Consider the following 72,089-nt stretch of genomic DNA (forward strand, 5'->3'; position numbering starts at 1 on the left):
CCATATACTCTAGAAGTGGAATGCGAACCACGAATGGACCCCAAACCTATGTGACCTTGTAGAGGGTCGCTGGGACTGTAAGAAAACAGTGAGGGTTAGAAAAATAGCCCACCCCAAGACCCTGAAAAGTGGGTGCAAAGTGCACCTAAGTTCCCCAAAGAGCACAGAAGTCTTGATAGGGGAATTCTGCAGGAAAGACCAACACCAGCAATGCAACAACAATGGATTTCCAGACGAGAGTACCTGTGGAACAAGGGGACCAAGTCCAAAAGTCACGATCAAGTCGGGAGTAGGCAGATGCCCAGGAAATGCCAGCTGTGGGTGCAAAGAAGCTGCCACTGGATGGTAGAAGCTGAGGATTCTGCAAGAACGACAAGGGCTAGAAACTTCCCCTTTGGAGGATGGATGTCCCACATCGTGAAGAGTCGTGCAGAAGTATTTTCCCACAGAAATACCACAAACAAGCCTTGCTAGCTGCAAAGCTTGCGGTTAGGGTTTTTGGATGCTGCTGTGGCCCAGGAGGGACCAGGATGTCGCCAATTGCGTGAGGAGACAGAGGGGGCGTCCAGCAAGACAAAGAGCCCACTCAGAAGCAAGCAGCACCCGCAGAAGTGCCGGAACAGGCACTACAAAGTGGAGTGAATCGGTGCTCACCTGAAGTTGCACAAGAGAGTCCCACGACGCCGGAGGACAACTCAGGAGGTTGTGCAATGCAGGTTAGAGTTCCGGGGACCCAGGCTTGGCTGTGCACAAAGGAAATCCTTGGAGAGTGCACAAGAGCCGGAGTAGCTGCAAAACACGCGGTTCCCAGCAATGCAGTCTAGCATGGGGAGGCAAGGACTTACCTCCACCAAACTTGGACTGAAGAGTCACTGGACTGTGGGAGTCACTTGGACAGAGTTGCTGAGTTCAAGGACCTCGCTCGTTGTGCTGAGAGGAGACCCAGAGGACCGGTGATGCAGTTCTTTGGTGCCTGCGGTTGCAGGGGGAAGATTCCGACGACCCACGGGAGATTTCTTCGGAGCTTCTAGTGCAGAGAGGAGGCAGACTACCCCCACAGCATGCACCACCAGGAAAACAGTCGAGAAGGCGGCAGGATCAGTGTTACAAGGTCGCAGTAGTCGTCTTTGCTTCTTTGTTGCAGTTTTGCAGGCTTCCAGCGTGGTCAGCAGTCGATTCCTTGGCATAAGGTGAAGAGAGAGATGCAGAGGAACTCTGATGAGCTCTTGCATTCGTTATCTAAGGAATTCCCCAAAGCAGAGACCCTAAATAGCCAGAAAAGGAGGTTTGGCTACTTAGGAGAGAGGATAGGCTAGCAACACCTGAAGGAGCCTATCAGAAGGAGTCTCTGACGTCACCTGCTGGCACTGGCCACTCAGAGCAGTCCAGTGTGCCAGCAGCACCTCTGTTTCCAAGATGGCAGAGGTCTGGAGCACACTGGAGGAGCTCTGGGCACCTCCCAGGGGAGGTGCAGGTCAGGGGAGTGGTCACTCCCATTTCCTTTGTCCAGTTTCGCGCCAGAGCAGGGCTGAGGGATCCCTGAAGTGGTGCAGACTGGCTTATGCAGAGATGGGCACCATCTGTGCCCATCAAAGCATTTCCAGAGGCTGGGGGAGGCTACTCCTCCCCAGTCCTGACACCTTTTTCCAAAGGGAGAGGGTGTAACACCCTCTCTCTGAGGAAGTCCTTTGTTCTGCCTTCCTGGGCCATGCCTGGCTGGACCCCAGGAGGGCAGAAACCTGTCTGAGGGGTTGGCAGCAGCAGCAGCTGCAGTGAAACCCCGGGAAAGGTAGTTTGGGAGTACCCGGGTCTGAGCTAGAGACTCGGGGGATCATGGAATTGGCATTGGGAGACAATTCCATGATCCTAGACATGTTACATGGCCATGTTCGGAGTTACCATTGTGACGCTATACATATGTTGTGACATATGTATAGTGCACGCGTGTAATGGTGTCCCCGCACTCACAAAGTCCGGGGAATTTGCCCTGAACAATGTGGGAGCACCTTGGCTAGTGCCAGGGTGCCCACACACTAAGTAACTTAGCACCCAACCTTTACCAGGTAAAGGTTAGACATATAGGTGACTTATAAGTTACTTAAGTGCAGTGGTAAATGGCTGTGAAATAATGTGGACGTTATTTCACTCAGGCTGCACTGGCAGGCCTGTGTAAGAATTGTCAGATCTCCCTATGGGTGGCACAAGAAATGCTGCAGCCCATAGGGATCTCCTGGAACCCCAATACCCTGGGTACCTCAGTACCATATACTAGGGAATTATAAGGGTGTTCCAGTATGCCAATGTAAATTGGTGAAATTGGTCACTAGCCTGTTAGTGACAATTTGGAAAGAAATGAGAGAGCATAACCACTGAGGTTCTGGATAGCAGAGCCTCAGTGAGACAGTTAGTCATAACACAGGTAACACATACAGGGCACACTTATGAGCACTGTGGCCCTGGCTGGCAGGGTCCCAGTGACACATACAACTAAAACAACATATATACAGTGAAATATGGGGGTAACATGCCAGGCAAGATGGTACTTTCCTACACAACCCCCCCCCCCCAAACGAAGGACAATAAGACTAGCCATGATCTGATGAGTCTTCATTGTCTAAGTGGAAATATCTGGAGAGTCCATCTGCATTGGAATGGGTACTCCCAGGTCTATGTTCCACTGTATAGTCCATTCCCTGTAGGGATATGGACCACCTTAACAATTTAGGGTTTTCACCTTTCATTTGTTTTAGCCAAAGTAGAGGTTTGTGGTCTGTCTGAACAATGAAGTGAGTGCCAAACAGGTATGGCCTCAACTTCTTCAGTGCCCAGACCACAGCAAAGGCCTCCCTCTCTATGGCAGACCAACGCTTTTCTCTAGGGGTCAACCTCCTGCTGATAAAAGCAACAGGTTGATCCTGGCCCTCCGAATTAAGTTGTGATAAGACTGCCCCTACCCCTAATTCAGATGCATCAGTTTGGACAATTATTTTTTTGGAGTAACAGGGGCTTTTCAGGACAGGTGCAGAGCACATGGCCTGCTTCAGCTCCTCAAAAGCTTTCTGGCAGTTTGCTGTCCATAATACCTTCTTAGGCATTTTTTTAGATGTGAGGTCATTAAGAGGGGCTGCAATGGAGCCATAGTTCTTTATGAACCTCCTGTAGTACCCAGTGAGGCCTAAAAAGGCTCTCACATGAGTCTGAGTTGTAGGGGGAACCCAATCTATAATAGTTTGGATTTTCCCCTGAAGTGGTGCAATTTGTTCTCCACCTACCAGGTGTCCCAGATAAACCACCTTCCCCTGCCCTATCTGGCACTTTGAAGCCTTGATAGTGAGGCCTAACTTTTGCAGGGCCTCCAAAACCTTCCATAGGTGGACCAGGTGATCATCCCAGCTGGAGCTAAAGACAGCTTTATCATCTAGATATGCTGCACTAAAAGCTTCCAGCCCTTGCAGGACTGTGTTCACCAACCTTTGAAAAGTGGCAGGTGCATTTTTCAATCCAAAAGGCATTACTGTGAATTGGTATGGCCTCCAATGGTTGAAAATGCAGTTTTTGCTTTTGCATCTTCCGATAACTTGATCTGCCAATACCCTGCAGTCAAATCAAAAGTGCTTAGATACTTGGCAGATGCCAGAGTATCTATGAGCTCATCTGCCCTGGGTATAGGGTGAGCATCAGTTTTGGTTACCTGGTTGAGACCTCTGTAATCCACACAAAATCTCATTTCCCTTTTACCATCTTTGGAATGAGGTTTTGGTACAAGTACCACAGGAGAGGCCCATGGACTTTCAGAGTGCTCAACCACTCCCAGTTCAAGCATTTTCTGCTTGCTGCCTTAGACCCTCTAGTGTGGGACAGGTATGCTGTGCCACACTCAGCTCCTCCCTGGCAGGCCCCCCTTCACCCAAAAGCTCAGCAGTGTCTGCTTCCAGCTCCTCTGGTGTAGGTTCTGCACAGGGTGGAAATTCTTCTTCCTCAGAAGTTGAATCCACTGTAGAGGGAGGGATAGTAGGTAGTGTTTTACCTTTACTAACCCTAGCTTTAGGGAGCACTTGGTCCATTCTTCCAGTCCAAGTCACCCTGTCCTTTTTTATTTTTGGCCTGAGCCCTGGTCAAAGCAAAAATATGCCCTGGAATGCCCAGCATTGCTGCATGAGCCTCCAACTCCACTTCTGCCCAAGCTGATGTCTCTAAATCATTCCCTAATAGACAGTCTACAGGTAAATCTGAGGCAACCACAAATTTCTTTGGACCAGTAACCCCCCCCACCAGTTGAGATTCACAACAGCAATGGGGTGGCTAAGAGTGTTGTTATGAGCATTGGTTACTTGGTACTGGTGACCAAGTAGGTGTTGTTCAGGGTGGACCAGTTTCTCTATTACCATTGTAACACTGGCACCTGTGTCCCTGTAGGCCTGAACCTCAACACCATTTATTAGGGGTAGTTGCTTGTACTTATCCATGTTAAGGGGACAAGCAACGAAGGTGGCTAAATCAATAGCCCCCTCAGAGACTAAAACAGCCTCTGTGGTCTCCCTAATCAGACCAACCCCAACTAAGTTACCAAAAGTGAGCCTAGCTACTCCCTTGGATTGGCTATTAGTAGGTTTGCTCCCACCACCACTGCTATTACTAGGGGCACTAGGTGTAGCAGCAGGGGTTGGAGTGGTAGGAGGCTTGGTGCTTTTCTTTGGACAACTGGGATCTGTTGTCCAATGGCCTTTTATTTTACATAAATAGCACCATGGTTTCTTTTCTTTGTTTTGATTTGAAGAGGATTTGGGGCCACCACCCCCACCAGAGTGTTTTTGTGGGCCTGATGAAGACTCATGTTTAGATTTGTCCCCACCCTTGTCAGAAGACTTACCATCCTTCTTCTTGCCATCCTTGTCACCCCCTGTATGAACTTTTCTGTTCACCCTTGTTCTGACCCATTTGTCTGCCTTCTTTCCCAATTCTTGGGGAGAGGTCAGATCAGAGTCTACCAGGTACTGGTGTAACAAATCAGACAAACAATTATTAAGAATATGCTCTCTCAGGTTTAAGTTATACAGGCTTTCATAGTCAGAAACTTTACTGCCATGTAACCACCCCTCCAAGGCCTTCACTGAATGGTCAACAAAGTCTACCCAGTCTTGTGAAGACTCCTTTTTGGTTTCTCTGAACTTCATCCTGTACTGTTCAGTGGTTAAGCCATAACCGTCTAGGAGTGCATTCTTAAGAACTGTAAAATTATTGGCATCACTTTCCTTTACAGTAAGGAGCCTATCCCTACCCTTTCCACTGAAAGATAGCCATATGATAGCAGCCCACTGCCTTTGAGGGACCTCCTGTACAACACAGGCCCTCTCAGGTGCAGCAAACTATTTGTTAATGTCATCCCCCTCCTTGTAAGGGGGAACTATCTTGTGCAGATTCCTAGAATCATGCTCTCTAGCAGGATGACTATTGGGAATACTGCTGCTGCCACCATGGGGTTCACACTCCAATTTCTGTCTTTCTCTTTCTATCTCCAAGGACTGCCTATCTAAATCCAGCTGTTGCTTCTTGAGCTTCAGCCTGGATTGTTCCACTCTCAATCTATTGAGCTCCCTTTCTAACACTCTGTCATCAGGGTGGGAGAGTGAGGCATGTCTGGAAACAGAAGTATGGTGAGAATGAACAGAAGGAGACCTGGCCCTAACAGATGGCACTCTAACAACCTGACTAACAGAAGTAACACTCCTACTATGATGAGAAGGAACACTCTTACTGTGATGTGAGATAACACTATTACTGTGATGTGAAATCACATCAGTAATATGCTAGGTGGTCTGCTAATGGGCAGGTTGAGGAGAGTCCCTCCCAAATCTTTTGCTAGGGGTGCCCCAGGATCAGATTGGGAACCATCAGCTAATTTCTCACCAGAAGTGCCACCTACAGTCTTATCTTGTTCAATGAGCATATTAACTAACAGTTGTCTTGAGGAATTCCTCCCTACCCCTAAACCTCTATCTATGCAGAGACTCCTTGCTTCCTTCCAGCTAAGGTTGTCATAAGCTATGTTGGACAGATCAAGAGTTTGGCCTGTACCAGACATTTTAGACAGTGTTTAAGGGATAGAAAAAGTAAGAAAAAAGTTTTTCAGAACTTTTTGAAAGACAGAAAAAAAACTTTTAAAACTTTTTAAGAACTTTTTAGAAAGTTTAGAGGTACTTTTCAGCACTTAGTAAAGAAGTGAGAGAAGAAAAGCAAAACTTTTTGGTTAGGTGTACATACACTGAACTTGTTTTGTATATTTTTCTCTTATGAAAAGTACAATGACAAAAGTGGTAAGTAGTTGCAAAGTACTTATCCCACCGCTGCACAACCAATGTAGGAGGCTGGACTGGCTTGTCGTGAGTACCAAGGTGTAAGTACCCCTTGGTACTCGCTACAAGCCAGTCCAGCCTCCTACACATCCCATCCTGGTTCAGTCCCCCCAAGAATATTGGAGACCAACACATTTTTTTAGCAACTCAAGCACTGCCGAGATGTAATAGATACAAACATAGACATAGATCACAAAACATTCACTGATTATGGTTGTATGACAAAATACTGTGACCAACAATATCATGACACAAGAATATTGTGTCAGAAATATAGTCTACAAAATATGACGTCAGCGTACTTTGGGCTGATTATGACTTTGGCTGATGGGATATTCCATCACAAACGTGATGGATATCCCGTCCGCTGTATTACAAGTTCCATTATATCCTATGAAACTTGTAAAACAGCGGGTCGGATACCTGTAATGTTTGTGACTGAGTATCCCAAACGCCAAGGTCGTAATGAGGCCTTTTGTATGTAAACTACCAAATAGTGTGTCAAAAATATCATGGGACAGAATATTGCAAAAAATGGAAGAATATTCAAATACCAATATGTATGGGATTCTAAGTAATTTATTTAAAATATTAAACTAGAAAATAATAATATGATTACAATTGAATAATGTTAATTACTACTGTGTACTAAATATGTGTGTGTTAGTCTATATATATATATATATATATATATATATCATAATAAAAGAAATAAAGTTAATATTTAAAAAAGTTAAATAAAACGTTACATACTTTAAACAAAATATAAGCATTAACAATACACTTTATTAAAGAAAATTATGATCACAAATAAACAGCACTTGCAAAAGTGTTAGACTTTAAAGGAGTCAGAATATGTAATATAGCTCCAATTTAAGCAAATGTAGGAAAACTGTTGGTAGTTTGGAGGGGTTACATTTACTATTACCACTCTAACGTAAGCAACATTAGGGAATGTGTTGGGCTTTGAAGTGGTCGAGTGCACTATTTCACAAATTATAAAGCTAAAACTAAGAATAAATATAAACTAAAATTCACAAACTATATTTTAAAATACAGTAAATAATCAACTAAAAGGTAATTTAAAAAAACAAAAAATTGCATAACAGATAACCAATCAGCAATCAAACATAATTATTATTTACCTATGCAATTAAAATTAAACATCAGTTGGAAAATGTAATTAAAATACATTTACACCTCATTTTCCTAGAATCCCAACAAACCGAAATGAAAATATGCATTCATAATTTAGGTTTACAAAAATAAAATATACATCGAAAATCACAAAAATAATTTTAAATAATTTAAATAATTTATCAAAATATATAATTAGGAACCATTAAATATTTAATTAACATTAAACAAATAATGAAAAAAAAATAAGTTTTCATTCAAATAACTTTCCACCATTTTCCCTTGCAATGCCAACAACCCAATACTAAATTAAAAAATACTAAATTAATGTAGAAAAATAATTATGCATTAAAACTACAAACTATACCTACAATATTCTTACCAATTACATAAATAATGTTAACACCTAAAAGTAACATAATGACTATTGTATACCACATTAATTTTAAAAACTATATTTATTACAACTTTTTTAAATCAAACAATGTAATATGCAAGATTTTAAAAAACGATACTATATACATAAAAAACGATATTCTTACCTTCTATATTTTGACACAATATTTTTGCAATGACGATATTGTTGACACAATATCCTTTTCACACAATATTTTTGAATCAATAATGTTGTCATTCACTCTGATTACATTACTAAAATTCCCTATAAACCAGCTCTAGCTCTCAAGCCAACCATCAGTTATTTCTGAAGCAACTGAAAAAATCCATATTTAAACAGTTAATTTTACATATATCCAGTCATCAATAGAAGAAATACACAAAAAACAAACATCTCAATAGTTAAACAAATGTTCTAGAAGAACACTTGCCAAAATTCACCATAGTTTTTGCTTTGGTTGCATTTTGATATTTCAGAAGAAGATGTAAGGAATTAAGCTATAACTCTAAATGAACAAGGGATGTCGATGTTGAAGCATATTCAAAGGATGTGACCTCATCTGCATAGTCTCACACCCCATGCAAACCCCTTTGATATGGTGCATGTTCCTATCACAGTATTGACCCCAGAGCTACTGAACACTGAGAAGGATGTAGAATCCAGGCCCACTTAGAAAGATCATATAATACGTTCTCTTCCACTAGGCCACGCATTCCCCTGCTTAGGTGATGTGTATTTCATGGCCCTTATCATCTTCCAGATCAGAGCCCAGTGTCCTCTAGGAGACCCTGGCACTCCACAACAGAAGCCCTGTTCCCATCCTTTAGAATGCTTGCCTGAAGGGGCCAGTGTGACTAGATGCGTCTCTCACTGCATTTGTCCTCGCAGATACCCATTAAGCCTCTTCCAGTGGTTGAGGAGCCACTACTCACCATCAATGCGCTGTCAGTGAAACCTCCACTTTGTGAGGCTATGCTGCATGCGTATGCATTTACACATTGTTCCCCATAGCACTCCTCTTCTCACCCCAACTCCTTAGCTTCAAATAGGAGGCTGCTGAAGGGTTAAAGTCTGAACATGGGGTCAAACTAGTCACTTCTTCTGTGGGCCAAAGGGTGCATGATGTCACTTCCGCTATGCCTGGTCTTTGGTGAATAAATTAATAGAAGCAGGGTACGAGCTTCTCAATTGCAGCTAGAAGAGTTTCCATGAATGGCTACCAAATCTTAGCCGTTTTCATTCTGGGGGTGATGGGTAATAGAGGCACACACTTAACTGTTTTTAATATCTTGTAATGCTATTGAACGAGCTATGTGCCTTAGCACACTGAAACGTACGTAAGGTATTACTGTATAATAGAAAACCATGCATTCATGATTAAACCTGTATGTTATGTAAATCTTAGTGATGTAGCTGTTCTCTCTTTCGCACATTCAGTGATGTGGTCAGGCTCTCTGCGGTGAGGACCCAGGAACAGGGGCGTAGCTACCAATGGTGCAGCAAGTGAAGTGGCACCGCAGTCCAAAGGCCTGGGGGACCCATTAACCCCTGACCCGTGTCTTATTGTACTACCTAACCAACAGTTAGAGGGCTATTGCCTTGGTTTGCTCTGGCACCCTGGCTACACCACTGCCTGGGAAAGGCAGCGTTTGCAGTCGGTGCGGTGCTTGTTAAGCACTTCCAGTACCCTAGTTCTGACTGGAAGAAAGAACTTTAGGTAGATGTCGTCCAGAACCTTAGAGGATGAGAGCAATGGGTGCGTGCGAGTGTGTGGGTTCTTCCCTCGTGGCCTATTCATTGTAGATGTGAATGAAGGCATGACTCCGACAATGCCGAGCTGTTAGAAGTGTGCGTCCGGCTTTGGAGGTAACTTTCCCCACCATTCACTGGGATAGGAAGGAAGCGGGCACAATCGATAGCAGTTAAAATGTAAATGACCGCCCTAGCTGAAAAGCTCCCTGTCCAAAGTCCGGGCTGTTTTTATCAAAGCCTTAATGGGACACAGTCAGCGAGGCCAGCCAGGGTGCCATGGCAACAGGAAGCCCTGGCCTGTCCTACTCCTAACACATGACTACTGTACCTACATTTATTCACAGGCTCTTCGTGTACACATCTTCACAAACGAACGGCCAGGTTCTAAGTCTGTGCGTGCAGTTAACGTAACTCACAAGTTATATTATTAACAGTTGAAATCGTTACTAAGAAAGGTCGCCCCCCGCCCAATTTATAGGACAAGAAAACCGTACTTGTTATTTCTTTACAGCATGAGACAAATATATCAGATAAATGACGGGTTACTCTTCGGAGGCGTTCACAGATAGAAACAGACCCAAACATCCGAAATAAATGACATAGCTTTGGGACATTTTGGTATGAAAAGGTGAACGTGACAGTGCCTCCTCTGTCATTTCCTTGAGCCAAACTCCCCTCGCGCTCGTTCCTTCTTTACAGTGCATAGGGATGTAAGGTCAACATTCCCAAACATGCTGTTTAGCTTTACGATCCTTTCTTTTTCATTTTTTTTAAATAATTCCTCATCCTAAAGTATGCCTCAAACTACAAATCAGTGTTCCTCAACGACAGCACTTATTAGTACATAAAGAAACTCCTAGCACTCTAAGTAGTCAAAAGAAATAGGTCACCACAATCTACTGCCCTCACCTTCAGTCACCCTACTTAGAATGCAGATCTTTCAAGATTCCAGAAACTCAAACACTCCTGCAGAGCTCATCAAGTACCCATCTTCCTTCATCATCTTCAGACTGCGGGTGGAACCCCTTTTTCCATTTTCAGTGACAACAATATCAAAATCCTCAATATGATGATACTACACGACTCAGTTTAAAAAAATTAACTGCTGACAATATGCATGGTCTAATAATTTCCAATGAGCTAACCCACAACTGGACATTGAGCGCATACCGAAGAATGTATGTCGAAACAACGCATGCTGGAACAACACATGCCTGAACAACGAGGTCGGAACAACGACTGCGTTGTTACCACTAATGCCTTTACCACGAATTCCTTAACAACGATTTTTCGTTTTAAAGGCATTCCAGGTAAAGGCATGAGTGATAGGCATGCATGGTTCCAGCATGCGTCACCACGGCCCCCCACCCCACCCCAAAAAATTACCGGGACCCCCCAACCCCCTCCCCTAAAACCACACCAACCCCCCACCCTTGACCCTAAAACTACCCCAACCCGACACCTCGTCCCTAAATTTACCGCAATCCCCACCCTGCCCCTAAAACCTAAAACCACAACCCCTAAAACAACCCCAACCCCAACCCCCACCCCATCCCTAAAACCTAAACTACCCCAATCCTCAACCCTAAAACCTAAAACCACCCCAGCCCCTAAAATTACCTGACCCCCAACTCACCCCTAAAACCTAAACCCACCCCTAAAACAACCCCAACCCCCACCCTATCCCTAAAACCTAAACTACCCCAACCTCCACCCCTAAAACCTAAAACCACCCCAGCCCCTAAAACTACCTCGAGCCCCCCACCCCGCCCCCAAAACCTAAAACCTAAACCCCCCACCCTGCCCCTAAAGTTACCCGACCCCCCAACCCACCCCAAAACCTAAAACCATCCCAAACCCCACCCCTAAAATTACCGCAACCGTTCACCCTGCCCCTAAAACCTAAAACCACCCCAACTCCCACCCCTAAAACCTAAACCACCTCAATCCCCCACCCCACCCCTAAAAACCTAAACCACCCGACCCCCAAATACTAAAAATAACCGACCCCCCACCCGTCCCTAAAACAAAAAATACCCGACCCCCCACCCTTGCCCCTAAAAATAAAAATACCCCTCCCCCAAACCTAAACCACCCAACCCCCACCCCTAAAACCCAAAATACCCCGACCCCCCACCCTCGCCCCTAAAACTAAAAATAGCCCTCCCCAAACCTAAACCGCCTGACCCCCCACCCCTAAAACTAAAAATACCTTGACCCCCCACCCTCCCCCTAAAACTAAAAATAGCCCTCCCCAAACCTAAACTGCATGACCCCCCACCCCTAAAACTAAAAATATCTCGACCCCCACCCGCCCCTAAAACTAAAAATACCCCTCCCTCCTCGCCCCTAAACCTAAACCGCCCCGACACACCCTCCCCTAAAACTAAAAATACCTCGACCCGCCCCTAAAACTAAAAATACCCCGACCCCCCTTCCCCTGCCCCTAAACTGCCCTTAAAACAAAAAATAACCCGACCCCCTCCCCTAAACCACCCTCACCCCCCAAAACTAAAAATACCCCGACCCCCCAGCCCCTAAAACAGCCCCACTTACCTGACTGATCGCGTCGTGCTATTCAGCCGACTCCCTTCTTCTGTGCCTTAACCACGCATGTGCGTGGTTCAGCACATGCATGGTTAAGGCACAAAGCAACGAAGTCGAGGTTAACGAAAGCGTTGTTCCGCTTTCGTTGTCCACGACTTCGTTGTTACGGAGTCGTGGTGAAGGCCGTTTCCCCATACCGAAAGATCAGCCTATCTAACACAGAATTGTCTGATTCGTTTACTGGCACAAAAGAAACAAAGACTCAAGCTTGGGTATCTGACAGGAACCTAGATAACATTCCTATCTGCACTCCTCATGACTGCCAATGTGAAATCAGTCAGATTCACCCCAACACAGACCTCTCCATCAAAGAACTTACTGTCCACTGGAGGAAATGTTATGCTCAACGGGCTTCGATAACCACTCTTTTGCAACCCAGAAATACATCCTATATGTAGCAGCCTGGATTTATCAAACATATGGACTCCTCCATTATGGCTGCATCATCTTCAGTCCTGCTGCATTACCTTCAAGCACATCTATATATCTCGCTCAAAAACAAACTACTTCTAGAAGACAACACCACAACAAGCATCAGTTCATCTCCGGGTGGAAAATGAAAAAATGGCATAAATAAAAGACCAGAAGTTAGGGATTCTTCTGCCATGAAGGCCAACAATTCTAAGTTAGGAGGTAGATTCCCAATTTTTAGCTAAAATGATGTTGCTTTATTTGTCTCATATTTAAAATTAGATCTATTGCTCGACCTTATATAGAGCATTGCGTGAACCTTCAGAAGACTACTCCTAAGCATTCCTAGCAGACCTCTTGTTGCTGCGTATCCCCACCACCATGCAACAAGCCCATGACCCTAAAATAACCCCGAAGATGTAGCACAGGCGATTAAAGACCTGGCCTGTCACAAGACAGCAGGCCTTGATGGCCTGCCACTGAATTTCACAGCACCTTCCTCATTACACTTGCTTCCAAGCTGTGCACCATGTATGAAGAAGCACTAGATATAGGTGAATCACCTCCATCCCTTTGGGAAATGCTCTTGGTATCAATTCTAAAACCGGGCAGAAACCTGACACAACCGTCATCCTACCGGCATCCTGAGAACAGGCTTCCAAATCCTGGGCAAGATCCTTGCAGATCGCTACGCGAGAATACACCCAGAACACATCCATATTGATCAAACGGCTTTGTACCCGGCTGCAGTACATCCCAAAATATTCAACGGTTATTTCACATCAAACACTGTGTCAAAAAGCACTTTCCACGCACAGCCTGTCTGATTTTAGACCTGAGAAGGTATTTGATTTCTTTTCATGGCATTACCTTTTCCAAGTCCTCTCTCAGTTCGGAATAGGGCAACGTTTACTCACATACATGTGACTGCTTTACACCAACCCCAGCTCCTGAGTTCGCTTGGGGCATTACATCGCAGCCTTGTTCCTGGTGAGTAGGGGGACCTGATAGGCCTGCCCCCTCTCCCCGCTACTCTTTATGCTCACAACTGAACCCCTTGCAATATGCCTCCGGCATGAGGGCAGGGACTAGGTGATACATCTAGAGGATAGGACCCACACAGTGTCATTATATGCCAATGACCTCCGCAACTACATACGAGACGTAAGCCTAGACCTCACTCCGATCCGAAATACCTTAGATGAGTTTGCTAAAGCCACTGGACTCCAGGTGAACTCAGATAAATCCACAGTCTATTCACTCCACCCCGATCAGTCACCCACTCAATATACCTAGGCACAACTCCCCTCAGGTGGCAAGGGCCGATATCCCATTATTTGGGTATTCGATTGTATTATACTCAGTTAGACCTGTTTGGAGGCAATCTGCGGGTAGCCTTAGCGGGCATTAAAGCACCAATACACTTCTGGTGCTCATTACCTCTGGCCCCATTGGGCAAGAGAGCGCTTGCAAAAATGATCATACTACCCTGTCTACTCTATTTATTCACTTACGTCCCCATATGCCTTCCCCATTACATCTTCCAAGAACTTGACTCATTGCTTGGCGACTTAATCTGGGGCAACAGGAGATGCCGTGTGGCTCTTTTTTGACTTCGACTTCCGATGGATCAAGGCGCCTGGGCGCCCGATCCTTCAAAATTTACTGTTTAGGGGCAAAGCTGCAATGGCTATCTCGATGGACAGATGGCAGGCATATAGGGGAGACTTGCAATACAGGTGGCATAATGTCTTCCCCAGTGATTCACCGCCTGCTTCTCCTGGAGTCCCCAGCCCTCCCTCACCTCCCATACAGGTGGCCGTAGCAAGCACATACATATCTAGAATACACCACATAGGCCCAGTCACACATTTGTATGCACCTGCGATGCCATTTGTAGGCCTCGCTAGATTTTCTGGCTACTATACTCATTGTGAGCTAGCCCCCTGCGTGGACCACTTGATCATCACAGCCAGTGGCCTTTTCTAAAACAGCCAGCTCCTCTCCTCTGTCCAACTGACATCAGAATATGGCATCCCTCCCAGACAATTCCTTACCCACCAACAGCTCGTTCACACATTCCATACTCTGGAATGTGGCAACAATGGAACCCACGCCTCACTGCATACTGTGGGCAATCCTAACAATGGGTCCTGGTCGCCATCTTATCACTTGGCTTTATAAAGCCATCCGCACACTAGCAATACCATCCTTGTATCAACTCCATCATACATGGGAGGAGGAATTTGGGTGTCCATGGCACGATAATGAATGGGCCACTGCCATAGAATTTCCACAACAGGTGTCAGGCAACTCCTGCTTCGAAAACCACTGAGCATACCTCACCCCAGCCCGGATCAATCGCATTTTCCCTCTCACAGAGGTGCAATGCCCAAGCTGCAAATCCCCAGACTTGGATTTGCAACACATGATCTGGTCCTGTTTGGCTCTCCACCTTTATTGGCAGAGAGTATACAAAACTCTGCAACACATCACATAACTCACTGACATATATACAAAGGAGGTGGATTCACTTGGCATCTTCAAATGTCGCCAACAGCACAAGACACACACCTGATTCACCTCACTTGTGCTTCGCCTTGCTAAACGCACACTTACCATGCATTGGCACTCTCTGACGCCTCCCTCTCTGACTGCCTGGTATGGAGCGGTCCAAAAATGGGGAGCAGCAGAGTAAGACACCCTCTGCTACGATGAAACAAGGGGCCTCCGTAAGAGGCCAGTCTCTCCACATTCGGCCACACTTCTGTCACAGTTTCTACAATACACCGCCAGCGAACCTTCTCCATCGCAGTGCACACCTGAACCCTGAAGGTCATGAACAGCCCTTCCATCTCTCCCCCCTTTTTTTTCTCGGCTGTAGCATATTCCACCTACCCACACAACTATTGTGTACCCAACCTAATGCACTGGGCATGTCATACCTAACTGCACCCCCACTCCCAAGTTCTAACACTATTTACTCCCATGCTTCCCACCCCAGTTCATTGGCAAACACATGACAGCCTATCTAAACTACCCCTGTTTCACTTTGCATAGACAGGAAGTACATGCTATTACACCTAGTGACTTATAAACCATTGACCTACATATGATCAACTGTTTGCTGTACCATGTACTAACTCTGCATTGATAGCTGTGAGTGTATTAATTGTCCAAACTCATTGTAACTAATCTAACCTTGCTATGAAAACCTGATAAAAAAGATTTAAAAAAAATGAAGATAAGTGTTGCTAATTTCTTCATGTCTAGGAACAAAGCACAATGCCCATGTTAATTGCCTGTTGACCCACCCTTGTCCTGTGGCCAACTGTTAGAAATTGGGTTTCTAGTTGGCCGAAGTATGCACCCTGTACAAGTAGGGACTACAATCCTAATCAGGGCAAGTCAGATACACAACCTAAATTAACCTGTGCTCAACCTCTGGTAGCTTGGCACAAATCAGTCAGCCTTAACGTAAGAGGCAATGTTTAAAGTATTTGTGCAACACTTACATTACATTAACACAGTGAAAACACCACACAATGACTCCTGATCAGGTTAGAAAACTAAAATAAATTATGATTTTATAAATAAAACAAGACCAAAATGACAAAAATCCAGTAAATAGATCCTGAGGTATGCAGTTTGAAAGATTTAGGTGAAAATAGCACGTAGAAGCACAAAATGTCAACAGTGGTTATCTGGTTGCGCTGGACTGGGACAAAGAGACAAGTTCTGGCTGGCCGTGATGGAGCACAGGCCTGCTTCAGGGACCCACTTAGGCCTGCTGAACAAAGTAACTTAAATCCTGATGCACGGACTGGGTGGTGTTGCTTTGCCAGGCGTCGCATTCGCTGGTGTGGGTTTAGAGAAGGTGTGTGGGAGGCTTTGTGGTGCTTGACATCGATGCAAGGCTTCGTGTTAAAGGGTTCAGGACAGTGGTGGCATCACTTAGCAGGGTAGACTTAGAGATGGCAGAGTCTAAGTTCTGTAGGAGGTTAGTTGCTGTCAGTCTTTGATGTCCCTGAGACTGCAGGAGAACAGGGGACAAGCCAACAAGCCCTTGAAGAATCCTGGGTTAAGGGATGTAGAGAACAGGTCCAGTCCTTCTCATTCCAGACAAGATGTAACAGGCAGCAGGCCAACACAGGAGAGCAAGTAGCAAAGTGACAGTCCCCACTACAGCACAGCACACAGAAAGGAGTAGGCCAACATAGCATTGAAGTTGCAGAGTGGCAGTCCCACCTGGCAGCACAGCAGTCCTTCTTCCTGGCAGAATGTCCTTGGCTCCAGTAGAGTTTTGATTTGGGGTGGTCAGGGATGGGGTCCAGTACTCATACCCAGCTGAGCCTTTGAAGTGAGAGAGACTTCAAAGAGAGGCAATTGAAGTGCACAAGGTCCCTATCCTTCCTTCCCTGGCTCCAGACACTCTACAGGGGGTAAACAGCCCTTTATGTGAGGAGAGGCCCAGCCCCATTCAGGTGTTAGTGTCACTCCCCCCTCCCATCTAGCCCAGGAAGACCCATCAGCCTGGTGATGACTGTCAGGATGCAAATGTTACATCCCAGCTCCTTTTGTGTGTGACTGTTTAGAGGGAATGCACAAAGCCCAGCTATCATCCACCCGCAGATGTGTATTCAGAGACAGGCAGAGGAACAGAATGGTTGAAGTAAGAAAATGGCAACTTTCTAAAAGTGGCATTTTCAGACTTACAATATTAAAATCCAACTTCACCATAAATTGTGATTTTATATTGTGAGTCCATGGACACCAAACTCAACATTTCTATCTTGTCCCAGTTGCAAATTATACTTAAAAGATGGGAGATATCGGCCTTACAGTAGTGAAAAACAAATTTGATAGCTTTTCGCTGCCTGCTATGTTAAACCAGGCAGCGAAAAGCTGAGTTGAGTACATGCTCAACTTTTCAAATACACTGCACCCTCCCCTTGAGGCTAACAAGTGACTACCTTAGAGGTGACGTATGGTTTAAGTCTGGCAAGTGGGTATACTTGCCAGGTCTAAATGATAGTGAAAACTGCACACACAGACTCTGCAGTGGCAGGCCTGAGATATGTCTACAGGGCTACTGAAGTGGGTGGCACAAATCGATGCTGCAGGCCCACTAGTAGCATTTAATTTACAGGCCCTGATCACATATAGTGGACTTTACTAGGGACTTGCAAGTAAATTAAATATGCCAAATGTGTATAGGCCACTGCTATCATATTTTATTTTAAGAAGAAAGTGCAAGCAGTGGTAAAGTTCACAGAGTCATAAAGCCAAAACAACAAGATCAGAAAACGAGGAAGAGAAAGGCAAAAAGTCTGGGGATGATCCTGCAGAAAGGGCCATTGCCAACACTGACCCTGCCAGTGAAGACTATCCCAGCCAGACTAAGGAATTCAGAGAGCAAGACACAGCACTTTGAAGCCCTCGCTAGCACTCACCCATGGCCACAAATAGGCTGACCAATAAAAAAGGCATCTGGTAGTGCAGGTGAGCTGAGCTGTTACTCTGCCTGGTGAGCATATTTTACCACATTTTTACATTTTGTTCTGTTTAACCTGATTAATTTGTGGTGTTGACTTACGAGCCATCTCGATTTAAAGAAATCTGCATGGTTTAGTTCAAGTCCTATGAGACTGTGGACTTGATTTCTTGCTGTGGATCATACTGCAGCCTGCTGCTTTGTTTGGTTCCCCATATTGAGAAGGTGCATACTCAGCACCACAAGGACTTGAGGTAGTAAAATAGCCCTTAGACTTACACTCTTATAATGCATCAAGACAGTTAGCTTACCTTTGTGGATGTGATGTCACACTTTTCAAAGCTCTAAAATATAATCCCTTTACCATGCAGGTTGCCAGAGTACTGTATTGTTGAACACCAGTATTTTTGCTTTGTTGTCTTTTTGTTTTTGTTGTTTACAAACCCTAGGGTCACGTAAAATATAAGTTAACAACTATTTTACAAAGTACCTAGTTTAAGGCTGCAGGATTGTGATTCTCATTTTTATGGTATTGTCATCACAATCAGCATATTTTGTGAACCATGTGGAATCAAACTAGCATATTTAAGTGCATTGCCATTGAGTTATGTTTTCACAAGATTGTGATGTTGATAACAATCATTTTGTGACTTCTAACAATAAATAGTGAGCACAGCCTTGGCCCTGGTTGTACCACAATATTATGCTACTTTACGTTCTTTTGCATTTTGTGTACTTACTACTGTTTACATTTCCATGTATTGTGTAAATATATTAAACTATTTTAAGATATAATATTGTTTTGCACTCGCAATCTTAACTAGCAATTCCCATCTTTGCTGTGGTAATTGTACTGTACTTTACCTCAACTTGTCCTACACCATTTCCCTTGAGGAAGGGCTTGAATGCTCAACCATTTCAATCCAGTGATTAAAAACTTAGGATCCCAACTTTCCACTGTAGACCAAGTGTCTACTTCCTAGGTAGCAGGATACACCCACACACTCACATTTGCCAGTGCTTGGTTGATTCTGTGACTGTAGGGGCCATGGAAGAAGCCTGCAAGAGATTCCACTCTCTCTGATCCAAGTGAAAACCACAACATCCGGTGAGGCCACACCCTATGCCTTCATGCCTTGTTATATAGTGCTACGGCGCATGGACAACATGTCAGACGTGTAACGTTGCCGCTCTGCTCTGGCCTACTCAATTACCCTGAGAACTCATAATGCCGGGGGCCCATCTGACCTAGTAAAAAGTGTGCAGATGGTGGAGAAGGACTAGGCTCCCCGGAGGAGCACTTCTGAGACGGGCATTTGGTGCAGAGATAAGTGTGGAGGTGGTGGTGTTTTCTGGCCTGCCATGTGGCCGCCATTGAATCTGCTCTGTAAGAGAGTGGAGACTCCCGGAAGGCTGGCGGCCGGTGACTAATCTGGAATGACTGCCCTTCATTCCCTGCAGAGGGCTGGATTGAGCCCAGGTTTTCCCCCATGAGCCAAACCTGTGGTGAGTGGCGTAGAGACACCCAAAAGTGATTGTTGGCTAGGGCATGGGCAGGCTGCCCCACAGAAGGAAACTGTATCCTAGATAGACCTGCCAGGAAAGGAGAGCAGGCGGGGGGAAGATCTCCAGCCCTCTTGCTGCTGTAGGGGCAGCGGCACTGGGAGGAGCAGCCTGGTGGGCCTGAAGAGTGCAGTGCTTCAGTCTGCATGGTAGCCACTGCTAAACACACCTGAGGAAAGAGAAGTGCAGTACACCAGCGACAGACCTGCCCCGAACTGGAATTGTACGGAGAGGGGAGCAGGTCGGTGGTGGCCCTCAGAAGGGGTCTTGAGTTACTGGTGTGCTTGTTGCCAGTACACCCTGGGGACATTGGTGAATTAACTTGCTGGCAGGTGTATCTGGGTGCTGCAGTGCCCCGGGGAAATAAGGGAGAGTGGGGCTGCCTCCCTGGACCCTGTTTCTGCTGGGGGCTGCCTGCCGGCTTCTGCGCTACCTTGGACTCCACAAGGGAGGTGGGACCAGCATACCCAGGCAGAGCTGCACGAGCCCTGTACTCATTGGCTTGGGCTGCTGCTTTGATGAACCTGGGCCCTATGGATAGTTCACAAGTGTTAGAAATTGGGTTTTTGGTTGGCAGTCAGGTTACCCTCTGTCCAAGTAAGAACCCTCACTCTAGGCATGGTAAGTCACACACAATCCAAATTATCCTGTGCCCACCCTCTGGTAGCTTGGCACGAGCAGTCAGGCTTAACTTAGAAGGCAATGTGTAAAGTATTTGTGCAATAAATCATACAATAACACAATATAGCACCACAAAAATACACCACACAGTGTTTAGAAAAATATATAATATTTATATGGATAATTGCAGGTCAAAATGAATAAAGATGCAATGTGAAATAGTAGAGATATCACTGAAAAGTGATCTAAAGTGTCTTAAGTCTTTAAAAAGCAAACAAAGTCTCCTTCAAGCACAAAGTACTTGGTTTAAAGTGGAAAATCTCTGCCAAGGGCCGCAGAAGAAGAGATACGTGGAAAAATGGTGTGTGCGTCGATTTCTCACCTGCACACACGGACTTGCGTTGTTATTTTTCACGCGGGGAAGTCGTGCGTCGTTTTCCGGCACGCGGACAGTCTCTTTCTGTGGTTCACGGGATTACCAGAAGTCCCGGGGTCTGTGCGTGTATTCTTTGGCTTGTTTTCCAGCTGCGCATCATTCTGGGAGGCTGTGTGTGGAATTCTCGCTCTCACGGCAGGCGTCGTGTCGATTTGCCCTCTGGAAGTCGGGTGGCGTTGTCCTTGCGAGGCCGTGCGTCGAAGTTCTGGTCGCTCCGAAGGTGTCACATCGATCAGCGTCGGTGTGCTGCGATTTTCTCGCCGCGGAGCAAGCTGTGCGTCAAAATGTTCGGCGCACGAAGAGTCCAAATGAAAAAGAGAAGTCTTTTTGGTCCTGAGACTTCAGGGAACAGGAGGCAAGCTCTATCCAAGCCCTTGGAGAGCACTTTTACAGCCAGACCAGAGTTCAGCAAGGCAGCAGGCCAACAGCAAGGCAGCAGTCCTTTGTAGAAAGCAGACAGGTGAGTCCTTTGAGCAGCCAGGCAGTTCTTCTTGGCAGGATGTAGGTTCTGGTTCAGGTTTCTTCTCCAGCAAGTGTCTGATGAGGTAGGGCAGAGGACCTGTTTTATACCCAAATGTGCTTTTGAAGTGGGGGAGACTTCAAAGAGTGGCTAAGAAGTGCACCAGGTCCCCTTTCAGTTCAATCCTGTCTGCCAGCGTCCCAGTAGGGGGTGTGGCAGTCCTTTGTGTGAGAGCAGGCCTTCCACCCTCCCAGCCCAGGAAGACCCATTCAAAATGCAGATGTATGCAAGTGAGGCTGAGTACCCTGTGCTTGGGGTGTGTCTGAGTGAATGCACAAGGAGCTGTCAACTAAGCCCAGCCAGATGTGGATTGTAAGGCACAGAAAGATTTAAGTGCAAAGAAATGCTCACTTTCTAAAAGCATTTCTAAAACAGTAATATTAAATCCAACTTCACCAGTCAGCAGGATTTGGTATTACCATTCTGGCCATACTAAACATGACCTTCCTACTCCTTTCAGATCAGTAGCTACCACTTCAATACTGTATGAGGGTAGCCCCAATGTTAGCCTATGAAGGGAACAGGCCTCACAGTAGTGCAAAAACGAATTTAGGAGTTTTACACTACCAGGACATGTAAACTACACAGGTACATGTCCTGCCTTTCACCCACACAGCACCCTGCTCTAGGGGTTACCTAGGGCACACATTAGAGGTGACATATGTGGAGAAAGGGGAGGCTTAGGCTTGGCAAGTACTTTTAAATGCCATGTCGAGGTGACAGTGAAACTGCACACACAGGCCTTGCAATGGCAGGCCTGAGACAATGAAAGGGGCTACTTAAGTGAGTGGCACAACCAGTGCTGCAGGCCCACTAGTAGCATTTAATCTACAGGCCCTAGGCACATATAGTGCACATTACTAGGGACTTATAAGTAAATTAAATAGTCCAATCAGGTATGATCCAAGGTTACCATGTTTAAAGGGAGAGAGCATATGCACTTTAGCACTGGTTAGCAGTGATAAAGTGCACAGAGTCTAAAAGCCAGCTAAAACAGTGTCCAAAAAGTGGAGGGAGGCAGGCAAAAAGTTAGGGGTGACCACCCTAAGGCTGTCAGGTCTAACAACAAGGAGTTGATCAAACCCCACCACTACAGATCACTGGTGCTGCGGTTACAACGCCTTAGTGAGGAGCACAGCAGCAAGATTGCCTTGAAAAATACAGGTGGCGCTCCTGTGTTGACTGCCCCCCGAGCGGGAATACACCCTCATTGGGGCCTAGGGTGAAAGGCTGTGAAACTGCTTTCGCTTATGAGAGTTGGGCAATCGCCGGGAGCAGTGCCCTGACAACACCTATTGAACGTTTGGGAGGTGCGGTGGGAGCTATATGACTTAGAAGTGCTCTGCTTTAGATGAGTAGTGCACATTTACTTTAAGCAGCGGATAGCACCAAGATCAGCACATCTGTCCGCGCGGTCAGAACCTAGTTGGAGGCCAGCTAGAACACTATGGGGAAAACTAAGGCTCCATAGGCCAGCCAGTCCACATGGGGAGACAATGGGGACCATGAGAGTGCAACCCCTTCTCTGCAGCAGCAATTCAACAGGATTTTGGCCGGAATTGCTGACAAAAGGCAACACAACAGAGGATATTGGAACTGTTTTGGTGGGGCTAGGCATCCTGAGAGCAGAAAGTCATAAGCTTGCTTATAAAGTGAAAGAGGTGGAGGTGGAGCCCCAGGAGGTGCACCCAGCCCGACAGCTGCCGGCACTGACAGACAGAGTATGCACATTAGAATATAGGGCTTAAGATGTAGAGGAAGGCAATCGGCAGAACAATGTCCGCATAGTAGGCTTACCTTACCGGAGGGCACTGAAGGCAGCAACAAGGTGGACTACCATGAGCACTGGCTGCAGAAAGACGTGGCCCCGAATCACCTGACACAATTCTTCACCCTTGAATGGGTGCACAGAGTGCCCCCACGGTCACCGACCCTTGGCTGTCCAGCCCGCCTAATAGTAATGAAACTCCCTCATTTCATTGAAGCCCTTCTAAAAAGGGCACTAGAAAATGGCCCTTATACACTAGGGAGCAGTAAAGTATTATTCCCAGACTACATGGCAGCTGTTCAAATTAAAAGGGCCTCCTATATGGAAGTGAAAAGGGCACTCATTGAGGAAGGGATCCAGTACTCACTGATGTTCCCGGTGAAATTGAAGATCGTCATCGACGGTAGTGACCACTTCTGTAAAGACCCTAAAGCAGTATGGGACTGGATAGATACTTATAAAACAGGGTTGCCTCCAGCAGACTCCCAAAATGAATCTAGGGAGAACACGCGTACGGCTGACGTGCAGGCTGTGGCGGAGATTATGGCATGAACCGGGTCGGAGTCAGATCTGGACTCCCAGTCCGACAAACGGTCAGTAGATTCTGAATCAGAGGGATTGATCCTAATAAACCTAAATTTTCCAGTGGTGACTCCACAATTAGTGTAGGATTTAATTTGACATCAGAGACAGATGACACAAGGATCGTGTTGCTGGACATGACTGACTACTGGCTGCTTTCTGTGATTGCAATTTTGTATGGGGGCCACCTCTCCCTAATGGTGTCTTGCATGTCTGAGGTGGCGCTGACTGGGGGTTCAGGTAATGGACCAATACAGCTCCACAGCCTACTGGATCAGGGCCTGGATCGGCCACTGGTGGGCCTGACGCATTTTGACAGAGAGCAACCCAGATTGTTTGGTTCACACTCCCCTTACTCTACCACTTAACCCCTATAGGAGTATGGTGGAGCCTCGTCTATGACTCAGCTGTCTAGATACTGCAAGTTTAGGTGGACAGCCGTTGCTGTCTCTGGGGAGCTATTACTGGAGGGGGATGCAGTTGACCTTGTTAGGGAGTAGGTGGCAATTACAGTTAATGCATACTCCTATATGGCTCACAAGAACAGAGAGCTGAAGTGTATGTCCTGGAACGTAATGGGAATAGGATCTGCCACCAAGCGACACAACATTAACAAATATTTAAGATGCAGAGGGTTACATATTGCCCTCTTGCAAGAGACACATTTTGCCGGAATTGAAGCAGAGCGTATGCGCCATAGGTGGCATGGACAGCTATATGCCACGACCTATTCTGCATATGCACGGGTGTATTAATATGGGTGAGAGCTGGTACCCCCTTCAAATTCTTGCAAACACTGGTAGATGTAGAGGGGCGATATGTGTTGGTGATGGGTAGGCTACTAGGAAAGGAAGTGATGCTGGGAAGTATCTATGCACCTAACCATGATCAGTTACGGTTCCTCCACACCATTTTGGCTCCAATGGGGCAAATGGTCAATGGGGACCTGATAGCAGGTGGGGATTATAACTATGTTACTGATGTGTTACTGCACCACTCTACCCCCCCCTCTGCCAGGGACACCTGCCCACAATCTGGCACTTGGCTTTACGGAGTGGCTCCAACACTGGGAATTGACAGACATCTGGCGATCACAGCTTTGGGAGAAGATGCCACCTGCACACACAATTAGACTTGTTCCTATGCTCTGGGAGATTGTGCCATTATGCCACCTTCATGGAGTACCTGGGGCACACACTGTCCAACCACAGTGCTCTCATAATGGGACTCCAACTGTCTGAAGACAGACTGGCAATACCAACATGGTGCCTCCAACCGGCGGCAGTGGAGGACCTGTGCTATAGGGAAATGTCACAGTCGGCCACTGTAGAATTCTTTGACAAAAAACAATGTACGGCATTGTCTACTCTGCTGGAGTGGGAGTCCTTTAAGATTGTCATCCGGGGACACTGCATGGGGCCATCTGTGGGAGTTAGCAAGGATCTCAATGCAGAGTTGTGTACACTAGACAACACACTCCACACAATCGATAAAACTTTGGGGTCTAATCCCGGCCAATCACCAGCTCTTACTCGAGTCCAAAGAGCGGTATCACACAATATTGGAAAGAATACGTTGGCATGACTTTAAAATGTACATTGAGAAAACGCATAATGAGTAAGGCATGTCAGGGAGGCTTTTTGCTTGGCTGAACAGCCCTGAACTGCGAGGTACCCCCATCACAAACCTGACATCTGCCACAGGGGCTCATATTTACTTCCCACAGGTAAAGAATTCAGCCAATACTTCGAGACTCTGTATGATAGCCCAATGGGTCTCCCAGACAATTCTTCAGCTGTGTTTCTGGAATGCCTCCCACTCCCAACATTAGTAGGTGAGGCACAGGAGGACATAGAAGGCCCAGTGACTGTCCATGAGATTGGACAGACTAGCAAAGACATGGTTACAGGCAAGAACCCTAGCCTTGATGGCCTGCCAGTGAAGTTCTATGCAACCTATGCAAACCTGCTGGCCCCTAGGTTGGATATACTTTATGCCCCCTCCTTGAGGGAGGAATGCTTACCAGAGACAACAAGAAGCACAACTATCATTCCTCTCCAAAAAACTAAAACCCAGGGGTGCTGGTTACTGCTTTCTTCCCACTGTCAATGCTTAACTTAGATTTCCAAATCTTGAGTAAAATCAAAGCCACCAGACTGCTTTCACATGTGCCCGGCCTGATTAATGGGGACCAGAATGGTTTTATTCTGCTCCGTAGCACGCCCCTTAATCTTAGGAGACTTTATCACCTCCTGTACCATCCTGAAGTCCAGAGCCTGCCGGGGGCTCTACTTATTTCAGTGGACCTCGAAAAGGCATTTGACTCAGTCAGATGAGATTATTTGGGGGCAGGGGGTCATGCACAAGTTTGAGATGGGTGAGGACTGGATTAGGTGGGTATCTCTAATATATAAAAGACCGACTGTGTAGGTTAAGATTAAGACTGGCACCAACATCTCTGCCCCATACGCTATCCCCCTGGGCACGAGACAGGAATGTCTGCTGTCACTAATGCTTTTTGCGCTCGCGATCGAGCCACTGGCTGAACACTTTCAGAGAGGGGGGAGAGACGGTGATATAGTGGCAGACAACCATGAGCATATCATCTCACCGTATGCAAACAACCTCCTCCTTTACCTGTGCAGAGACTGGGCAAGGGCTGGGGAGGAGATTAGACACCTGGACAATTTTGGGGAAGGTTAGTAGATCAAAAATATGTCTGTTCCCCTTTACTCAAAGCACTCCAATACCAACAGACCTCCCAGCGGGACTTACATGGTCACCAGTAACCTTCAAATATCTGGGTATCCATGTGTACCATCAGCTAGACCATCTGAATGATGGGAACCTGGGTTTGAGCAGTGCGTTCACTTGAGAACTTTGTTGCCTTCTGGAGATCTCTGCGCCTATCACTTATGGCCTGGGTATGAATCTCCAAGATGGTGATGCTCTCAAGACTATTATATTTCTTTGATAATCTCCCAATTAAAATATCTGGTGCAAGGTTTTGACAGCTGGACACCCTGCATCCGGAGCTGTTATGGGATGGAGGCCGTAATAGAGTATCCTTGGACGTGCTGAAGTGCCCATCTGAGCTGGGGGGCCTTGGGGTCCCAGATTTTGAACTGTATTATATAGCAGTACAGCTACAATGGGTGACCAAATGGCTTCATAACACCCGACAGGGCCCCTTGAATACATTAGATCTGACACCCCATCATAAACTTCTACTTGCTAAGCTAGTAAACCCTGATGTTCAGACATCCAGGCAGAGCACTTTTTTGCAGGTGGCTTTGCACAGCTGCCATCAAGGCACTGTGAGGACTGGAAGGGCAATATTGTATGCACCAAGTACCATTGGCTGGGCTGCCCATGAGACATTGATCAGATCCTTCACAGGGTCCCAGCTTTGGGCTTGGACTTAAGCCGGAGTGACAACGGTAGGAGACTGTTTTGAAATGAGCACCCTCATGCTGATGGAAGAGCTATGCGAGCGGTATGACCTGCCTAGTGGACAATTTCTCACCTACGAGGCATTGGTGAGGTCATACACATTCTTATGGGGACAGAGAAGAGAGGAGCCCCACAACATCCAGTCCTTCAGTTACTGCTCTCCCTTGCCTCGCTGCAGCAGTAGGTGACATGGTTGTACAGGGCGCTAAACGGCATGGGACGGAAATCATTGGCAACCGTAAGGAACCGATGGAAAGGCACCCTGGGGCATGACATTCCTGACAGGGAATGGGACAGAATGTTGGCCTACCCCAAGAAAAGTCCCCACAGTACACAATTGAAATATGTGCAATTCAACATCCTACACAGGACTTACTTTACCCCGTATAGATTACAATCATATATGGAGGGGTGGGCACGGGAGTGCCCGAAGTGCCAATCTCCTGATGCAGATTTTACTCACATGATGTAGGGATGCCCGTTACTTAAGGTATTTTGGAATTCAGTCCTGCTTCACCTCCATACAGCTGATGGATGCCCTTTGCCTTGCACGATTGAAACCTGTCTCTTGGGACTTTTTTCTCGACCCCGGAGGCAAAGGGTAGGCACTCGATTTATAGAGTTGGCGCTTGCATTAGCCAGATGCAGGACTGCGCTGGCATGGAAATCACGGATAGGACCGATAGCTGAAACATTGGCAAAGGATGTTACTACCTGGGATGAAACCGAGGAAAGCATACTCTGCAGAGACAATGTCATTGCGGGATAATGGAGAGAGATACTAGAGAGTTGGGAACTCCCGGTTGATGATACAGGTTTGGAACACACTGACTAAGAGGACGAAGACATGAACCATGACGATTACCCATATGTTACGTACAAATCATAAACAACAAAATAACACCAGCTCAGACATTGAATGTAGAATAAGGTATTGTGTATAACATCACTCCCCTCCATAACCATGATATGATCACACCTGGGAGCCCGATGAGACTAGATAGCTCCCCCTGACAGTGATCAAAGTCCCAACCCCCCGAGACTTTCTTGTTTGTTATGTTCGTTAACAACTGTTTCTTCATGTTTACTTAAAATCTCCCGATTCCCTCCTGTAAATGGCATCCATTCAGAGTCCCACAAGCCTCGAACATAGGTTACATGTTGTATTCACGCACGTGAATGGAATGAGTGGAATTGTCAGCACGCGAATGGAATTGTCATCGCATGCTCTGTGATGACAATGACATTCCGGAGGGGAGGGGGATTGGAGGAGAGGCAGTTGAGAGAGATGGTTGAGGACGGAGACGCTGGTGTAACCTTCGCAGCGTGTTTGTATTATACTTCTGATCTGGAATAAATCGAGTTAAAGACTCTTCACGTTATCGGTCTTTACTTACACTACAACATATTTATGGCGACGAGTGACGAACACCAGCGATCTGGAAAAGAACTTCAAACAAACACGGGCGAGAGGTGATTACCGGATCCACAGCATACAACTTACTGATTAGGTGTTGGAAGGTACTGTTCAGTAATTATTTTGTAAACCTTGGCGTTGTGAATTGTGGCATGAGGACCTCACCCTGCGTTAACAACCCTGGCACCAGGCTTAACGTGCACGCGTACCTTCATTGAGGCATTGGTTGCTGGGATACTATGCGACGCTAAGCAACGTTAGAGACGCGCTTCCTGCACGGGGAACTGTTGCTAGGAAACAAGACGCCTAGCAAACAACGAGAAAGCTTTCAGCACGCGTGTGTTGCGTGACGAACATATTACTGAACGGATCTTGTTTATTGGAATAAAATTAATTGGTAGAGAATTACTCCACTTATCTCAGAATGGCCACGAATAACCAAAGCATAATACCGCCACCACAATTTTTATCACAACCAGGATCTCCATGCATCCCATGGGAAGAGTGGATCGACATTTTTGAAAACTATTTGGTGGCACTTGATGGACAAGACTTAAGACCTACTAGAAAGAAAGCAATTTTACTCAGTGCCTTAGGTCAAGAAGGTCAACGTATATTTAAGTACTTACCTTCCATAGTTCAGCAAGAAGATCAACAACAGATGGATGTTTTCACGGAAGCAGTGAAGAGATTGGAAAAACGTTTTGTGAAAGAATTCAATGTTGTTATGACTAGACATAAATTTTATACACAACCGCAACAGTTGGGAGAAAGTATTCACGATTTTGTTTCCAGATTGAGGGAACTAGCTACGAAGTGCCAATTTGGAACAATGACTGATGAGTTAATTCGTGACCAATTAATTGTACAATGTCGCAGTAAAAAAAACGCAAGAGAGACTGTGGGCAGCGAAAAATCCCACCCTACGAGATGCTATAGAAATTGCTAAAGTAGTTGAACAATCTGAGTATTGTATGAGAGAAATGGAGAGGAGGGAAAAAATAGATGCTACCAATATGAGTGCTAATGTTAATGTGAATGCGGTGAACAAAGTAGTTTATGAGGATAATGAAGTATTAGCGGGTGCAAGCTCTACACGCAAAAATATGAGCAAGACCGGTATGGGTGGGAAATTTGAAAATAGACCGTGTACGAGATGCGGTAGCAAATATCATAACTCTGAATGTAAATCTTGTTTTGCAATAGGAAAAGACTGTATGAAGTGTGGGAAGAAAGGCCATTTTGCACGTATGTGTAAGACCATGTCCAACAAATATAACGTAGGTGTGGTGAGGAATGATGCTGTTTGTGAAGAAGGACGTGATAGAGTATTAGCATTGGGGGAGTATTCCGCTGGATCCCCGCCGACACCAGAAAAACCGTGACCCACGCCCTCGTCACGAGCCGCCTGGACTACGGCAACACCCTCTACGCCGGGACCACAGCCAAACTCCAAAATCGCCTGCAACGCATTCAAAACGCCTCGGCCCATCTCATCCTCGACATACCTCGCAGCAGCCACATCTCTGCACACCTGAGACACCTGCATTGGCTCCCAGTCAGCAAAAGGATCACCTTCCGACTTCTCACCCACGCACACAAAGCCCTCCACGACAAGGGACCGGAATACCTCAACAGACGCCTCAGCTTCTACGTCCCCACCCGCCTCCTCCGCTCCTCTGGCCTCGCACTCGCTGCTGTCCCTCGCATCCGCCGCTCCACGGCGGGTGGGAGATCTTTCTCCTTCCTGGCGGCCAAGACCTGGAACTCCCTCCCCACCAGCCTCAGGACCACCCAGGACCACTCCGCTTTCCGGAGACTCCTAAAGACCTGGCTGTTCAAGCAGCGATAACCCCCCTTTTTCCCCTAGCGCCTTGAGACCCGCACGGGTGAGTAGCGCGCTTTATAAATGTTAATGATTTGATTTGATTTGATTTGATTTGATAGTGTGGCATCACATAAGGATAAGCCTCCGAGACCTACAGCGAATTTTATGATAAGAGGCAAAGGAGTACAGCTGATGATTGATTCTGGGTCAATATATACTATTTTACCTAAAAAACTATTTTTACAAGAGTGGCCAGCTGTCAGTCTTTTGCCCAAAGATATTAGTCCAGGTGGCTATCAGGGAGAGAAAATTGACATCCTGGGATTTATGTGGGCTAAAATTGAGTTTGGGAAAAGACATATCAATGGGAAAGTATATATAGCCGACAGTGGTCCACCAATCTTGGGGTGGCATCATCAGTATGACCTTGATATTAAGATTGATCCACGAGCCCAGGAGAATGTTATGTTGGTGAGTAGTGATAGTGTGGATAGAATTTTGGAGGATTACAAGGAAGTTTTTAAAGATACCTTAGGAGAACTTCATGGCTATGTATATAAGATTAAGGTGAAGAAAGATGCTATCCCAGTTCAACATAGGTTGAGACGAGTACCTGTTTTGGCTCGTCAAGAAGTGGGGAGGATGATTTCTAAAATGGTACAGGAGGGTATTATTGAGCCAATAGAAACTTCCAGTTGGATTTCTCCGGTTGTAATTACTGGAAAATCGGATGGAAGTCTCAGATTTTGTGTTGATCTCCGCACACTCAATCAGAACATCGTAGTGGACAATTATCCATTACCCAATATCAATGAGTTAATTTTGTTGCTGCAAGGAGGGAAGCATTTCTTCAAGCTTGATCTTAGAAGCGCGTATCATCAGATTAAATTGCATACGGAGTCTAAAGAGCTTACGGCTTTCATTACTATGGAAGGAATTTTCCAATTTACGAGGATGCCGTTTGGCCTTGCATCGGCTGCAGGAGTCTTCCAAAGGTTGATGACAGGATTGTTTAAAGGGGTAGAGAATGTTATATATTTCCAGGATGACATTCTGGTATTTGGAGACTCAATAGATAGGCATAATGAGGTTTTGAGGTGTGTGTTGGATAAGATCAAGAGTTCTGGGTTAACATTGAAGAAGGAGAAATGCAGATTTTTAGTGAATGAGATTGAGTATTTGGGGTATACATTGTCTGAACAAGGTGTTAAACCAAAGAAAAATGTGCTGGATGCTATTGGAAATGCACCCCCCCTCAGGATAAAGATCAACTCAGGTCATTCCTTGGTCTAATAGAGTACTATTCAAAGTTCATACAAAATTTTGCGGACAAGACAGAGGAATTAAGAAAATTGTTACGTAAGGGACAAAAGTTCGTGTGGGGTGTGGAACAAAATATTGCATTTCTGAATATTAAGAAAGAGATGTGTGAGGCGCAAGTTTTGGTTCCATTTGATGTTAATGCTAAAACATTGGTTACGGTTGATGCGAGTGCCATTGGTTTGGGTGCAGTGTTGTCACAAATGCATGGCAATGCAGAGAGGACAGTGGCATTTGCTTCCAGATCATTAACCCTCTCGGAACGTAATTATTCCGTCATCGAGAAAGAAACTTTAGCTGCAACCTGGGCGATGGAGTACTTTAGAACATATGTGTGGGGGCGCAAGATTATTCTTCGCACCGACCATAAACCTCTATTGAGGATATTGCTACCAGGAGGGGTGGGCAAAGTGTCAGCTAGACTGGCCAGGTTGGCATCACGGTTACAGGAGTATCAGCTTGAGGTACAGTATATTCAAGGTTGGCGTAATGTTAGAGCGGATTGTTTGTCTCGCTTGCCACAAGATTGGCAGGTGGTGGATAAGGAAGGTGTGCAAGAACGTGAGGAAGAAGGGGCAGTGGCGAGTATTGAGGATGCGATGGAGTGTTCTCAAGGTGCAATTTCCCAACAGGAATGGTGTAAGTGTATGGAGAGTGACATCGCCATGAAGGGGGTGGTTAAGTTGATCAAAGAGGGTGGTATGAGAGAAAGTGCTCTTAATGTTCGTATTCGCCCTTTTGTGAAGGTGTTGGAAGAATTATCATTGACTAAGGATGGGTTTGTTTTGAGAGGGGACAAGTTTGTGCCTCCTGAAGAGTTAAGGATTAAACTATTTAGGTTAGCCCACGAAGGCCATTTGGGTCGGACATTAACTAAGAAAAGGTTGAGGGAGCAATTCTGGTGGCCTGGGCTAGATGCTGATGTAGACATATGGGTTGAGAACTGTAGTGATTGCAAAGAGGGTGAAAAGAGACTTAAAGTAGGGAAACAAAGTGTGGTTGGGTCGATACCTGACCCTGGGAAAGGGTGGCACACAGTGTGCATGGACTTCATTGGCCCACTTGGGGGAGTCAGTCAGGATGTTAGGTGTGCCTTGGTCATGGTAGATGTGCATTCACGTTGGTTGGTTGTAAAGTTTTTAAGGGATATTACCACCACAAACACAATTAAGGCAATGAAAGAAGTGTTTTTGGAAGAGGGGTGTCCTGCAAAAGTCATCACTGACAACGGTACGCAATTGACGTCGTTTGAAATGGAACATTTCTTAAGGTCATGTGGTATTGACCATTCTTGCACCTCCTTGTACAACCCCCAAGCAAATGGAATGGTGGAAAGGTGTAACCGTATGGTGAAAGGCATTATTCAGATGGCATTGAATAGCAGGAAAAATGTACAAGAAATGGTCAATGATCTAGTTTGGGCCTATAGAACAACTGTGAATGGAGGAACGGGGGAAACACCTTTTGTGTTAATGAGAGGCAGAGAAGCTGGGACAAAATTTAACCCTGTATGGATGAATGAATTATTTAGGAAAGTTGAAACACATGTGGATGTTTCACTTCCTGTACAAAAAAATGTGAAGGTGATTGAAGTTGGGGATTTGGTGAAAATACGATCAGGAGGTGTGTGTGGGGGTCTTACAAAATTTCGAGGACCTTGGAAGGTGAAGGAAGTTCATGATTTCCATGTAGTATTGGAGAATGGTCAACGTTGGAACAAAAGGAGAATAGCCTTATATTGCAAGGCTGGTGGAAGCCATGGTCCTGAATGGGGAAATGGAAATGTGGGGGGCTGTAATAGTTTCTTGTTTATGTCAGATGAGGAATTGACGAGGAGTGATTGTATGCATGATGAGGAACAATTATCGAATGGTTTGCATAGGCCCCCTACTGTTGATTTGCATAGGCCCACTTCCGCCATTAACACTGCCATTAGGGGCTGGGTCCCAGATGCCGGAGGATTCCGGCTTATTTAAATGAATATGTCATGTATTGTGATGATATCTAGTGTGAAATCAAATGCACTATAATAGGGTGTATCATTTTTATTCGTATCATTTTTATTCGTTTTCATCTTTATTGTAGTTTGCTTTAACATTTGTTATTGTAGTTGTATTGCGTTTTCTCTTTTGTTTTGTGTAAAGGGAATGGATATGTTGTATTCACGCACGTGAATGGAATGAGTGGAATTGTCAGCACGCGAATGGAATTGTCATCGCATGCTCTGTGATGACAATGACATTCCGGAGGGGAGGGAGATTGGAGGAGAGGCAGTTGAGAGAGATGGTTGAGGACGGAGACGCTGGTGTAACCTTCGCAGCGTGTTTGTATTATACTTCTGATCTGGAATAAATCGAGTTAAAGACTCTTCACGTTATCGGTCTTTACTTACACTACAACATTACACAACTAATTAATATGTAACATACCATAGGCAATCCTAAATTACAGACTGAAGGGAACCACACACGCACGTACAAGGCAGGCACTCCAAGCCCCACAGCTAATAGGCTTGTTGGCAGACGAGATACCTGAAAGATGGGCAATTTAAGACAGAAACATTAAGTATACATGGTCTGCACACAATGTTACTACTTGCAAAAATGTACGATTTCAAATTTGAACCAATATGGCTGTAATGTGAAAATACTGTGCTCTTAAAAGTGCCACTAAAAATATGTTTAAAAAAAACTACAGTGCTACGTGGGCACATCACTTCCCCTGGCTTTATCGTATATTTTCCACTCTCCTCAGCACCACTGCAGGCCAATGTTTCCAGGTCTCTGGCCACTTCCCTGTGTGTAGGAAAGCAGTACTGGAACAACTGAGTCAGTAAAAGGGTCTGGGTGTGTCATACAAGCCGAAATGGGGTTAGTAGGTGTCACACTACTCCTGAATCAGAGAAAAGGGTCTGTTTAATGGTAAGAATATAAAATCTGTACGCTGCCACCACTGCTTAATGTTGAGAACCTAAGCCATGGACAGTAGTCCCAGTGTCAGATAGAGGTCACCAGCTTCTGAACCTCATAGTTAGAGGACATGCCTTGGATTCAGCATGCATGCTGGATCAACAGGCCACCTGGGACAAATACAGGGGGTTATTCTAACTTTGGAGGAGGTGTTAATCCGTCCCAAAAGTGACGGAAAAGTGACGGATTTACCACCAGCCGTATTACGAGTCCATTATATCCTATGGAACTCGTAATACGGCTGGTGGTAAATCCGTCACTTTACTGTCACTTTTGGGACGGATTAACACTCCTCCAAAGTTAGAATAACCCCCACAGTCTGAAAATCAGATCAGACATTACTTGCAATTGGGTTACATGGGTAGGGGTACCCACCCTTTTACCATACATGGAACATTCCTGTTCCAACAGAAGCTCCTCTCAGGTCTGACTACCCAGAACCTTACTCCACTATTGGAGAAGTCTGATGGGCAGATCAGCAAAACTATCAGGAAAGTCTACATGCATTCACATGCTGGAGTTCAGCTTTGTGTTCCATAGTGAAATCTAGGTGTTGTAGAAAAATAGACCTTCTCAAAAACTAGAGATTTTCACCTTTCAATGTCATCAACCACTTGAGCTGCCTGTGATCCATGTGGGCTACAAACGTGTACCAAACAGGGCCTCCGCATGGCCAACACTATTGCAAATCACCCCTCCTCAAGGGCAGGTGACTTTCTTTTCTAGGAAGCAGACTGTAACTAATACATGACACTATATTCTCACTGCCAACTTCAGCAAGTGGAGCCAGGTTCTCTCAAGCTTCCTTGTGTGAGTCGTCACTCTGTACAATTAATGGCTAACTGTAGTTAGGTGCCTTCAATGTAGGTGCATTGCATAGCACACTATCAGGTCCTGGAATGCCTTTCAACGCTGTGCAATTCATATCAGTCCTTTAGGCTGCTTCATAGGCGTTAGGGCTGTTAAGGGAACAACTTGGGACCCATAGTCGACCACACAGTTCCTGTATCATTCTGGGAGTCCCAGGAAGGCTCTCACTTGTGTCTGGGCAGTGGGAATCTCCCTTTCCAACATCTTGGAATTCAACAGGTGGTTCTTCCTATTGCCTGCCTGACGTCCATGATAGACCTTAGAGGAACACCCTAGCTTGCATTTGGTTGTCTTAATGGTGACTTTTGCCCCACCCCTGATAGAACACATTTTACCAGGCACTATAATGTGCCATGGGCCCTTTTCAGTCCAAAAGGCTTGGCCATAAACTGATTAATGCAGACTTCACAAATGCATTCCATGATGGTGGGATCTGGCAACAACCAATGGACAGATCAAAGTCCCCAAAGCAGTAGTTCAGAAATTGCGAGTGGTTCCGAATGCGGCTGCCCGCATGTTGCTATCAGTTTCTAGGAGGGATTCAGCCAGGCAAGACCTGGCGGATCTCTACTGGCTTCCCGTTGCTCAACGAGTTAAAATCAAATTCCACCCATTCTGTGCCAGCTCGTCAACCCCTACTCTCCCTAAAGGGCCTTAAGATCTTCTGACAGGCCATTTGCTCGTCATACCCACTATCAGAAGAGCTAGAAGTGGTGGAGGGTCTTTCAGTATCAATGTAGCCAAACTGTGGAACTCCCTCTCACTTGCCATGCATGCCACAAACTAGGATCTTTGCTTTTGCGAATCCCTCAAACCTTGGCTTTTTACAAATTAACTTGGTAGTCAGCATTTCTTATGGGTATGGCTTCTGGTTTCAACTAGCATTGGGATGCCTTCTGGTCTCCATGCGCTTTAAATAGCATAGCATTATTGAACATCAGCCAGTAGATACAACTGGTTATTTGCCCTAGCCTTTCTTAAGCACCCTTCTCACTGGTGCCTAATACACATACCACAAGTGTGGGCCAATAAGCTAACGGACCTGTTCCATATTGAATAAAACTGTATGATGATAGTGGAGAGCATTGTGCAAGCATTGATTACTTTGCAGCGTTAACTGACAGATCTTGTTTTTAGAATTAACAGCAGTTGCTGAAACCTTTTGTCACCCTTAGCTAAGCTTTACCAAATGGATTTCCTGCTTACAGCTCAAGTCTTGTGTGAGGAACAGTAGTAAAAGCTTTACTGAAGTCCATGTAAATTACAGACAATAGTCTGTCAATCCATTTCTGTTCACAAGGTAAATTAGATTCTGTGACAAGACACATAGGCTCCTACTTTGCTTTCTCTAAACATTACTGCCCAATAGCAGCAAAGAAAAATGCATTTGCAACTTCCCTTTGAGCAAATTACAGATCCCAAGAATGTTGTAGTAAACATAAACAAAATACTGTAGCCAATAGACACCTTTCTGCCTTCTATAACATCATTTAAAAATGGATCGCCTTCCTCTTTTCTTTGCTGCTCATCAATGAGATAAGTGCTTTCAATACTTATAACTATTTTCTGGTGGCTCTGCATGTTTGTGGTGACATAAACAATGTTATTGATCCTAGTTGAGAGTTGATAAACATTGTCAGGAACAAATGCACTGCATTGTCCTGCACTGGACAGTGAGGCCATATTGTCTGAGGAGGGCATGGAAGCCACACATGATTGTAGCTGTTTCATTGGTCCTACTTGGCCACACCACTTAGTGGCTTAGGCTTCACAAGAGCCTCAGGATTGGGAAGCGATGGAATGCTTGGCTGCATCTACAATGTCTAAGGAGATCACACAGTTTTCAGCATTTATAGCACACTGATAAAAGCCCAATTATCACTGAAGAAGGTTTTCGGGAGGAGAGGTTTTTGACAAGGTCAGTCAAGACTGGAGACATTTGGCTGCGTAGGGATTTGCAACAAAAAGGTCCCAGGAAAATCAGTAAGCTCAGTAATGGCATAATAAGAGACAGGCTTCACCACTGTTCCCATTGAGGGGTGATGGTGGCCTTGCTAGATTGTGGACATGGGGCCAATAGGTCTTTAAACAAAAAATCTTCAAGTGGGTCATGCACCTGGATTGTTGTAGAGACAAGGAAACAGATTGGCACAGTCCACCAACAATTGTAGTACAATCGTTCAAGATGGCTAGGTGTTGCATGCAGTAATGGATTATCATCTGGGCTTAGTTGCCGGTCTGTATCTGTCCTGAAGGCTCAGGCTGATCCCAATCAAGTTCTGACAATAAGGTGTTTTGCAACTCAACAGAAGTTTGACATTGGGAACAAAAAGTGGCTATTTCTCCTACAGACACCTCTCTGACAGGACTTGACACCCCTCTGACAGGACTTATTCAGTAATTTATTCTTGGTGTCTAAGAAGGAGTCCATAGAAATGTGTCCAAGTATACATCTTTGGGAACTCAATCAGTGTATATATAGTCATTTGTAAATGGGGGATATATACCTCCTCAGGGACATCCTCTGGTAAGGACGTGCTCTAAAGCTCGAAAATACATAGCTCACATTTTTCTTATCTACCGTTTAGGATGTCTTCTGCCTCAAGGAGTTTTACCAAATCACTTAAACCAGTGGTGGCATTCTTGGGATCCAGGGGTGCCAGAATGATTAGATACCTGGCAATATGACATTCATAGCTTGAGACGAGATCGACCATTGCAACTTCATTGTTGCAGGACCTGGAAGATCAGTGCTGGTGCCTTCTCAATGAAGAGGATTCCTGCAATTCACAGTAGATTTGAATTAGGCAGCTTTGAGATTACACATGAAAAATATGCGGGTGCAAAAGGAGATACTGAAGGATATAGCATATCCACAGATCTCGTTGAGCACTCTAGCCAGAATTGTGGGGAAACTGTATTCCTCAATTCAAGCTATCTTTCCTGGGAATCTTGGAGAAAATTCTCCATCTTTGGATGAGTTAAACACAAATTGGATACCATTGTGTGAAACACCAAGGCTGAACTGGAATGGTGGCTTTCACACATGGAGGATTGGAATGGTTGGGCTTTCTTTGGTAACAAGGCAGACAGCTGTTAAGGTGGGCACCCTTTGCAGTAATAGGGCAACAGGAGGATTTTGATCATTTTGGTTGAGTCAGGTGCTGAAACTCCATATCAACTCTTTGAAGTTATTAGCAGACTCCTTTGGGAAAAAAAAATTGCTAAAGACACAGGGGGTCATTATGACCCCGGCGGTCGGTGTAATAGTGGCGGTAGTATCGCCAACAGGCTGGCGGTACATACTGCCATATAATGACGTTGGTGGTTTGGCAAAAGCCAAACTGCCAATGTACCACCCCGACAGCCACAGTGGTAATGAACGTCAGGCTGGAGACTACAGTCTCCAGCCCAGCCGCCGTTCACTAGGCCGCTCACAGTAATATGTCCCCACCCACCACCATGGTTTCCGTGGCTTTTATACCGGCACGAAAACGATGTCAGTAGGCACTATCAGTGCCAGGGAATTTGTTCCCTGGCACTGATAGGGGTCTCCCCTGCCCCCCTCCGCCTCCCCAGAGTCCTCACCCACCATCCCCCTCCCCCTTCCGTCCCCCAACATACACACACCTACACACACAGACATACACACGCATACACACACATACCCACATTCACCCACGCATGCATACATCCATGCACATACACACCCACACACACTGACATACATACAAGCACACGCATTCACACATCACAACATACAGGCACACTCGTATTCATTCATGCGCACACGCATTACACACGCCCCACAACCGCATGCACGCACACAGACACAAACACACACAACACCCCTCTCCCCTGTCGAAGCACACGACTTATCTGCTTGCAGGGGGTCCTCTGGCAGGAGACAGGACGTGGCGCTGCTGCCAACAGCAGTGTCCGCCAGCAGAACACCGCCAGACTGTATCATGGATCATGATACGGTCTACAGCGGTCTAGTGGCGTGGCGCTGCTGCCGGCAGCAGCGCCACCTTACCGCCATCAGACTTCTAGGCGGAATTCCGGCTATGGCCATAATATGGTGGACGGTAGGTAGCCACAGCGACAGTCTTTTGGCGGCCGTCACCGTGGTGGTAGGTGGCATTTACCGCCTATGTCATAATGAAGGCCACGGTCTAGTGTTCATATTTTTGAGAATAGATAAAGTATCAGTGTACAATATATCAACCATGTGAAGGGCATAAAGTCTACCATGCTGACATTTCTGTCAGACCGCTGAATTTCAGTAATAGTGGAATAGATGCCAGGCCTTAGCAGCTATGTGGAAGAGTAGCTGTTGTATCATTGTGCAGATCTCAAGCGCTGGAAATCGGATACACTAATAGCACAATGACTTCAAGATTGCTGGGGTCGGATCAGTTAGATCCGGTTGCATCCAGACTAAAGTTTCATATGGACCACTTTGTTTAGTTGAAAGCCCGGCCTGGAGGCTCTGGTAGTAGACCATTTCCTCCTGAGATTGATACATCAATTAAATTATGCTTTTCTTGTTTTTTTGTCTCTGAGAAAGGTTACGCAGGCCAGGAGATAGGCAGCTGAACTGATTATGGTGACACCTTGGTGGAAATCCCAGGCTTGGCATTAAGATCAGCTGGAGCTATCGGTGCACTGCCAACACTATTACCCCACAGTAAGAAGCTAACCCTTTATATGGTATGTGGATACCGTAAAAGGATTCAGGGTTTCCCCAGTGAGTCGACAGGGCTTGCTATGCAATCCCAAAGTGCTCTATTTATGGTAGTGTGGTTGAGCAGCCTCAGGCTTAACAGACAGGAGTGCAAGACTTGTACACATACACACAATAGTCAATAAATGAGACACATGACTCAAGAAGGAGAGCCACACCAATTTATAAAAATAGGTATCTTTATATATGTTTAGGAATCAGAGACAAATCATTCAAGTAAGTGTGTTTTTAAACAGGAATTCTTTTCACTTAGGAAAGTGGACAGAGTGCTATTTCTGAGTTCTGCAATGTTAACTTATGGCAGGAAAAGCAAGTTCTGCAAAGAGGTAGAGTACAATGACTTACAACACCAAAAACCATGAGTTAAGGTGAATAGTGGGCAAGATCTACAGCTGCACCCACAGTATACCTTCAGCAGCACAGGGGCAGCTCGGTGCGGAGTGCAAGACAGCGTTCGGTACCCAATGTGTTCCTATGGGGATTGGTCATTATGAAAAGGGGCTGCAGGCTCTGGCCAGGATGCCAGTTGGGCTGAACCGACAGTGGGGCTCAGGCCTCACGATGGTCAGGTAGGCACCTTTGGGCCTCTTCTCCATGGCTCACGGGCGACAGGTGCAGAGTTGTCCTTAGGTGTAAGTTTTTTATGACCGGAGCGGTCGTGGTGGTGGGGGGTGAGCTGCGTGCAGAGGCTGTAAGTGTCGTCAGGGAGTCCAGGAGGGGTGAAACCATGATGGACTCGGACTCTGGGGGGCTGGGGAACCTTGTTGGCAGCAGTGGTCCACTTCAACTCGAGTTGGAGATGGTGGGTGCAGTGGTGACTTCAGGTGCTGGGCTCTGGTGGTTCCAGAGGCTTCAGAGATCCTTCTTTTGGAGTTTGGTGGAGAACAGGTCCGTTGTTCACAGGAGGTCTTGAGTCTTTTTCAAAGGAAGGCAAGCAGTCCTCCTGGGTTTCTGAAGTGACAGATGCAGGATGAGTCGACTTTGGTTCAGATTTCGACGAGGGATGCAGACAGGCCGGTGGGGTTGGTACAAGGTCAGATGCTTCTTTTTCCTCCTCTTCTGCTGTCGCTTGTCTCCAGTGTATTTGGTCTTTTTACGTCATCAGGATCTCCTTCTCTGGTACCAGAGGTCTCTCCCATCCCTCCATCACAAGACAAAGTGGCCCCCTTACAGGATTCCCAAACAGAAGTTCAACAAGGGAAAAAACTACTTCCTTCTGTGGCACCTCCCTGTAAGCAAAAAGCAGGCACGGAAGTAAGATACTCCATCTCCTTCTGAGGGTTTCAGGGTGTCCACCAATCATACCTTTCCATGTCTTGTTGAATCTTTCAACAAGGCTTTTGGTTTGTGGGTGATGTGGGCTAGTAAACTTGTAGGCCACACCACATTCAGCCCACATTTGTTTCACGTAGCCATACATTAGGTTTGTACCTCTGTTTGACACCACCTCCTTTGGAAAGCCCACACTGGCAAAGATACCAATGAGGGCCCTAGCTACTGCAGGGGCAGTAGTAGTCCTCAGGAGAATTGCGTCAGGATACCTGGTTGCATAATCCACTACAACCAGTATAAATCTGTTTCCTGATGCTATTGGAGGGTCTAGTGGACCAACAATATCAACCCAGATCTCTCAAAAGGAATCCAAACCACTGGATGTGGAATTAACGGGGCCTTTGCGTGGCCACCTGTCTTGTCACTGGCTTGGCAAGTGGCTCAGGAGTTACAAAACCCTTTGACCTTCTGGGCCAGTAGAAATGGTTCACTAAACTACTCCACATTTTAGCCTGGCCAAGATGCCCAGCTAGGGCAATGTCATGGGCCAATGTAAGGCAAAATTCTCTAAACTGCTGAGTCACTACCACTTTCCTAGTGGCACCAGGTTTGGGGTCTCTGGCCTCAGTGAAAAAGAGTTCCTCCTCCCAATAGGCCCTGTGGGAGCCACTAACATCTACGGTCTTCTGATCAGCAGCTTGCTGTCTCAGGCCTTCAAGAGTGTGACAGGTCCTCTGCCCCTGGCACACATCTTCCTTAGAGGGTCCCCCAGGCCCAAAAGCTCTGCTGTGTAAGGCCTAAGTTCCTGAGACTCAGTACTCCTCTGGGGCTGACAGGTCTTCTCCCTGAGGAGAGGGTACCTGATCTGGTATCTGTTTGGAAGCTGGTTTCCCAGACTTCTTGTCCTTTCTCCTGGTAGGTTGGGCAATTATTCCAGAATCCAGCTCTACTTTTTACATACACCCATTCAGGTATACCCAGCATAGCTGCAAGGGTCTTTCTTTCAACCTCAGCCCATGCTGAGGACTCCAAATTATTGCCTAGCAGACATTGTGCAGGGATTGCAGGATATACCACCACTTTCTTTTGGCAGTAACTCCTCCCCATTCTAAGGATACCATCGCCATTGGATGTACCTTAGCCTGATCATCAGCGTTGAGGACTGTATATGTCTCGTCGGTCAAGTACTGATCTGAGGACACCAGTTGCTCAGTCAACATGGTGACACTGGCACCAGTGTCTCTCAGGGCTTCAACTGTAACCTCATTATTATGTGGCTGTTTTTTGTATGTCTCCAGATTAGTGGGCCAGACGGCCAGGGTAGCTACATCCACCTAACTCTCTGAAACTAGAGTTGCCTCAGTGGGTTCACTAACATGGTCAGGACCTACCTAGAATCCCATCTGGAGACTTATCACTGCATTTACTGTAGGTGGACTAGAGGCATTATTTTTATGGGGACATGTAGGATCCGCAGTTCGGTGTCCAAGAGCCTTGCAGTCATGACACCAAGCCTTTTTAGAATCCCAGTTTTTACCTTTGTTCCCACCCTTGGAATGGGAAGAGTCTGGGGCCCACCCTTTTGAGAAGAGTTTTGGGGGCCTTTAGAAGACTGTTTGTTTTTCTCTTTTGCTTGGTCACCATGTTTCCCTTGGGAGGGCTTTTTGGCCTCTTTCTTATGATCATCCCCCGTTCCCCCCGGTAGTTTTGGTCACCCTTGTTTTGACCCAGTGGTCTGCCGTCTTCCCTAACTTTTGAGGAGAAAGTGGACCTAGGTCTACCAGGTACTCATGTAACTTCTCTTGAACACATTAACTTAACAGATGCTTTTCACAATTACATTATAAAACCCTTCATAAACATGCATTTTGTGATCTTTTAGCCAGCCACCTAGGGGCAGATTTAAGGAAAGTAGTGCTGCACCCAGTGCAGCTCGAATTTCCTTTCGTCCCTTAGTGCCCCCTACCACCACCACGTATGCGCCGTATCTAAGATACAGCACACCAGGGCGCAGGGTAGTGGGCAATAGCATTAACATTTTTGACGCTATTGATGTACTGTTCAGGGTTAGCGCCAAAACTTTGGTGCTAATACTGAACAGTATATGGGGGCCCATTGTAAACAACGGTGGGACCCCTTTTAACGTCTGATCTGAGCAGGAGTTAAAAGTGCCCAAACAAATGACCCTAAGAAATCTCTTTGATTTCTTAGTGCCATATTTTTGGTCCCCCTAACAAGGGAACGCTTCTTTTGCATACATCATGCCTGGCGCAGGCATAACATAGCACAAAGGGTTACAAAGTGACACAATGCATGCATTGTGCTACTTTGTAAATATGGCGTGGGGAAAAGACCACCTTAGCGTCAAAAAATTACGTTAAGACAGAGTTAAAGTGCCGCTAGGCCCTCTTAAATCTGGGCCCTACTGTTTTCACTGAAAAGTCTACAAAATCTACCCAGTTCTGACTCTGGGTTTTTGAGTATCCCTGAACCTGATCCTGTACTCCTCAGTGGTGAGTCCCAAGCCGTCAATCAGGGTATCCTTCATGAGTTCACATGACTCAGCTTCTGGCTCTTTCAATGTCAGGAGTCTATCTCTGCATTTACCAGAGAACACTTCCCAAACGAGAGAGCCCCAATACTTTTGGCTGACCATCCTGGCTCTAAAAGCTCTGTCAGATGCTGTGAATCGTTTGGTGAAATCAATACCTTCTGAGTATTTTGGGACAATCCCTTTGGGTTTTTTAGTGTCACACATGTCCTCCCTAGTTATGAGTTTGCCGCCACCAGAGATAGGCCCATCTCATCTTTTTCCTATTTTATAGCTAAGAGTTTAGCCTTTAAGGCTATCCTCTTGGCTGGGTTATGAAGATCTGCATCTTCAGTATGTAAATCTTGCTAGAAGTATTCTCAGTGGAGGTATTGGCTGAGGGGGCAGAGCTGGAGTCATCTTTGACTTCCTCCACTTTAGTATTTTCCTTCTATTCCCCAGTGGGGGGATTTCTACTTGCCAAGGCCTTATTGTTCTCTGCCAGCAACTGCTGCAGATAGGCTTTTGTGGGTTTAGGCCACATGGCACGTTTCTATACTTTACAGAGCTCCTTATGCTGTGGTACCTTAAGGAGCTGATAGGGTGCCAGGTTGAGTTCCTGGGAAAGCCTATGCTCAGACATGGTGTTTAAAGTTGTTGGGACCTTTTGAAAAGACTTACAAAAAAATGATAACTACTTTTCTAAAAGACCAAACTTACTATACTATTTTCAATTCTAAACAGTTTTGCAAAGGGACTTAACTAAGATCCTATTTTAAAACAATTTAGAAAAAATCAAAAAGTACTTTACCAGAGGCAATTTTTGGATTCCTCTGTGGAATCACTTATCAACTATGTGGTACTTCAGATGTCAAGTATTGTATTCCAACCGATGCACCACCAATGTAGGAAGCTGGCCCTTTATATGGTATGTGGGTACCGTGTAAAAATTCCAGGGGTTCCCCAGTGAGTGGACAGGGCTTGCTATGTAATCCCAAAGTGCTCTATTTAGGGGTAGTGTGATCTATCAGTGTTAGGCTTAACACAGAGGAATGCAAGACATCTACAAATACACACAATAGTCAATAAATAAGACACATGACTCAAGAAGGAGATCACACCAATTTATTAAAAAAAGCAGGTATCATTATATATGTTTAGGCAACATGGAAAAATTATTCAGGTAAGTATGTTTTTAAATGGAAATTCTTTTCACTTTAAAAAGTGGAAACAGCAATTTCTGAGTTCTTTGATGTTATCCTATGGGAGGAAAAACAACGTCTGCGAATAGGTAGAGTACAGTGATTTAAAAGACCAATCTCCAAGAGTTAAACTGAGTAGTGGGCATGATCCAAGGCAGCACCCACAGTACACCCACAGCAGCACAGGGGCGGCCAGGTGCAGAGTAAAAATCAGAGTTTGGTGCTCAATGCGTTTCTATGGGGATCGATCACTGCGAAAAGAGGCTGCAGGCTCTGGCCAGGAGGCTACAGGCTGAACCAACAGCAGGGCTCAGGACTCATGATGCTCAGACACAGGTAGGCATCATTGGTTCTCTTCTCCATGGTTCAGGGGCGACAGGTGCAGAGATGTCCTTAGTTGTCGGATTTTTCTGACTGGAGCAGTCGCAGTAGAGGAGGGCTGTGTGCAGAAGCTGCAGATGTCGTCAGGGAGTTCAGGAGGGGTGAAACTACAATGGACTCAGACTCTGGACAACTGGGGGGCTCTGGTCGGCTGGGGAACCTTGTTGGCTCTGGTGGCCCACTTTAACTCGGGTCAGAGACGGCAGCTGCAGTGGTGACTTTGGGTGTCGGGTTTGGTGGTTCCAGAGGCTCCAGAGTCCCTTCTTTTGGAGTTTGCTGGAGAACAGGTCCCCTTTTAATGGGAGGTCTTGAGTTGTTATTCGAAGGCAAGTAGTCCTACCAGATTTCTGGAGTCACAGCTGCAGGACGAGATGACTTTGGTGCAGATTTCAAAGAGGGATGAAGACAGGCCGGCGGGGTTGGTACCAGGTCAGCTGCATCTCTTACTCTTCTTCTGTTGTGGCTCTCCGGTGTCCTTGGTCATACTAGGTCATCTGAGTTTCCTATTCTGGTACCAGGGGCTCTCCTAAACACTGAATTTAGGGGCGTTAGGGGTGTGTACGGTAGTAGCCAATTGGCTACTGACCCTTTGGGTCACTACGTCCCCTATATGAACACTTCCTGTGGGAAGTGGACATAAACCTGTCCCAGAATTCCTAGGTATGCCATCTCAAAGATGGCTAACTCTGAAAAATCATGTTTTACTTCACAGTAGCCCACCTTAGGAGTGGTACTAGCCTGGAGGTGGCACATCTACATAAGTAGATACTTTTTCCACCTGTCCAGGTGCCGAATGGGTTCTGAACAGGGGGGTGGCTTCATTTCCTGTGAGGGGAGCCAGATTCACATTTCAAAGGTGGCAGCCCTTTGAGGCTTGCCACCTTAGGAAGGCTAATCAGAATCTGATCCTATGGGAGGGGATGTTACACCCCCTTCCCAGGCAGGCTTTGGTTCTGGGCCTCCTGACAGCAGAAGGCTCTCACCCTAGGGGGGCAGAATAGTGTCTTGGGGGGCAGGCAGGCAAAAAGCAGTCCGTGAGCACACAGGAGGCTGGTAGGTTTTCAGGAGACACCTCAAAGGTGCCCTCAGGGAGCATGTGTTGGTAAATTCAAAAGTGACATCAGTGTAGGTCCACCAATACGAGATGTTTGATACAAAACATCCCTATCTTTAGTGAAGCCATCATGTAGCTGGGGAACCCGTATTGATCAGTGCCCACCACATACATTTAAAATGACTTCCCGGGTCACTTACTATGTCTGAGAATTGACAACGACTAGCAGGGGCATATCTGCTCATGCAGACATGCCCTCACATGTAATATAATGCACCCTGCCTTAGGGCTGTAAAGCCTGCTAGAGGGATGATTTACATATATTGCATGCAGTATTATAGGACATGGCACAAAGTCTGTGTGCCATGGTGTGTTTTCACTTTTGTCTGCACCGAGGCAAGCAGCTTACAATAGTAGCCTATCATGTGATTGGTGAGGGGTCCCTTAGGGTGGCACAATTTGGGCTGAAGCCCCTTCTTTAGTACCTCAGGCACTGGGTACCAGGGGAACCATTTACTAAGGACTTACAGAGGGTGCTAAAGGATTTACCAATTGGGGAAACAACTGTGCAGTTTTTGGGAAAGATCTCTGGCACTGGAGACCTGGTTAGCAGGATCCCAGTGCACTTTCAGTCAAAATCACATCATGTAATAGGCAAAAAGTAGGGAGTAACCATGTCAAAAAAGGCACTTTTCTACACCCACGGCTATCAATTTTAAAGTATTCAGTGGTGCGTCACAGTCCTCAGGTAGAGCAAGACCTTCTAAGGTTTAATGCATGGAGGATCTCAGGAAACAATGAGTCACAGAAGTCTTTCGGAGCACGCTGAGAAGTCCATCAAAAAAAGCTACGCTTCGGACATGTATAAGAGCTGTGGATCAGCCTGTTAGGTGGTCCAGATGGTTATGGAAAAGAAATTGCATTCTGCTTCAACCCCTGTAATTTATGTTTTAAGGTTTGTCTCAGAATTGACTCAGCAAGGCCAGGCATATAGAACAGAGAAATTCTTGTAGGCCAGCCATTTCGGCAGGTCATGCTTACATAGTTGAAGCTCCAGGGGGACTAGCATACGGTATGTAGATTACTGAAGGTGTGCAGTGACAACTTTCTCCAGAACTATGTCGCAAGTATCTATGGGATGTATACCAGGTGTTCCAATTATTCTTTAAAATTTATCAATAAAGGAAATGTCTTGTTTCATATACAAGTTTTGAGGTCTAAATATAGTGGGTCGGTTATTTATCCCAGATGGGAACTACTGTTGTGATTTCAAAGACAGCAAAGCTGAATTCTAGGTCGATCTCATACATAGCATTTCAGATGTTTCGGTAAGTATAAAGTCACAACTAAGGCGCTGAAGCCCAGAGGGTTTAGTTAGGTACTGTTTGCCATTAGGTCCCCATTTCAATTGCCGGCTTTTTACAATTTGACATCTTGGGTCAAATGAGTTGAGGCTGAGGTGAAGGCCTCAACGTTTGAGGCTCACTCAGTTAGAGCTGCAATGGTCTCAAATGTTTTCCAGGTTAGCACACGTTAAAAAGAAAGCAGTAGACTGGTCAGGCTCCTAAAGTGTTACAGAAGCTTTGAAGTAGCATAATAGGAACCTCCTCGTCTTGCCACAGAATAGATATTTTCTGGACAATGTTAAAGAAAGTGTAGATGGTTTTAAAGACTTCTAGATGAACTTTACCCCTTTTGTGAGAAAAAACAGGGATGAGGAATTCAGTCCATACACTTAGAGAGTTTATCTTATGGCTACCTAGTTATGTTTATTTTCTTTATTTATTTAATGTGGTTCATTGAATACAGAGTTAAATTTCTTTTTTCTCTGGTGCCTATCTGATTTTGATGAAGTGCCTTTGTGTCACACATGTGAAGTATCTTGTATCACTGGTGACTGTCATAAGACAGAATGAAAAAGCGACTGAAGATGAATGTTATTTCTGTTGGTGTTTCAGAGACATCAGAAGTCTCTACAACTGAGAAAAGAGGAAAGGAGTTGTTAGAAATGGGGTCTCTAGTTGGAAGTCAGTTTACACCCTATCCAGTTAGGGACCCTACCTCTAGTCAGGGTGAGTGAGTCACATACCTAAGATAACCCCTGCTCACCACCCTAGTAGCTTGGCTCAAGTAGTCAGGCTTATCTCAGAGGCAATGTGTAAAGTATGTGTACACACACACAGTAACACATTGAAAACACCACAAAAGCACTCAACCCCAGGTTAGAAAAATAGCCAAAATGTATCTGAGCTGAACAAGACCAAAATGACAAAAATCTAACATACACAAGTAGAGATATCACTTTTTAAGGTTTAAAAGAGTCTTAATCCTGAAGAATCAGTGGTTTTATCCTTATAACACACAGTACCTTGGATGCGTCAAGAACAAAGACGGTGCGGGCCACAAAGGAGTGATGCGTTGGAAAAGCAAGCGATGCGTCGATTCTTTTCCTGCCAGATGGGCGGTACGTTGATTCCTTTCCCACCGGGTTGGAGATGTGTCAATCCTTTTCCTCGCAGGAAGGGCAATGGAGCGTTGAAAAAAAATAACGCGGGCAGCGTTGAAAAAAAATTACGCCCAGGAGTGATGCGTGGAAAACCCGAACACACGGCAAAGATGAATCCATGCAGAAGTAGGAGATGCGTCTAATCCGTAGCCGCGAGACAGGTGCTATGTCGATTTTTCTGCCGCAATCTCCCGGTGAGTGGATTCTTCTTAAAGTCAGCAGCTTCGAATTCCAAGGGCCCAGGGACTGGATTTGGCACCACTTGGCATGTCAGGACTCTCTGCAGAAGAGCACACGCACTGGCAGATGAAGTCTTTGATGTCTCTGAGACTTCTTAACACAAGGCAAGCTCATTTGAAGCCCTTGCTGATGAGCAGTAAAGTTGGGAGGAATCAAAATTCTCACTTCATTGGCTTTAGTAGAATCTAGACTATCTTCAACATTGTTCAGAAAATCTCTATTTGTCTTGCATGACTTTTCCCAAATGGAATCATGTGCCCCCATCCAGTCACCTGTACTTTCTAATGATTGTTCATTTACTTTTAAGTAACTCAATTTATTTATTCTACACTGACATCAGATGTGCTTAATCAGCTACAGAGTTGAGAGTCTGAAGACATCAAAAGGTCTGATTTAGATTTGTGTTCACATATGACTGATTTTGCCTTCTGTGGAATCCAGATTTACTCTACAGTAATAGAGGCCTTAGGGAGTGATGTAAAGGGCTGCCACATAATGAGATGTAGCTCAAATACCAGCATCAATCATTTCTTTAAGGCAAAGTGATTTTTGTGCTGAGGTTTGGAACAGGGGCAGCTCAGAGACTGCATTGCATCATGTATTGCAAAGCACATGATAACCTATACAAAGTGAGCATAATAGGATAGGAACAGCGTAACAATTCCTAGATTTCAATCCACCACTCTGTATGTTAGAGAAAAATGGTATCATTATGTGGCAAGAAACATCCACTGCCACTTATATTCTGCGACTTGCCTGTGGCATTTGTTGTGTAACCATACTTGTTGTGTGAGAGACCACAGTGAACAATAGAGAAAAGGGTGCAGCACTGGACCACGCAGTGGACATTCCAAAAGACACAGAAGCGGAGGTGACACAGACAGTGACAGGAGGTGTGATGCAGCAGCGTACAGAGCAGGCAATCGAGCTGCCAACCTCCTATGTCGAAGCCTAGGGACAGACTGCAGCAGTGGTGATTCGGGGGTTGAATTCCACACCATCCCGTCCCAGGTCCCTAACGTCGGTCTCGACTTTGGTCCTGGTTTTGACCCCAGCTGGTTGGCCCACACCGGTGTGACTGCAAACTCACATCTGCCATGAGGATGCAAGATGAGTGGGGGAGTGGACACTTGGCCCCAGTCCCCCAATAGGGGGCCACGTCAGCAGGGGTGAGAAAGCAGCAGATGGGGCTGCGTTTAGATCGCATTGTGGCATGTTGCCCCATGCCCCCTATTCTGTTCCTTCTTTCCCCTCTCTACCTTGTTACATATAATAAAGGAGCCCGAAGGAACAGACTGCACGGACAGCAGTCTTTTAATGTACTTCTTCCACCAGTCTTTTGTGAGGAGGTGCTTCGAGCTGGCTCCCCACAATTGGAACTTGAAAGGTGTTGAAAGAAGTTGTTCACTAGCCTCTACTTTGGAAGCTATGCATTCTTTGCCTTGTGGCAACTGTGCTACTGTTCTACTGTTAACTACTGTTCTCAGATGATAAGGTGACAGTAAAGGTAACAGTGGGAGCTGTGTTGATCTACAGGCCTGGAGGCCACGGAGATCGATGGAAGGCTTACGGAAGCAGCCAGGGTGTGTGTGTCACGATCTTCCTTTATGCTTTTGCCCCTCTTTTTTGTCTCTCTCTCACCCTCTCCCCACCTGTTTCCCCCATTGTACATGGGGTGGCTGGTTTGCTGGTGTTTGGGGTGCTCTTCGGTTATGGCCCTTGCTAGTGTTGCCTTTTTCCTCATGCTGCTGAGGCGGGGTAAGTTGGGGTGAGGTGCTACAGCAAGGGAGTCAAGCAGAGTGTGCACTTGCTGGCATAAATGTGGCAGGGTACATTCAGGGGAGGGTACAGTGGAGTGGTTGTGGTGGCATTCATTTGGGGGGTTCAGCTGATGGCCCAGGTACAGCTTGTGAGGATCAATTAGACCTTGGAGCCCGTTGGAAGATGGCACATTGAAGCTGGGTGGATCTTTGCTGCTATTTGTGATTTTACATCTACACCTGCACTCACAACACATTTTGAAATATATATAAATGCTTGGCTCTGGAAACTGAAAGTATAGTTAAAACTCATGTTAGGAAAGTTGGGGTGAGGTGCTACAGCAAGGGAGTCAAGCAGAGTGTGCACTTGCTGGCATAAATGTGGCAGGGTACATTCAGGGGAGGGTACAGTGGAGGGGTTGTGGTGGCATTCATTTGGGGGGTTCAGCTGATGGCCCGGGTACAGCTTGTGAGGATCAATTAGACCTTGGAGCCCGTTGGAAGATGGCACATTGAAGATGGGTGGATCTTTGCTGCTATTTGTGATTTTACATCTACACCTGCACTCACAATACATTTTGAAATATATATAAATGCTTGGCACGGGAAACTGAAAGTATAGTTAAAACTCATGTTAGGAAAGTGCGGAGGGACTGCTAGAATGACACTTAGGAGGTTATGCTCTAGTAGTCTGATTGCTACATCTACCTCTTCTGCCTCTACTTCCTCTCCCAGTAGCCTCTAGATGTTAAAAAAGTCCATCTTTCGAAGGAAGTCACAATTGTCACATTTATCCTTCAATTTTGAGCTTCTTTACAATGCCTGGTGATGAAGAAGGAAAGGGAGAGCTGGCCACCGGTACGGCGAAATCTGCTGATACAATTTCATATTCTTTATTGGTAAATAAGGTCTCTTGCTGCCAGGAAGCTCATTCTAGGCAACATTTACAACCTCCCTCTTTGCCTAAGGCAAGTTTGCCTTGTGACTCTCCTAATGTAATAGAAGTAGGTGAAATAGATGCAACAGGTTCCAATAACAGGGAAAGTGGTCCATGTGGGGAAATCGGAATGGACTCAGTGGATGTTGAGACTTTGGCCTCTGGTTCTAAAAGCCTTACTTACCTGCAATTTGGAAGCAGTTTGTATGGTACTCAGGAGCCGGCGTTCATTATTGTTCAGGTGGATTATTAGAACCCCCGTCGTGGGCAAGATGATTTACCAGTACCAACACTTGCCCCAAATATGAAAAATTCGAATGGTTCTCTGCACGATAAGTTTAAAGGTGCCCTTGGTGTACCGGAAGACTTTACTTTGCCAGACATTGATGTCTTTAAAGATAAGAGTTTGCAGAGGGAGGCTTGTGGGATATCTTCTGCTGACTCTGGTGGGAATCAGGTTTTGACACATATCCCAAGTCGTCAATCTTAGCCTTCTCTAAGGGCCTTGTCATCTATTTTAGTGAATTCAATAAACAATGATTTGGTTTTATTTTCCAGGACCCAAGGGGTTGTCCAGCCGTTCAATCCTGAAGGGGTAGGTAGGGAAAACGCTCCATCTGAAATTATGTTTTGCTTAGAAAAAGTGTTATACTCCATTCTAGCATTGCTAGAAAGGTCAGTTTCTAACACAGACCATATATTGGAGGTATTGTCACCAATTCTTATGGAGATTCAGCACCTTACCTCCCCTGGTTTATGTCCAGTCCAGGGATCAAAGTCAAGAGAGGTAAAATCGCAGGCCACTCTGGTTAATTCAGTGGTTAATGGTGGGCTAAAAAAACTTGGAATCCCGGTGGGCAGGCCTAATGTGTTGAGGCTTTTTCCTCCTCCTCTGGGGGAAACAAATGGGGAGATTGGGGTCAAACAAGAGGAAGACAATGCGTTTTCTTTTGAATATTTATTTTAGGGACATAACCAGAACGAGCAAGAGGTTAAAATAGAGATACTTCTTTCTGTTTTTAAGATTTGTTTAAAAAGTGTAAGCCCTCTTATGGGTGATCCTTCCTCTCATATTTGAGCTTCTGTTGTTCCTACCAAAGTGCCATCTACTGGGGATCTACAGGCAGTAAGGGACACTGATAGGAACCACAGGGGAACATTCTCGAAGGGAAGGGGGAAGAAGAAACATCGGATTTTGAAACACAGACCAAAAAAACTAAGGTGTGCTGTTGTTATGGAGGAGTTGGTACCCCCGATCACTTAATAAATTCTGATATATTGAACAAGGTTCCCTCAGATCACTTGTTAAGCCCTGAACTATTGAATAATGCATCTTTACATTTCAGCCCGGCTACTAATCTGGTAGCTCCTTCCAATGCATCAGAGGCACTGGTCCCTAATATTTGTGCTCAGAGAAAGGAGCTTTCCCTCAATAATGGAGTGATTAGCCATGGCTTGCAGGATGGTTTAGTTGACATTTCTCATAATGGTAAAGTGGAATAGTCAATTGTGGTCCCAAAGGGGTGGATACGTGGTCTAGGGGCTCCCAAGCGGAGGGGTAGAATTCTGTGTCGACTGCCCTGGCTTCGTCTTCGGGGGGAAGGCTGTGTCAATATGCACCTAAGTCAGTTGGGACTCCTAATGGGGCGGTTCAACTATTTTTTCCATCATTATCATTAGCCCCTTATCATGGCTCTGGGACTAGGCCTGGTAATCCTTCAGGGGGTCTTGAAATAGGGTATTTTTCGGCTGTATTGGACTTTGTTTCACAAGTAAAGACATTGAAAATGTCTACATTAATACCTGTGCCCCCTTGTACTAGTGCGAGGATAACGTTTAGTTTCAGGATCATTGAAATGCTAATTTGAGAGAATATTGATTATGTTTGGAAAAGAGGGATTGACGTCCTTCTTGCTGAAACAACTAATGCATCTACCTGTGGCAGTTTCATCCTGGACCACCAGAATGTCTCAGTAGATGTGATACAGAGGAGGGGGGTCCCTTAATCTAAAGGACATTACTATCTCAGTAGACAGAGGTAATCAGAGGAGAGTGAAAAGTGTTGTGGAAAAGGAGGATGTAGGAGCTTGGGATTCGGTGGCAAAAGATGAGTTATCTAGCTGGGGTAGGTTACCTTGTACCTTGAATTTGGTCTAAATATACCTCAAAGCTCCCGGAGTGGCAGAGGTAACAGCTTGGATATCTTGGAATATGGCAGGCCTCCATCAGTTAAATGTGAAATTGAACTTTGTAGTGCAATTTAGGCCTTTTATCATTAGTCTTCAAGAGACCTGGACCTGTTTTGATTTCAAGTGTGAAAATTATTTTGTCTCCTTTTTACACGCAGAAACTGTCATAAAAGGCCATGCCAGTGGAGGAATGCTCTGCTCTGCAATTAGATTAATTGGAACCCAAAGGTATTTGGTCGTTTTTCCAAACTGTGCATCTGTTTAAATCTAGCCTTGTCCAATGAGCAGGGTGGATTATCACCTTTTTTGCTCGCAAATGTGTATATCCCCTGGGTATGATCCATGATACTCTTATTGACTCTATGCTACAATTCATACATCGCATTAGTCCCCTGGAGGATTTCCTCTGGTCATTTTTGTAGGGGACTTTAATGCAAAGGTTTCACACTCGTTGTAGGACACTTTGTAATGTTGAAATGGATGAAACCTAGTGTATTCCTGAGCCAGTTTTACCTGTAAAAACTAGATTCAATAAGAGACCTCCGCTTTTGGAAAATTTTGAGATATTATGGCTTTATCTTTTTAATTAGTAGATTCCTTGAAGACATTCCTGCTTCTTATACCTTTCACTCTTCTCATGGTCATTTGTTAATTGATAACATGGTGGTATACTATCAAATGTTTGGAGTTTATTTCAATTGGAGATTGTAGAAACTGATCTGAGTGACCACAATGTATTATCAGTCTCTTTAGAGTAAGAGATGAAGCCTCTTGAATCCTTGAATTCCGGTAAAGATAATATAGTTTATAATAAGTCCAATGGGTGTAATTTTTGGTCAAGGAACAACATAGGAAGTCTGGGCCATTGTACCAATATTGCATGTTTGGGCCCTTCTGACCCTTATCTAGAGAACCCTATTTCATGTTATGAGAAGCAGTTGATTTTCTTTCATTCTTTGGGAAGTAAAGATAGAGGCAAAAGCTCTAAATCCTTCATTAAGACCCCCTTGGCCATAATAAAATGTGAATCTGGAACTAAACTTGCTATTCAGGAAACAATTTAAATCCCCTTCAAGTGTGAGACAGAGGGGAATGAATGGCCTGAAGCATAAAATAACAAGACTGAAGGTGGTGGAATGTAGAAAGGAAGAGGAAAGGAAATGGATTGGCTTGAGGGAAGCTACTATTTCCTCCAAATTGCATAAATATTGGGCACTGATAGCTGAATACTGTGACTCCAGGATGAACGCTGGGCCATTCTGATATCCAATGATGAGTGGGCTCAGTATTTTTCAGAGTTATATGTTTGCAATCTAAGCGGTGGCGATCAGTGTGTGCTTAGTGTTGAAGCTGGCTTAATGGAAGTATATGTCCCCCCATCTGGTAAGAAGATTGAAGGATTTATTAAGGGTGCTAGGTCTTCAGGGGCGATGGGTAATCAAGCAGGATGCTTCTTTATAGGCTCCTTTTTTATGTCCACTGTTCCACTATTGTTACTCATCTGGTGACATTCCTTCATCTTAGAAGGGAAACATTATTGTTCCTGTATACAAAAAGGGACCAAAGAATGCTAGTTATAGAGAAATTGCCCACCTGGAGGATTCTGGTAAATTGTTTGCCAAAAGCATATTATTACATCTTCAAGAATGGGCGTTTGGCGACAACCTTATTCCTGTTGAGCAGACTGGCTTTTGAAAAAAAATGTGGCACTGTTGATATCACTGCCCTTCAAACCTTAATTGAAAAATACCCTTTGGTTAGGGGTATGCTTGTGTTTGCTACTTTTATTGCTTTCTCCACAGGGTTGAGGTAGTTATAGCTCCATGCACATTATTTTAACACTCTAGGCCGCTATGTACTTTAACCTAGATATATTTTATTCAGCTTCATCTTATTATTGTTACAATAACCATTTTTACGGTCTTGTTTTATTTTCCGTTTATCTAACTGTTTTTTCCTAGGCCAGCACTCTGTTCTCAAACAAGACATTCTTGATCACTCTGTGCTTCTTCCAAGGCTACAGCACGGTACATTGCCGATGAACGTGGTAGAAGTTTAGTCTCCAACATTTGTAAAAAACACACATCCTTACGAAGGGACATTTTCTCAGAACATCAGCTGTGTTATTATAAAAACACGTCCTTGTCCCTTTCATGTTAGAGGGGGATTCCAGCCAGGGAACCACAACTGTATGCTGATTGCTGTATGCTTCGCTACAGATGTTAACAAAGACCGCAGGCCTTTGCTCAGGTATGGGGGTTGATATCTTCCCAGGGGAACCTGAAGGGCAGAATTAGAGCTTAACATGCTGTGCTCTATCATAGCCTAGGTCGGAGCTAGTCCATTGGTAATAGTGACAATATGATAGCCTTGTTTTTATGCTTCACTCTTCTCGTCACAATTTTAATACTGTCATGTTGTGTTGTCCTGGTTATTGCAGCCCACGCTTTGCTTCCTAAGATGCAGTCGTTTTATTAAACTCATTATTGAAACATATACTGCTTCTGTTTGTCATTTATATATGAGACTGAATTGTAAATGAGAGAAACTGATGAAACCTGAGTGACCACGACTTCCCTGAGAAGCCAAGTATGTAATGCGCTCGGCTGCCCAGTCAACCCTATCCTTGGGTAGAGATGAGGCACTGCTAGTTAGCCGGAGCAAAACCTGGATTCTAGTGACAGGTGTCACTCGCAGTGGGTTAGACTTAGTCTCCCACACCGCGGGCAACTCTGCCGCTCAAAATCCAGTAGTCTCATTAGAATAATGAGATCCTACGCAACATGTCGCAGCCAACGTTTGGTCAGGCTCTAATTTTTGGGTCCTCCGGAGTATCTCTGTCTCATTATATACAATGACGCCTCAATACGGTATACGGAGACGTCCGTGATACTGAGGATTTCCACCCCAGCTACGTAGGCTATCCTATCTGAGGCTGGAGGTTATTCAAGTTTGAACTTTAGAAGGAAAAACCGCCTGCCAAGTTGTATCCACTGCGCAGCCGCCAATGTGGCCGCACTCCCGCAGAGGCCATTTCGAGATCCCCGTTGGGCCGGCGGGTGGAAACCTGGTTTCCGCCCACTGGCCCAGCGTGGATGTCGGCCGCAACACGGGAGCCGGCTCGGTGTTGCGTCGGTGCAATGAGTGCACTTGCACCCGTCGTGCTTTTAAGCTCCATGGGGCCGTGGCATGGGCCCCCAGGGGCTCCGCGACTCCCCTTTCCGCCAGCCTTTTCATGGCGGTTCAGATACCACCAGGAAAAGGCTGGTAGGAGGGGGAGTCGTAATTCCCTGGGCAGCGCTGCCCTGGGGGATTACAACCGCCGGGACCGAAGTGGCGGGAAACCGCCGGAACCAAAGTGGCGGGAAACCACCGGGACCAAAGTGGCGGGAAACCGCCGGTACCAAAGTGGCGGGAAACCACCGGTCCCTGCAGTGCGACCGTAGCACTTCTGCCGCGGTCGCAATGCCCGAGTTTGTACCGCCAGCCTGTTGGCGGTACAAACTCCAGAACAGCCCTGGCAGCCTTTGACCACCAGGGTTGTAATGAGGGCCATAGTCTGTCTATAGTGGCGAATCCACAGCAGATACAAATTGCAGTTAGTATGAGACAACCTATGACTGCACATTTATTAGCAAATGGCCTAATGGCCCAACAGGGCCCAGTCACATTTGTGGTGGATGGCCATGCAGCTTTTAGAACAGAACTCTTTTATTCCTGGGTCACATTTCCAGTAGTTGATGGGAACACAAATACATTTCATCATTATACACTTGCAAATGCACCTGGACAATACAGGGCATATGCATATTTAGAAATACCATTATCATATCAAGAACATAATAATTGGCTTGATGGTGCCCTACCCCACATAATTTTACCAGTAAGGTTAGGTCCTCTATGTAACGATGGTCCTACCTGGCCTTTATTGGCCACCTATACACCACATCCTGCACTTGCAAATTTAGCGATAGCTGAGGTTCGTCGCTTATATACAGAAGTAAGAGCGATATATAGAAGATTAGTACAGTTCGTAATGCAAACATTAAATACAAACCCAGCACGTGCTGCTCCAGCACATCCACATGCAGTAACGCCAGGTATAAACCCTCCGACTGTACATTCAATCATGGGTAAAGTACCCGCCAAACGAGAGGAAACTCAGTTTTGGTTAGCACAAAAAATAATGGCAGTATTTCTCTATACGGGACCTCGGGATAAACATAGAATAGTAACGATGTGCTTGCCATTTGGGATGGTCCCTACAGTGGATAACTGTAATACCTGGGGCACAGTATTTGCCACGCTCTATACAACCGCACACAGTACACCGACACTTGCGAATTTACCAAATTCAAGATGAATACGGGGCTGTCCCAGCCCTAGATTTGGGGATGCAATTGATGAGCAATTTTGCCACAGTATCCTCAATCATTTTAAGTAACCTTAAAGAGGAAGCAGTCGCACTGGCAGTGCGCATGCGGCTCCGTGATGTTCCACAACAGGATTAGGAACACGAGCTGCCTAAGATTAACGCAGAGACCTATTCTAGCATTGGTCAAGACAGTTTAGGGGCCAGACTATCTAAACCATAATTTCAGGGCAAATCGAATAAAGATTTTCCGAGGCAAGCTCCTGAAGGTAATAAGAAATGCTGGGATAAAAAACAACAAACTCCTAAAAAGGAGAGGGGAAATCTCAACGAAGGGAGACCCCACAAAATAGATATAAAGAAAAACGAAATGAAAGAGGTGGGCGATCGGAGTGAAGAACAGAGTACGTGAAACCGAGACAGGAATCACACCGCTCATCTGAGGTTTCTGTTAAAAAAGAAGAGAAACCCACCCAACAAAAACCCCAATTCAAGAAGAAAAAAGTGGCAGCAGTCGCAGTCCGACATGCCACCCAGGAAGAGGGTCCTCTTGAAGAACAAGAAATGGGCACTAGCACTGCTATACAGCATGGCAGAGGTCACAAAAGTGAGGTGAAAACAACTGATGACTTTATACAAGTAGAAACTGTGGACATGCGTGTCTCCACGCCTGATAGGGTGTATAAAGTAACACTACAGTTAGAAGGAGACATTGAGCGCATAACAGACGCAATCTTTTGGGATCGCGTAGTAAACATACATGATGTTTTGTTGGCCGAACAAGATTGGCCACCTGAATTTGTCCGTACCTGCCCATACGTAGAAGACGTCATTAAGCCTTCCTTCTCACCCCTTGTTCCACAGGAACTCGCTGAATCCTATGCCTTTGATTGTGCTTTGGCACAGGCACCTGCGTTATACCAAAATCATGTAGGATGGGATAAAGAATCCCCTACCATGTTATTCCATTCAAAAATTAACCTCAACCCCAACCTCAGTATCCAATAAAACATGAAGCAAAAGCGCTTGTGAGAGAAATACTCACACAATTAGAGTACCCGAGCATAATTGAACCCTGTGTCTCCCCAATGAATAATCCATTGTTCCCAGTAGCTAAACCAGATCATTCATATAGAATAGTCCTAGACTACAGACACTTAAACAGTCATACACACACTTATGCTATACAAAACTCACATAGCACAGCACTAATGAACAATATACTTCGTAAAAAATCCAAAACCACACTGGATATTTCCAATTGTTTCATCTGCCAGAATATAGAGCCTGAGAGTAGAGACTTCACAAGTTTCAGTGCACTAGGCTCCCTGAAAAGATTCTGATGTTTACCTCGGGGGTATAAGAACAGCCCAGGACTGTTCGCAGCTCGTGTGACAGCAAAGATTGATCCTGAAGCATTGTCCTATGTAGATGATATCTATCTTACGGATGATGAATTGTTTACAACATTTAAGACGGGTAGCCCGCATTGTTGTAGGATTTGCTGAATTTGGCTACAAATTCAATTTTAAAGAAACAAAAATCGCCTTCCTCAGTGTCCTGTTTCTGGGATATGAGCTGTCAAGTGAAGGAAAGAGCCTAGCACCACAATTCTAAGAAAAATGTGCACAGTTACAACCCCCTCTCCAATCTCTATTGGGTTTTCTAAATTTTGGCAGAACTTACATTCCAGAATATGCCACACACATAAAACCTTTATATGATTTGATACGTCCTGATTTTTCAAGCAAATTCTGGACAATTGAACATACACGCATTCTTAGAGAATTCCAAACAGACATGCTTGCTTCACAACATTTACACATTTAAACAAAACACATTTGGTCTTCAGATTAATAGCTGGTGCCATCGGTTTCACCTATGTGGCATTTAATGAAGGTGAGACAGTCCCAACTGAGTACAAATCACACTTATATTCAGCGACAGAACAACACTTTGCTCCCATTGAGAAAATCCTCACTGCTGTACAGATGGCTGTCATTACTTGCCCAAGGAAAACACATTATTGTCGTTCCCCCGATCGCATCCTTGAAGGCTGTTAAAAAAGCCAGCATTCCAAACGTGAAAGCATTACATTCACGCTGGATACAATGGGCTACATCTTTGACAGCCACTGATGTAGACTACATTTTTGACCCAAAATTACAAACTCAATAATTTTTACGGTATGAACTAGAATACCCAGTTCCAGCAAATACATTGTCTATCAAACAATATCATAGAGTCATGTACACCGATGGCTCAGCACAACCTGCAATTGTCAAAAAACACCAATATTCTGCTGCTTGCGCTGTCGTAAGCGTCTACATGGAGGATGATAAATTTTGTTCCTACATACATTTACGCGAACCCTACGGGATTGCACAGCACAACTAGCATAGCTGAAAGCGCTGTTGATGGCACTGGAACCTACGGATCCTGCACAGCCCACGCTGATTGTTTGAGATTCACATTATTGTATCCAGTCCTTCAATGAATATCTTCATTACTGGCGCCAGAATGGGTTAAGAGATTCCAAAGGCAACACCATTAAACACAGACTTCGGTGTGGGAAAGTAGCAGATCTGAAAGAGATGCTACCAAATGTCCATGTTGTACATACACTTGGACACCAGCGCATTGGGATACACGTTGCTGGAAATACATTGGCTGGTGAAGGCGCAAAGTCAGCAGTGGCTGTGGCTGCTGTAGCTGCAGTGACTCATTTGAGTTCAAAACTGGACGCAGACATATGGGCTGCTGTGACAGCTATGGCTGATGGTACGCCCTATCCAAAAGGATTTCCTGACAAATATTCCTACCGAATGGGAGGTATGCTGAACGCTGAGGTTAAGATACCAGGCATAGGGGTACGAGACATTCCCAATAGAGATATAAGATCACAATTGATTAAAGCAGCGCACGAGGGGGTGGCATCTGCCCATGCTGGTCAAAAACATAAACTTCACACTTGTATAGGGCACTACTCACCTGTTAGGGTCTCAAGGCACTGTACGCATACCACTGTGGAACCACTCCTGGCTTTTCCCTGTGAGGCACCCACTCCTGAGCAATCCCCTGTGTGAAGCCAGGCATTCAAGCACTGTCAGGGAAGTTGTGGAGATTAAGCAAGCTACTGCCCAGAGTTACAGGGTGGGACCTATTAATTAAATTAGGCACCAAGGCAAGAATTATCTGGTCCAAGGGAATTGAGCCCAAGACCCACCCAGGTGGGAATTGAACCCTTGTCTGAGACCAGAGCTCTGAAACAGGGTCTGCCGCTCTAGCCATTGTGCCACACTTCTCCATTGTGGCCCCTACAATTTCGATCTTGCAAGCCCGTTACTGGTGGCCAGGTCTCTACAAAGAGACCAAGCAGTATGTCCTTTGCTGTAATATCTGCCAACAAATTAAAGTTTCCACTGCCAAAAGCCCACCACAGACACCCTTCTTGATTTCAAACAAACCATTGCAATGTGTGTACATGGACCATTGTGGTCCCCTAACACCAGATAGTGCATACAAGTATATATTAGTCGCTGTTGATTCATGTGCCAGATTTTTATGGTGTGACCACAACGCTCGGCTGACGCTCAGACTGTTATTAAAGATTTGTGAGTCTTTATCGGTACACATGCGGTTGCGGCTTTCCATTCGGGCCAGGGCCCTGCTTTCGCCTCAAGGGCATTCAGGGACGCCATGGCTTCATTGAGTGTCCAACTCCAGTACTCGTCTCCATTTCATCCTGAGGGAAATAGTGTTGTGAAGCGATTAAACCGTGATTTATAGCAACCCTTAACAGCCAGAGTCTTAGGTATGGGTCTAGTTGGCTTAATCACCTATATGGAGTCCAGAGAGCACTTAATAATCTGCCTAGAAGGTCCCTGGGGGGTCGTACTTCATATGAGTGCCTGTTCGGAACTCAAATGTATGTTCCGGATCTAGATGGTCCCGGTGTGGAGGCAGCAGAAATACCTTTTGACAAAAATGAATGTGTCACTGTCTTGCAGGAATTGCAACAGTTCTGTGAAGATAATTCTTCTATCAGTGCTGCCTCCACAGGAATCAAGGATGTGTCTGTAACACCTACCGGCTGGATTCCCAGAGTTGGGGATCTTGTACGTGAAAAAGTTGCTGTGAAAAAAGGAACTTGGCCCTTCCTATCGAGCACCAGTCCCAGTATTGGGGATACACGGTACCAGAACTGTAATTCTACCACCGTTGGCAGGTGCCAAAGAAAATCGTTTTGTCTCCATCAACAATTTCAAACTACACCATGTGGCCAATTCTGCACAGCAGACCAAAAGGGACATCCAGTAGTTCCCAAATCCCTCTCACTACTGGTCAAGAAGTCCCTCTACAAGTTGTTAACAGCAACACTGACACCTCTCCAAGCTTGGGGAGGGTGGAAGATGATCTTGCATTCGTTCCACTAACATCAAACAATACAGAAATAATTGACCGACCTGACTCAACTTCAACACAAATGGATGGTGCTATTTATTGCGTACCACCACGGGAAACACCAACTCCACCAATGACCACGGCTCCAGCTTTTGCATGTACTGCTTCTGGATGTTTTGCCGACTTCAATGGTGACGTATCAGACTCATTCGCCTCTTCGACACCTGAATTGTCAAAAACACGGAAACTAACGAACTGGCTTAAAAAAACATATTTTATTTTTCCATGGAACTATGTATGGCTTTCTTTGACTGTCCTAGCTTTCCTACTTTGGATTGGTTTTGATATCACTTTCTTCTTGTTAATACATGGTCATTTTCTCCCTGAAAAATCAACAGTTGAATTGGTGAAGGAGGTCTTAAAACCACATTTTTCATCACACAAGGTCCGAAGAGACTTATCATTTGTGAACATTTCCGCAGTACCAATTCCTGATGGGATTGTTTGGGACAAAGTAATATTTGACATATACGGTCCCACAGAAGTCATTCAAATACCATATGTGTTCAAACTATCAATGAACGATATAATAATACCAGGCATTGTTTCTCATGATTGGGATGTGAAAACAGTCGATTCTATGATGACTGATTTGCAATATTATACTGTATTTGAAAACGAAGATGTTTATCAATATAAAGAAAATGATGGTGATATGTTTTGCTATAATTATTATGGGCATCATTTCATACATAGAGCAAGCAGCCCCAAAACTGTTTTTAATTATACACGATGGGAACATTGTCTGACTCCACCACAAGGGAGTTCCAAAACATATTCTGAAAAGTTTACTTTTTTTTTACAATGTAAAAAATGCTGAGTCATATTATTTTAAAGTACCACCTACTAAAGATATACATATACTATTGACATTGATATATTCGGAATCCTTTGTTTCCCGGTTGTCTATAGAAGGCTATGAATACTGGCTGAAGTCAATTGATCTGAAAAGTATATGGGGAACTAGACATTGGCAAATTAGGGGAAAAGAAGCTTTATTTAGAGCATGCCTCATACCTGTACAAATGATATTCTTAAATGAAACAGTACAACAAACAAGTTGTTTAGGCTTAGCTAAAATTAAGGAATTAAATATGCCCAGAATACCTGCCTCTGCAAAGTTTTATAAATGGCAAAAATATACAAATGCAACTGAAGATCAGCTCGACAGGTCCTGGTGGGTGGTTATTGTGGCCAATAGATACCAATGGGTGTCATCAACGTTTTATCAACTCCTCTGGGTTTTTTAGAAATAGTAGGCCGTACCCTCGCTATATATCATCCGAACATGCGGGTATAGTTACGACATATAGTGTAGGGAAATTATGCCAGCAATGGTTAAGAACTTCCTCACTAGGTGCGGTTAGAGAACACCTCAGTCTCCTGTCTAATACCACTGATTTACAGGACTTCCTGTTAGGCCCCAGAAAACACCATAGGAAGCGTTTCTTATATGAAGTATATAATGAAATTTGGAAGCTTTCCCAACAAGAAGCAGCTGCCCGGTTAAGGCAAATAGACCAAGAAAATCTGAAAAAGGCATTAGCTGTTGTGGATAATGGGATTAATACCTTGTCCGACCGGATATACACTTTAAATAACATTGTTTCTTCTGCTATAGACATCATACAATCAGATATGTCTTCCTTATATCATGGCCAAAGTCAGGTAAGGTCCATTATGCAGTTGGATTGGACATTTCAAACACTGAAGACGGATCGCGTTCCCTTGCAGCATGTCAGTGCGAGGGAGATATTTTCCTCCTTTAATTTAAGGTGACAACAACAACTAATGGCTAAGAAAGAAGTGACATATGTCATGCTTAATATTGAGAAATTAGAAAAGTTGTCTTTTACTGTGGCTGAAATACCATCTGCTGAGTGGCTAATACACGGAGTCATCAACCTGCCTATTTCTACACTTCAATTCACTTCCTGTTTAAAATACATTCCGGTAGGCAGATATGAAAGGCTGGGAAATAGTTACATCCATGAGGTGTGGGAGCTTCCCTTCTCGTACAAATGTCTCCGTGGCATGAAAGAAGTCTTTCTTAGCGGGAGTGAATGCGAGACTTCAGTCAGCCATTCGATGGTTTGTAAACAGCTGTCCTTGCATGTGGCGTGTAACGCTTCTGCAGCAAACTTAATTGTTATCTGAAGGGAGTTCCAGTCCCCTTGATTAGACCTACATTCCAGGTGCTTTCAAATGGCAGCTATGTCCTCCTCAATGGTGAAGACTGTTGTGGTATGTGAGCCGGAATAGTTTACGTTGTTTCAGTCTCTAAGGTCGTTACATGCTGCGGGAACGTACTTTTTCCAAGCCCGGTCAAGTAGAATTGAGATGCATAATGGTTTAAAGCAGGAGTGGCTGCTCACCTCTCTACTTTTTTCACTTTATATGTACAACTTGCCTGGCAGTATTGGCTAGATAAAGCTAGGCCAAATGAGTCTCTGCTGCCTCCTCTATGCAGATGGCGTGATTTTAATGGATTTCACTGCAATAGGCCTTCAAAGGCAACTTTTTGCATTGGAGAAATATGCTGGAGAATATTTCTTAAAAATAAATACATCAAAAAGTAAGGTTATGATATTTAGAATTCCGGGTTGTGGTATTAGGCAGAAATGTATTTGGTTTCTAGGGAAAGTCAGGTTGGAAGTGGTGCAGGTTTATTCCTACCTTGGTAGAACCTTCTCAGGTAACTGCCTAAATCATGAGCACATACATCATTGTAAAAGTAAGGCACTATCTCAGGCCTTTGCCATTTACAGGTTGTATAAGACCTGAAGGCAAATGCATTTTGCTCATGTACTTTCTGTTGATAAGGTAAAAATTTTGATTACATTGAGCTATGCCTGCGAGGTGATGGATGAGTGGCATTGGTCCTTCTTTGAGGTCGTAGAAGGGCGCCTATGGTGCCAACTTTGTAGTCTGAATTTGATGGCTTCTTTACCATGCCTTATGATCGAATCTGGGCTCCTTTGTACAACTGTGCTCGCTATGGCAGCAGTTCTGAGGTGGGGAACAGTATATTGGGTAGTAAAGCAGGTTCTTTCTGAGCTGCACTTAAATTTGAACTTTTTCATTGTCTGAAGGGAAGACGTACACTTTATTCTATTTTCCTAAAAGCTATGGAAATGTTTGAGATTCCTTGCTGTGTGGATTCCTATTTTCCAAAACCTCTCTTAAAACATTTGGTATAAAAATCTTTGCACGCTCTGAGAAGTAAGAGCATGTGATGAATGAGCAGGTAATAAAAGTAGTATTTGTAAATAAAAACACCCATATCTTTTATGGAATTTGCTACATAGAGTAAAGAGAATCATTGTGCTTCTGAGATTAAATTTGCTCCTGTTACAGACTAACACAGAACCGTGGGAAGGCATACCTAAGGAAGAGAGGTTATGTGATCGATGTCTATCCCATATACAAGATTTAAATCATGTGCTTTTTGTTTGTTGCTAGACCTGACACACTGAGGTGGTGAGTCCCCAATTATTTGTTGCTTCTTTCCATAGGTTTTGTTGATTCTCTTTTAGCGGCCTTAGGGCCCTGGGCTCTTTCCCACTGTAAGTATAGTGTGAAAGTGTGCACGCCCTTCCTACATGTGTTAGGAAGTGGCGCTAACCAGTGTATGCACACATGCGCCAAGGATGTTGTCCAACATGTGCCCAGCCTGCAATTGGAGGCCAGTGTGTGTGCGTTTGCACAAAAGTGTTCTGACATGTATCCTGTCTGCTATTGCAGGCCAGTGTGTGCGCACTTGCACCAAGGTGTTTCTAAATGTAGTGAAGAATACCCATGTGTGTTTTTACTACCTCTGAGAGTTGCTCTCCCCATAGGCTAACATGGGGAAATGATTGAATTGACTCCAGCTACAATAGTGGATTGCAGTGGAGCAGCCTCATGATGTTCCCTATCATTGGATTCACCGTGACAAACCCCTTCCTATGTTAAGGGTAGTTTTGCCATTAACAGCTGAGAAATACCAATTCTGGAAAGTGCGCTTTTCTCTGCTCTAAAGTTCATTGTGTGCTTTTCTGCCTGGCTCCAGTCGACACCGGACGATGGGGGAGCAAATCTGTGCATTCCCCAGTGACAGCTAAACAGTGGGCATGCAAATGGAATGGCAGAACTCTGGCATTTCAGGGCCTGGCAGAATAGACTGGAGGGAGAGGTTTTGACACAGCCACTGGGAGCCAGATTATGCACCACTAAAGATTAATATCTGCATTCAATAGCCTCATGACAGACAGGGCTGAAATTTAGGGGAGAGATAGGTGGTTCAAAGAGAAAACTTTTGAACCACCCCTAACTTCAAAGGCACACTACAGTAGAACTACTGGTGCCATACTGCAGCAGGGTAGAGATACACTTTGAGGGATGTGGGACCAGAGACCCTGGACCACTTGGCTCACACTGCCAGAGGAATCTGATGTGCACAAGGAGGATTACTGTCCTTGGAAGGGACCGTGCACCCTTCCAAAATCATGGCCGGCCCTGTTTCTGTGTGACACCCTGAAGTGTGCTCTCCAAGGGGTTGTCAACTTGCAACCTGTTCTCTTGTGGCGGTCTTAGGGACATCAAAGACCTCCTGTGAGGGACCCACATCATCTGTTTGTGGCACCTGGAAAGCGGAGCCCTCATAAGTGCCCACATTGTCTCCTGGATTCCAACTGACAGCGTGGAGTGAGCATAAAACTAAGAATTGTGCCTGGAGACCGAATTGCCCAGAGCTGAGCCCCAAAGCATTGCCTGCATCTGCAGTGTGGCGCCTGCATCATAGGGCCTCAGCACACATAAGTGTCTTGTAATTGGGAGTGGCTTCACCGGTTCTGAGACCCCACGTGGCCTGCTTTGTCAATTGTGCCACATCTTTCTTATGCATCTCGGTGGTTGCATGCTCATTGTATGCGGTGTCTGAATCACAGGTTGTGACCCTCGGAGGTGGGGGGTGTAACCATAGTAGTGCCTCATTCTACCTCATGTGGCACTACTGAACTTGTGCCTGTGTGTGGGACGGGAACTGTCTGGTGTGACCTGTATCAACGCACACTGAGCATTGTGCCTCATTTCCAGGTGGGTGCTGAATTTGCATCCCTTTGATTGTGTGTGATTGGAACTGTCTGGTGTGATTCGTATCAATGCACACCAGGCATTGTGCCTCATTTCCCAGGAGGCACGGAAGTGGTAACTCTCTATTGTAAGTGATTGGAACTGTCTGATGTGACCCATACCAACGTGCTCCAGGAGTTGTGCCTCATTTCCAGGGAGACAAGGAACTTGCAACTCATTGTTGTGTGTGAAGTCTGAATTGTCTGATGCGACTCAGATCATTGCTCACCCGGCATTGTGCCTGGATTTCCAGGGTGCCACTCTGATCAACATGCACCTGACAGGGCATTTCTACCTTCCAAGAGGCTCCACTGCTACATTCCCCCCTGCATTGATCATTTCTTTTGGGCCCTCTGTGCAGTGAACTACCTGGCTTCTCCTCACCCGGCCCCCAACAACATTGTGTGCCAGGTAGTATTGCCCGGATCAGGCCTGGGTAATGAGAGTAACTGACCTGACTGAGGCAAAGCTTCCAAGAGCAATCGGAAGCGGGTCAAGAGACTGTGCAACCCTCCTCCCCCAGTGCTTCCCAGAACTGGGCTGCTGCCAGAAGGCAGTTACGGAATCCTTTAGTTGAACTAACTATGGCCCTCAGCCATTTCAGCTCCTGTGGGTGGACTCCCTGAGTGGTGGCCAAACCCCTTTTGTTTGTCAACTGCCTCCTAACCAGACCTACCTACTTCACCCAACCACCTTCTCTTCCCTGGGACCTCAAATAAGTGTGACCTTTACTGAGAGTGGCCTCATCTCAGGGGGGGGAATCTTTTTGTAATCTGTGAGTATGGGATAGTCAGCGTGATATGGAGAGTGGAGGATTTGGGTCTGCATTGTGCTACTCATTGACCTGCCGGATACCAGTTTGACATTGCAGTATTACAGTGCTGCGTGAGTGTTTGTAAGTGTGCTCCATATGGACCTGATATCCGTAGCACCACGTGCTGGTGCTGAGTGAATGTCTGCGCCAAGGAGTCCTTGCATGAAGACTGCCTGCTAGTGATTTCATCGACCGGCGTGCTGCTTTGCACGTCAATTTCTTGCCAGCTGGATACTACGTTTGACATTGATTCTACCCGTGCAACCTTGGCTCACGGTGCTGTTGAAAGTGTTGTCATTATCTGTGTGTACATATTCCTGCTATTGTTGTGATCCGGGGTGCACCCTAAAACTGTGTTGTATTGCATTATATAATTTGCCATGGTGGGCCTAGTTCAGACAATGTTTTGCACCACATAAGGGTGCTAAGGGTAACATAGGATTTCTTCAAAGTGTGCATGCTACTGATATCATTTTAACGTGGTTGGACTTAGTACTGCTAGGTTTGTTACCTAGTGTGATTTATGCCCAGAAGTCATGTTGTTTAGTTTGTGTTAATTAATGTGTGTTGAATACAAACTTTGTTTACCTACCACACATGTGAAGTCTCTTTTGTGATGTTCAGTGTATTTATTGTGCGAGAGTGCTGTGCCAATGCTTTATACATTGCCTCTGTGACTATCCTGACTGTTGAGTGTGAAGCTACCCAAGGGTGAGCACAGGTTATACAGTGAGTGTAACCACCTACCCCAGATGGGAGTGGTAGGTTTTGCCTGCTAGGGCCCTGCCACAGCCAACCGGAACGTGCCACTTCCAACATATGTCCAGTCCTTTATTCTGCACCATGTCACTTTCTTAGGCCGATCTTTTTAAAACAAAATATAACTTCGGCTGTTGCAGCATGTACTTATCCGTTACCAACTGAAATGGTCTGTGCAAAAATGTTTAAATTTTTTCATGCTTTTTAAGGTTGTTCCAATTTTGTATGTAGGTGAGTATTTATTTAGTGATGCCTTTCTGGTATTTTATATGCATTGTAGATGGTACTAAATACCGGTATGCAAATGTAATCTTTATGGTTAGTCAAATGTAATGGCTTAAGGTAGGCTCCTCAATGTATACCATCACATGATCTCACTTAATTTTGTGTAGGCAGAGCTGTTTACTTCATGCTTGTTGCTATTCACATGGATGCCACTTTACTTGCTCACTTGCACTTTTCAAACCTATATACATGAGTAGATTTGTTGTAATTGTTTTGTATCCTATTTGCATTACAAGTTACATCAATTACTGGTATGCAAATGTACCTTCTGCAACTATTCTTATCTAACGTATTAATGATTTTGCAAAACAACTTTTATGGTACTATTGCACTTTTTTGAGTGGGCAGAACAGCCTATTTTATACTGGTTGCTACCTGTATGGTTGCCGCTTGACTTGCCCACTTACACTTTGCAATCCTGTGCAGCTCATTAGTGAGTGTATTGTACCTTATATTGTGTTTGAATTTTGTACGTATATGTTTGATTAGTATGTTTTGCAAGTTTGTACTACCTAGTTCTTTTCTACTGAAAATAGAGTACTGTATTTAGGACTGGTACTGTGTATTTCATAAGGTTTCATTGAAGGTATGGATGAATTGGTGTTTTATTTTATGTGGCTCTCACTTGAGCAACTCCTTGATGACTGAGTGCATCAAGGGCTTTGGAACCCCCTTTTTCCTCACAATGGAACTTTACACTTTTTGTTATCTGATTAAAAATAATAGCCAGAAATCTTCACTGTGGGTGAGGTTGTAACTGATCAATACAACATTGGTGACTATTCCGAAGGAATTGCTGAGCCTCACACCATGATTTTGCAGTTGGATTCAGATGTTCTTGAGGCATCAATGGATGCATTTCCTCCTGCTTGATTCTCCATATGCATCACATGGTAGCATCACCTGCATACCTCTAAAAGTCTAGACAATATTTCTGGATGATCTTGTGTCACATTTTCATGTATAAAATAAAGAGTGACATCGTATTTGCTTTGGTGACCACCACTCACCGGTGGCCTAAGGCCCCTTATTTTTTATTGCTATTAGTATTTGTCTTTATTATATTATGCATAAAATTGTTTAACAATATAGTGTTCATGTTTTACCTAGTACAATAGTATGTTTTTATTGGAAAGTGGATTACTGGTAACGGCAGGTAAGTACCTACACCAATAGGCCACTAACCCCCACTTAGATCAAGTTCGGTAGCTTGGGAACGAGCAACAAGGCTTAACTTAGGAGACAAGTCTGTAAAGCATTTAAAAATCACAAAACAGTAAATAAGTAATACACAAAACACAATACAATTCACCAGTTTATAAAAATTGATTATTTTTTTATCTTTAAAATGAAACCAAAATGATTGGAATGGGATAAGGGGAAACAGATATATGAATTTTTAAAGAATTAATGTTTTCCAGCGCATAGAAACGACTAGTGCTCAAAGAGTTAAAAAAGGTCACACTGGACAGGCACAAACTCCAGAGTTCAGGCCACCCACGAGGTAACACTGTTACACCTACGTTCAGAGGTGTTTCTTGATTCAGGAAAGTGGTCCACAGCACCAGCCAACCAAGGGTTCAGAGGCTCTGGGTTGCCTCTTGGCGTCTGGGACTACAACTCCCACAATGCACCTCTTCAACTTATGGAGTTTCTCCAAACGTCTCCAAACTTCTGCATCTTCTTCCAGAGGTCCTTATTGGGTCCTTGAAGTGTCCACAACTTGTTCCAAGGTTCCAGAAGCTCTGAGTTGCTTTTTGGGAGTTGGGGCTACAATTCCCAGAATCCACTTGATCAAATCCACAAAATGGCCCGACAAACAGGATGTCGCTACAGCCCCAATAAATGGGGCCAAAGGGAGTCCCTGCTGAAATGCTATCGCTGCGGCCAAGACTTCCTGCACACTGATCAGTGCCCAGCATTGGGTCAACAGTGCCACCCCTATGGCAAATAAAACCACTTCGAAA

Source organism: Pleurodeles waltl, chromosome 4_1 (assembly GCF_031143425.1).
Source record: "Pleurodeles waltl isolate 20211129_DDA chromosome 4_1, aPleWal1.hap1.20221129, whole genome shotgun sequence".
Lineage (NCBI taxonomy): Eukaryota > Metazoa > Chordata > Amphibia > Caudata > Salamandridae > Pleurodeles > Pleurodeles waltl.